Source organism: Myotis lucifugus, unplaced genomic scaffold, assembly GCF_000147115.1.
Source record: "Myotis lucifugus unplaced genomic scaffold, Myoluc2.0 scaffold_21, whole genome shotgun sequence".
NCBI lineage: Eukaryota > Metazoa > Chordata > Mammalia > Chiroptera > Vespertilionidae > Myotis > Myotis lucifugus.
This window is the reverse complement of record NW_005871069.1, coordinates 8,587,556-8,639,345: the sequence shown is the minus strand read 5'-3', so window position 1 is coordinate 8,639,345 and position 51,790 is coordinate 8,587,556. Positions and strand designations below refer to the sequence as shown.

General features: G+C 45.3%; 1 protein-coding gene and 1 non-coding gene across 2 annotated transcripts; one reads left to right on the top strand and one right to left on the bottom strand.

Moving 5' to 3' along the window:
- The first annotated feature begins 17,081 nt into the window (after positions 1 to 17,081).
- Positions 17,082 to 45,858, top strand: LOC102439939 (BTB/POZ domain-containing protein 6-like). The gene is given in 2 exon segments (XM_014453215.2): positions 17,082 to 17,194; positions 44,877 to 45,858. Coding segments are annotated over 2 exon segments (1,092 nt in total). The 3' UTR covers positions 45,856 to 45,858.
- LOC111825325 lies at positions 25,262 to 25,368 on the bottom strand. The gene has a single exon (XR_002828499.1). It is a non-coding gene; the product is annotated as a U6 spliceosomal RNA (small nuclear RNA).
- Positions 45,859 to 51,790: the final 5,932 nt, after the last annotated feature.

Genomic DNA, 51,790 nt, shown 5'->3' with positions numbered 1-51,790 from the left:
AAGGGCCCCGCCCCTTTTATGTGTTGGAGGGTCCTTGGAATTTTTAGTTCGTTCCCACAACACCTCCATCACAGCTTTTTGGTCCCGGCCCTCGGGCCAGATAAAAGAACCCATTGTGGCTCTCGAGTCAAAAAGTTTGCCCACCTCTGGTATAGCCCCACCCAGTGCTAGAGACCATTTGCACCACCTTCCATGTGAGGCTGTCCATTTCACAGCTCACATAGCTCCCTGAATGGGGAGCTCCCTCCTTACTGGTGAGCCTGCCTGGGAGGAAACTTTCTCTCACACCAAGCTGGAGACTGTTTCTCTGTGCTTTGGCCTACCCGCCCCCCCCCCCCCCCCAAAGTCTTGTCTCCTTCCCCTGCCTGGGGCAGCCTGCAGAGACTCCAGATGGAGTACAGCCCTTCCTCAGCAAACTCACCAAATAGTGTTTGCAGACTCCTCCCAATTCTGGTTGGTTCCTCTCAACCAGCCCCAGGCACAGGATCCAGAAAGACTCTGATCAGCATAAAGTACAAATGTCACCTCCCTCATTCTAGAACAGACCCTTCTTAATGGGACCTGAGTACAAGTTGGCTTGGCCATGAGCCCATCCTCCCTGCTCTCTTCCATGTCTGTCTGCAGGTGACTTTACTCATTTCTATGAGACATCCTATCCAGTGAGATCAGGCATGTCACTCCTCCGTACACTGTCCATCTGAGGGGCTCACAGGCAACTTGAGAAGGCTAACATGGAACTCCTGCTTATCCTGCCAGGTCTTCCTGCTCAGACCTTACCCCTTTGTATCCTTCACTTGTCCTTTTTCTTCAGCTCCCACACCTGATTCTTGAGCCTGCTATTTTTCCTTCCTAAATAGATCTTGAATTCATCTACTTCTCTTCCCCTCCTCCACTGCCACCTTGGACCCATCCAAGTGGCTGCAAGAGCCTCCTAATGAGTCCCCAGCTTCTCTTACCCTCCTACAAATATTCTCCACTGAGCAAGCAGAGATGTCATTACCCTGCTTAAAAACAGCTCAATGCCTCCCACCCCACTGGGAATGAAGTGTGACTGCCCACTTTTGCCTCACCGAATCTCTAGTATCAACCCCTGCCTTTCCCTTCACCCCTGCACCCCAGCCACACAGGCCCTTACTGTTCCTGGGTCCCCCAAAGCTTTCTTCTGCCTCAGGACTCTGGCTCTTGCTGCTCCTTCTGCTTAGGACACCCTCCTTTCAACTTTGCTGTCCAATCTCAGCTTAAGTCTCCTCTTGGAGGGGCCCTCTTTGGGCCTGAAGTCCAAGTTGGTCCCATGACCCCTGCTGCACCACCAAGCTCAGTGATTTTCTACCACTGCATAGTTTTAGTTTCCTCTATCACTGATGCAGGTTTTCACTGGCATTTGTTCCTTTTGATGAAGTCCCCACTGGGCTGGGAGCTCTTGGAGGCAGGGACTGGTCTACTTTGTTTAGTCTACCCCAATACCTGGTGCTCAGTACACAGCAAATGCTCAATAAATGCTCCGAGAATTCGTGTGTGGTCCCCATATCCTTATTATGCTTCAGGGCCAGTAGAGGCACTCCCATTCTGCCTGGGCTGTTCACCCACCCTGTGAACCCTGGTGGGCCACTTGCCTCTCTGCGGATCAGTTTTCTTTCTGAAGTTCCCTCCATAGCCTGGTGATGAAGAGGAACAAAGTGATCCCAGAGCCCTGGCTCATGGCTGCTCAGGTGCAGCACCCTGGCAGGGTCTCTCTGGACCCCTGGATCATTCTGCAGTGCCCCCTACCTGGAGCCTCTCCTCCCTTCAGGTACAGAAGGCCACAAAGTTATCGTCAGCAGCAACTTCCCACTCGGGGCCAGAGGAGCTTCAGGTGCAGGAGACACAGGTCTTTGGGTTAGGGATCCTTTGTTTTCACATCTGCAAAATGGATTCACCGTGAGGAGGTTTAGCAAAAGAAAACAATCTAGAGACTCCTCCCTGGCTGAGGAGATATTTGAGTTCACCCTCCACCTACCATTACCCACTGCCCCACCCCAGCACTCCGGAGGAGCAGTGTACAGAGGCTATGAGGGCTCTGCTGTACATGAAGAGAGAAGAGGCTGCCCCAGCCATGGCCTAGGGGAGAGGCTCCAGGTAGGGGGCACTGCAGAATGATCCGGGGGCCCAGAAGGCCCTACCAGGGTGCTGCACCTGAGCAGCCATGAGCCAGGGCTCTGGGATCACTTTGTTCCTCTTCATCACCAGGCTATGGAAGGAGCTTCAGAGAGGAAACTGATCCCCAGAAAGGCAGGTGGCCCGCCAGGGGTCACAGTGTGGGTGAACAGCCCAGGCAGAACGGGAGTGCCTCCACCGGTCCCGCAGGACAGCCACCAGCCTCGTGTGCCCCTGAGCACTTGCGAGGTGGTGAGTCTGGACCGACGTGCTGAGTGTCCAATACCCATCAGATTTTAAAGGCTTAGTATAAGATAAGCAATTCAAATATCTCATTGATAATATTTTAAATATAGATTACAAGTTTAAACAAAATTTTAGGTAGAGTTACATAAATTATACTATTTAAATTTATTTCACCTGCTTCTTTTTAGATTTTTTTAACGTGGCTACCAGAAAGTTTGAGATTATACACGCAGTTTTTCCTGTTTCTACTGGCTAGCACTGCTTTCATGCTTGCATTGCGCCATCCAGGCCCCTCCCCCTGAACCACAGTGCGACCCTCACTGCCTGGGTCCTTCACTGTGTTGCCTCCTCTGCAGCTGGAGGCAGCGAAAGCTCCATCCCAAGGTCACTGTGAGAATTACCAAGGAGAATGCTTGCCAAATGCCTATGGCAAACACCCAGAAATATTTGAGGTTGTGCAGTGATTATTACTGTTGTCACTGCTGTTATTACCCACTGAAGTCCAGAGAGGGAAGCACCTGGCCTAGAGTCACGAAGCAGGGCAGCAGGACCAGTAGCCTCCCCAAGATGTGGGTCTGGGGGCCCCTGCACCCACACCATGGAGGTACAGGCCTCAGTGGCAGGAGGTGGAGGTGGAGAGAGGGAGGCAGCTGGGGGACCCTTTGAATTGCTCAGGTCTAAGTGCCTAACACAATGGAATTACTGACCAGGCCAAGGCCAGGTGGCCCAAAGCAAGCCTGGCCTCTCTCTGTTTAACATACCAGGCGGAGGCCCACTCCCCTTCCCAGAAAGGGTTCCAGGAGCAACCATAATGTCCCAATTGTTGGGCAATGCCATGATGGAGGGCCCTGTCACATTTTTGTCCCCGTTACTGGGGTCCCCATTCACAGCCACTGTCACCACACTCAGAATAAGCCAGGCCTGGCAGCCTCCTTTGCATTAAAATTGGATGAGAAATAATCCCTGTCTGAAGTTCAGCAAAGCAGAAAACAAGATTAGGCCAAGAGACAGGTCGGAAGGCCCCTGATGGGGGCTGACCCTGCAAAGGTCAGTGTCAGCCGCTGCCCGCCCAGCCTGGGCAGGGCCTCACACCCATGAAGCACCTCTTCCTGGGCCTCAGTTCCCCTGGATCTAAAACACGGATGGGGAAGAAGATTCCTGAATAAATGAATGCCTTTGAGGATGGTTCTATAGTTCAGAAACTCCATGTTTACAGTAAAAAAATCCATATAAAACTGGACAAAGCAGAGTTGCCCCATTGATTGGGTGTTGTTGAGGTATAGGGTGGGGGCAGAGATGTGCCTGTCTATCCATTTTCTCAGCCTCAAGGGTGTTTCCCATCAAAACCAAGGAGCTTCCTTCAGGGGAAAGTCACAGAAAGAAGTATATTTCTAAAACAGGTTAGGATTAGTGCTCAGCAGCTAAAAGACGCGTGAAATGCCAAAAGACTGAAAGCAACCAAAGGCCCAGCAGTGGGGGCCTGGCACAGTCAGTCAGGGACCTGACCGCCATTGAATGCATCACAGCCAGCAGGTACATATGCCAAGGTATGTGCACAAAGATGCTTGTACAGCCTGATTTGGGGTAGCAAGAATCAGAAACAGTCCAAATGTCTACAACTAGGGACCAGCTGAAGAAATCACGAGGTGGCCACACCCTGAAGCACCACTGAAATGAACCGGTGGGGGATGGGGGGGTGGGGGGGGGTGTCCTGTGAGGCTTGAAACAAAAGGATGTTTAAGAAATCAGTAAATGATAAAAAGAGATGTAGACAACAGCATGTGTGTAGAGCATGGATGGGGAACCATTTTTCTGCCAAGCACCATTTGGATATTTATAAGATCATTCAAGGGCCTTACAAAATTACCAATTTAAAAATTAGTCTGATATATTTGTTCAATATTTTGGCAGGGCAAAACCAAATGATTTCTTGGGCTTTATATGGCCCATGGGCAGGACGTTCTCTACCCCTGGTGTAGAGGGTCCATTTGCAGAGAAACCTGCGCTGTGTATAGATGCACAGAACATGGCAAGTGGAGTACAAGAAACTACCAACATTGGCTTTCTCTGTGAGACTCAAGAGCTTAGAAGGACATTTTATGTCTCACTACATACTTCATAGTGGTTATATCCTTTTTACCTTATATACATGTGTTTCCTTGAAATTTTTAATTAAAAGGCATCTACCCTACCCTCTGAGGGTCCTCATTGCTTGCTAATTCAATAGGATCATTTCAACCAACATTTAGCAAGTTTTGTGCCCACTGTGGTTATAATACTAGCCATCCAAATACTCCCAGCATTCCCACTCAGAGAGAGAAAAGCCAATGTCCTCCCGAGTAGTTGCCACAAGAGCAGCCGACACCCAAAAGAGGCAAGGGAGCAACAAAGACCGGACAGAGAAGGAGAAACTAGCTGGTTTTGAAGGATGAATGAGAGTTCTCCAGACACATCAGCAAGGGAGAATTTCAAGGACAGGTTGAGGAGGAAGAGTGTGGTGTGCCTTGTGTGGGTGCATGCATGTGCAGAGCTTGGGCTACCCTGTCCTCTACTCCATCCAGCACATGGCAGGTACTCATGGCTGACATTTCTTGAGTGCTACTTTGTGCCAGGAACTATTCTAAGCCCTTCATATTTATGAATTGAGAGTTTAGCCCTGCATAAACTCTCTGAGGTAGGAAACACTTTTTACAATTATTCCCATTTTACAGATGGAAAAAGGGGGACTTCAAGAGGTGAAGTAGCATAGGCAAATTCAGGAAGTTCACAGGTAGCAGGGCTGAGATGGGAACCTGGGCATTGGCCCTAGAGCCTACACTCTTAACCACTATCCTATGCTGCCTCTTGCAGCTGGAAAACGTGTTAGCCAAACCCTGCAAGCTGGGCAGTTTATACACGTTCATAATCTCTCTGGCACCTGGAGAGGCTCAGAGAGATCCCTTTCTTTGCCCAAGGCCATTCAGATGGCAAGGGACAGAGTGTAGATTTCAACCCTTGGGTGTCTAGCCCCAATGACCATGTTCCTCTTACCATGGACACTGCCTCTGGGAAGGTGCAGGCAATTCAGTGCCAACAGGGCCCAGGAGGTAAAGGTGAAAGTACAAGTGAAAGGAAGTGGGCATTAGGGGAGACAGTAGGGAGAAGTGCCAAGTGTGGTTATGAGAGAGCCTGTGCCCTTTCTAAGTCTCTACAGATGCACTGTTTCAGAGCACTGTGCAGCCCAAATAAAACACAGCAGAGGCCACCAGACTTTAACTTTTAATTTGGTCCACCACCCTACAGGTACAAAGGAAGCCCACCTATCCATGGTCCTGACTCTGGGTCCCCCACCTGCCCCAAGCAGCCAGGAGGCCGACCTTCCTCTTCTACCCCCAACCCTTCCAGACCCAGTCTGGTGTGGCCGAAGACACTCTTGCTATAATTTAAACGGGGCCTATGAGGAGCTTACTCTTCATGGGAGGATGTGGGGCGGTGTAGAAATTCATGGCAGCTGGTGTTTGCAGCCCAGCTTCATGCTAGTCACCTCAGCGTGGCATTACAAGCCAAATGGAGGATGTCCCCAGCACCCTGCCCTTATCTGAGTCCCAGAGACACTGGCTGGGGAGCTCCATGCTGGACCAATTGGCATTTATAGAAGCTGTAAGCACATTTGAGGTGATTACCCTATAATTTGTATGCAGTTGCAGGTCATTACCAAAATTACAATTAAACACTGGCACCCTATAATTACATGTTTTATGAATTAGGTCCTGAGGTATTAATGTCAAATTTCTAAATCTACCCCTCCCCCAATTCTGAAGCTCTCCTCGGCCTACTTTGGCTCTTCTGAGGCCCTGGGCTGACTTGAGCCAGAGACTTTTCCACTTTGCAGATGGTGGTGACCAGTGCAAGCGTCTGTTGTCATCCACAAGAATGTCAGCTCCTTGAGAACAGAGACAGCTTCCCATATGTATTGCTCCAAGACCACGGTGTTGTTCATTCTGTGGGTGTTTGTCGAGAACCTTCTATGTGCACAACGCCCACTAGGTGCTGAGGTTGCAGCAGTGAATGTATTCGACAAAAATCTAATAGTCAAATAACAATCCAAAATGAATACTACACTTGGTGTGCTAGAGTACAGTAAAGATTAAAGAGAAATAATGAAACTGGGGAGGGAGATGGGACATGATGCGTGGGAGGAGGTGTTGTCATTTTAAACGTAGTAATCAGAGAATGTCTCCCTGAGAAATTAATGGTCTTTGAAAATGAAGCAGTGAGCCAAGGCACATTTCGGGGAAAAGCTTTCCCTGAGCAAGAACAGCCATGCAAAGGCCCTGGGGCTGGAGTGTGCCAGGCAAGGCAAAGGGGCAACAGGGCAGACTGTGTGGCTGGAATGCAGTGACCAGGGGATGAGGTGACAGAGGTCACAGGGTCCAGATCACAGGGGCTTGTGGGCCAGGGGGAGACTTTGTCAAGCGTTTGAAAAAAAAATTGGTTGAAGGAATGAGTGGATGAACTAGAGGTGAGCTTAGAGGCAGTTTAACCCCATTTGGGTACCCAAAAAGGCTTTTAAATATCCTTTTCTTTTTGTTTCATTTTAAACTCTCATTTCCTGTATGCTCCCTCTGTGCTGTGAGGTCAGAGGAGCACTGGGTGGATGTGTCCCATACCACACGGGGAAGATGCTATTACCTCCAAACCAGTGAGAAAAGCAAGTCTCCTAAAGGACCGGCCTGAACTAGGGTCCTTGTTCCAGTCAAAACTTCTGCCTCCCGGAGGCAGAACAGTTTGGGGATGAAGAACAGGGACTAAAACCAGGCTGCTTGGGTTCAAATCCCATAGAGTTGTGAAGATTCAATGACTACACCCAGCTAAGGTGATGAGAATAGTGCTCGGCACTGGTATTTGGGGAAGTGCCTTGGCTGCAGGCTGTGTGTGTGAGTCCCGGAGGGAGAGCTTATGTGAATCTTGCCCCAGCCGAGGTGTTATGCTGCACTGACATGAAGTTGTCTCCTGGGAACTGGCTTCCTCTCACCCCAGGCTGCTGAGAGATTCCCTTGGGACAGTACATGGCTGCGGTGTCTGGACCACAGCTTGTAGCTGCATGCTCCGGCCCTGTGCTCATGTCCTGGCTCCTTCCTGACCTATGGCACATTCTTCATCCCCGAGACAGACACCTCCTAGGCCCTGCCAGCCCACCCTCCCCACACACTCCAGCCCCAGAACTGACCCGGCTTCCTGGATGTAAGAGTGAGATAAAAGAGGTCCAAGTGAGTCCCCAGAGAGCCCAGCCTGCCACCTTACTCCTGGAGCAGCTGGGCTCAAGCCTGACACAGGTGGGCGTCTGCTGGGCTGTTGTCCAGCACCCATGAGAAAATGCTGTCTTCTGCTCGAACCCAACCTCTTTCTGGTTGGGCTGGTCCCTGCCACTGCGCTGAGTGGCAGGGCAGCTTGGGATCCCTAAAGGAGAGGTTTCTGAGGGGCCACCTGGGATGCTGACAGCAGAATCAGTGCAGGAACCTGGACTCAAGAATTCTCTGGGGCACCTCCGGGTACACCCATGTCTGTAGTTAAAAAACATCAGCAGCCCAGTATAGGCAGACCCACTAATGGCATAGTCCCCTCAGGAATGCAGCCATGAGCCAAAGAGCCAAGCTCAGATGAAGGCCAAGGGAATATGGAATGGGGAGTGAAGAAGAAAGCTACAAATGCAGCTAAGGCCAAGTGATTACTGTGGAAATGAAGACTATAGAATTTATGTGTATTTTTTTCTTGCTTAAATATGAATATACTTAAATATGAATATACTTGCATTTTTTCTTGCTTAAATATGAATATACTTGAAATATTAATTATATGAATAATAATTAATCTATTATTTTTCTCTCCCCTGCTCCCTAGGGTAACCCTGTATCTTAGCATTTAAATTACAGACATCAATGGGGTACATGGCTCAGCGAGAAGATGCCAAGTGCCCTATGAGACGTTTACACTTTGGGGGAGAGGTATAGCATGCTTTCGGGTGGTCGAAGGGTAGCTGCTCCAGGTTAGGTATAAACACGGTGTCATCCTGTCTTTATTCAGAAGTGAATGTGTTACACCAAGCATGTCAAACTCAAAGGCTAACACGGGCCAAATAAATAAGGTTTAAGTTTATGTGAGCCGCAAAAAAACAAAAGCTTCAATTTTCATAGAAACGTAGGTTTATCTCGATAGAGACGTGCTGAATATAAAGGGTTGAAATAAACGAGTAATCGTTAACATAAAGTAATAGAACATTTTATTATTTATTTATTTATTATTTTTTTTTATTGCTAAAAGTATTACAAAGGGTATTACATATGTGTCCTTTCCCCCTGCCCCCCGCCCTTGACAATCCCCTGGCCTCCCTTACCCTTCAGTGTCTTATGTCCATTGGTTATGCTTATATGCATGCATACAAGTCCTTCGGTTGATCTCTTACCCCCCTCCCTCCTGCCCCCCAACCCTCCCTGGCCTTCCTGCTGCAGTTTAACAATCAGTTTGGGGCAGCTCTGCCTCTGTATCTATTATTGTTCAAAAGTTTGTAATGGTCTTTATTATCCATGAATGAGTGAGATCATGTGGTATTTTTCCTTCATTGACTGGCTTATTTCACTTAGCATAATGCTCTCCAGTTCCATCCATGCTGTTGCAAATAGTAAGAATTCTTTCTTTTTTACAGCAGCATAGTATTCCATCGTGTAGATGTACCACAGTTTTCTAATCCATTCATCTACTGATGGGCACTTAGGCTGTTTCCAGATCTTAGCTATGGTGAATTGTGCTGCTATGAACATATGGGTGCACATATCCTTTCTGATTGGTGTTTCTTGTTTCTTGGGATATATTCCTAGAAGTGGGATCACTGGGTCAAATGGGAGTTCCATTTTTAGTTTTTTGAGGAAACTCCATACTGTCTTCCATAGTGGATGCACCAGTCTGCATTCCCACCAGCAGTGCACAAGTGTTCCTTTTTCTCCACATCCTCTCCAGCACTTGTCGTTTGTTGATTTGTTGATGATAGCCAGTCTGACAGGTGTGAGATGGTACCTCATTGTTGTTTTGATTTGCATCTCTCGGATGATTAGTGACTTTGAGCATGTTTTCATATGTCTCTTGGCTTTCTGAATGTCCTCTTTTGAAAGGTGTCTATTTAGATCCTTTGCCCATTTTTTGATTGGATTGTTTATCTTCCTTTTGTTAGGTTGTATGAGTTCCCTATAAATTTTGGAGATTAGGCCCTTATCAGATATGACGTTGGCAAATATGTTTTCCAACGCAGTGGGTTTTCTTGTTGTTTTGTTGATTGTTTCTTTTGCTGTGCAGAAGCTTTTTATTTTGATGTAGTCCCATTTGTTCATTTTCTCTTTAGTTTCAACTGCCCTAGGAGCTGTATCAGTGAAGAAATTGCTTCGGCATATGTCTGAGTAGAGGTCTTTTACCTCTTTAGTTAAGTTTATTCCTAGGTAGCTTAATTTTTTTGGTGCGATGGTAAATGGGATTGTTTTTATAATCTCTCTTTCTGAAAGTTCACTATTGGTGTATAGAAATGCCTCAGATTTCTTGGGGTTAATTTTGTATCCTGCTACATTGCCAAATTCATGTATTAAGTCTAATAGTTTTTTGATGGAGTCTCTAGGGTTTTGTATGTATAATATCATGTCGTCTGCAAATAAGGACAGTTTTACTTCCTCTTTTCCAATTTGGATGCCTTTTATTTCTTCTTCTTGACTAATTGCAATGGCTAATACTTCCAGGACTATGTTGAACAGGAGTGGTGAGAGTGGGCATCCCTGTCTTGTTCCTGTTCTTAGGAGAAATGGTGTTAGTTTTTGTCCATTGAGTATGATGTTGGCTGTGGGCCTGTCATATATGGCTTTTATTATGTTGAGGTATGATCCTTCTATTCCCACCTTGCTGAGAGTTTTTATCAAAAATGGCTGTTGGATTTTGTCGAATGCTTTTTCTGCATCAATTGATATGACCATGTGGTTTTTTTCTTTCAATTTGTTTATGTGATGTATCACGTTTATTGATTTACGGATATTGTACCATCCTTGTATCCCTGGGATAAATCCTACTTGGTCATGGTGTATGATCTTTCTGATGTACTGCTGGATCCGATTTGCTAAGATTTTGTTGAGGATTTTGGCATCTATGTTCATGAGGGATATTGGCCTGTAATTCTCTTTCATTGTGTTGACTTTACCTGGTTTTGGTATTAGGGTGATGCTGGCTTCATAGAATGAGCTTGGAAGTGTTCCTTCTTCTTGAATTTTTTGGAATAGTCTGAGGAGGATAGGTTTTAGTTCTTCCTTGAATGTTTGGTAAAACTCCCCTGAGAAGCCGTCTGGTCTGGGGCTTTTTTTTGCTGGAAGCTTTTTGATGACTGCATCAATTTCTTCCATAGTTATTGGTCTATTGAGATTTTTAGATTCTTCCTGATTGAGTTTTGGAATGTTGTATTTTTCTAGGAATTTGTCCATTTCCTCCAGGTTGTCTAATTGTTGGAGTAGAGTTGTCCATAGTATTGTTTAACAATCATTTGTATTTCTGTGGGGTCTGTTGTTATTTCGCCTCTATCATTTCTGATTTTGTTTATTTGGGTCCTCTCTCTTTGCTTCTTGGTGAGCCTGGCTAGAGGTTCATCAATCTTGTTTATCCTTTCAAAGAACCAGCTCTTGGTTTCATTGATTTTCTGTATTGTTTTTTTGGTCTCTATGTCATTTATTTCTGCTCTAATCTTTATTATCTCCTTCCTTGTGCTCACTCTGGGGTTTTCTTGTTGCTCTCTTTCTAATTCTTTGAGTTGAAGAGTTAGATGATTTACTACCATTTTTTCTTGTTTTTTTAAGATAGGCCTGTAGAGCTATAAACTTCCCTCTCAGGACTGCTTTCATTGTGTCCCATAGGTTTTGGATTGTTGTGTTTTCATTGTCATTAGTGTCCAGGATGTTTTTAATTTCTTCTTTGATCTCATTGGTAACCCAATCAATATTTAATAACATGCTATTCAGCTTCCAAGTGTTTGAGTATTTCGGGTTGTTTTTATTGTAGTTTATTTCTAGCATTATGCCATCGTGGTCTGAGAAGATGCTTTTTATGATTTCAATCTTCTTAAATTTGGGGAGACTTTGCTTGTGACCCAATATGTGGTCTATTTTTGAATATGTCCCATGAGCACCTGAGTGGAATGTATATTCTATGGTTTGGGGTGAAGTGTTCTGAAGATGTCAATTAAGTCCATCTGATCTAGTTAGTCATTTAGGATTGCTGTTTCTTTGCTGATTGTTTGTCTAGAGCATTTATCCAGTGATGTCAGTGGTGTATTAAAGTCCCCTACTATGATTGTATTGTTGTCGATCTCTCCTTTGATATCTTCCAGGAGTTTTTTTTATGAATTTGGGTGCTCCTGCATTGGGTGCATATATGTTTACCAGGGTTATATCTTCTTTTTGTATTGATCCCTTTAGTATTATGAAGTGGCCTTCCTTATCTCTTGTTATGGCCTTCACTTTGAGATGTATTTTGTCCGATATAAGTATTGCTACCCCAGCTTTCTTTTCCTTTCCATTTGCCTGAAAGATATTTTTCCATCCCTTCACTTTCAGTCTGTGTGAGTCCCTTCTAATGAGGTGGGTCTCTTGTAGACAGCAGATGTATGGGTCATGTTTTTTTATCCATTCAGCCACTCGATGTCTTTTGGTTGGAGCATTTAGTCCATTTACGTTTAAAGTTATTATTGAAAGGTACTTGTTTGTGTGTGGCTGTTTTCTTTCTGAGCTTTTTATTTATTCTTTTTACACCAGTCCCTTTAGCATTTCTTGCATGGCTGGCTTGGTGGTGATAAACTCCCTTAGCCTTGTTTTGTCTGTGAAGCTTCTTATTTCCCCTTCAATTTTGAATGATAGCCTTGCTGGATAGAGTATTCTTGGATTCAGTCCCTTGCTTTGCATCACTTTGTAAATTTCCGCCCATTCTTTTCTGGCCTGATGTGTTTCTGTTGAGAAATCATTTGATAATCTAATGGGAGATCCCTTGTATGTAACTTTCCATCTCTCTCTTGCAGCCTGTAAGATTCTCTCTTTGTCCTGAACATTTGCCATGGTAATTATGATGTGTCTTGGTGTGGGTCTTTTCGGGTTCACCTTGTTTGGGACTCTCTGTACTTGTGTGACTTTTTTCTTCCCCACCTCAGGGAAGTTTTCTGATATTATTTCTTCGAATAGGTTTTCTAATCCTTGTTCCTCTTTCTGTTGTTCTGGCACCCCTATTATTCGTATGTTGTTTCGTTTCATGTTGTCCCAAAGCTCCCTTAGGCTCTCCTCATGTCTTTTAATTTTTTTCTCCAATTGCAGTACAGTTTGGGTGTGTTTTGCTTCCTTGTCTTCTAATTCACTAATTCGGTCCTCTGCTTCTCCTAGTCTACTGTTGATGCTTTCAATGGTGTTTTTTATTGCAGCTATATCACTCTTCATTTCTTCTTGGGTCTTACTTAAGTTGTTGATTTTTTCATCTGTTTCTTCTATCTTGTCGCATATGGTATTGATTTTTTCTCCATCCGGTGTATGCACTCTAGGACCCTTATTCTGAATTCTTTTTCCATCATGTTGCATGCCTCTGTCTAACTTAGCTGCTTTTCTGGCGAGTCCTTCTTTTCTTTCCTTTGAGGGTTTCTTTGTCTACCCATGTTTGATCTCACTGACATATTTAGTTGTTGAGTCATTCAGTGGCTGCTCCCTAGGTGGCAGTGGCTGCTCCCTGGGTGGCAGTGGCTCCTCGGGCTGTGGTTGCTCCTTGGGCGGTTGTGCTAGCAGTGGCTCCTCCGTTGATAGCAGGGCCTCTGGTGGGTGCTGCTCACAGCTGTGGTGGCTCTTCTGACTGGTGGAGGGAGGCTTCACACACAGTAACTGTTCCCCAGACGGACGGTGTGGTGATCAGGAGGCTGCAGTGATCAGGGGGCCGCTGTTGCTTGGATCTGCTGCGTTGATTTAAAGGCACAAAATACAACACAACAAGGCACAACATACCAGGCACTGAACACGAATGTATTTACGATATTAATAACCCTAAATAAAGGTGGCCACCCAAGCTAAGAGAGTTAGGAGATAAGGAAGAAAGAAGAGAAAAAGATTGAAGAGAAAAAAGAAAGAAAGAAAGAAAAAGGAGTGCAAAAATGAAATTGGAAAAAGGGAGGGGGAAAAAGAAGAAGAAAGAAAAAGTAAGAGAGAAAAGAGAATGAAGTAGAAGAGGGGAAGAGACTATATGAGGAGAAAACTCCTATAGAACCGCCACTAATCCCAACAAATTACAGCAACAGATTCCTGGAGATGAATACAAACTACAAACAACCAATAATATCAAGCGACGCAAGGGAAAACAGAAGCACAAAAATAACCGGCGGGGGGGGGGGGGGGGGGCAGAAGGCAGAAAAATAAAAAGAATAAGCAGAATAACCTCACAAACAATCCTAAAAAAAACCCCAATATACTCGACAATCAAGCAAACAACAATAAAACAATAGAGAGAGAAAAGAAGAAAAAAAATTTGGATAGTGAAGAAAGATAAGGGAAAGGTGTATAAGGATTTAGAGCAGGGGATTGGAAATAGGATATATAAGTAGGGTGAAATTTTGACAGTGGGTAAAAAGAGTAGGGAAAATCTAAAGCTGGAGTAGGGTAAGAGAAACAGGACAACCAAAGGGAAAAAGTGGGGAAGAGGGTTTTAGCACAGAGGCAAAATTGAGGTAGAGAAAAATGTTGCTAAAGGAACGATGAAAATAGAATGGAGAACATTAGTCCCAAAATAAAATAAAGAGAAAATAAAATGACACTTTAAAAAATGGTAAAATGGTAGCAGTAATAATACTAGTTAAAAATAAAAATGTAGTAATTAAAAGGGTAAAATCAGGTGATGAACAAAAGAACAAAAAAGAAAGAAAAAAAAGAAAAAAATGGTTTCTTAGTTAAAAGGTGAAAAAATAATTTAAAAAAATAAAAATAAAAATGTGCAGTAATGAAGGTGCTTCAGATCTTCTACTCTTCTTTTTGGCACGCCAGGAATTCAGGAGAATGTTGAATTTCCCTCTGATACACTGTTCCTCCGTGTTGTAAGCCACAGTCCTGATTTTAAGGCAGGCCGTATTGGTTCCCTATACTGCCTTTATCTGTATTTACAGAAGAGTCAGTTCGTGGCTCTGCCTCTGGGTGGCAGTATGTCTGGATTGACCTCCGAGGCTATAAGTCCTCTCTGACCAGGAGTTCTCTATTGTACCTGAACCAGCTCCGCTCAGAGCTGGTTCCCCAGTCGCCACTCCCAGCTCTGTTTCCCAGGCTCCCCAAAAACAACCTTCCCCTACAGGCTCTGCTAGTGACCCCAACTGGGTAATCCCATGCACTGGGTTCAATAGTCAAACTCACAGATTTAAGAGGAAGTGTGTAAACAAGAGCCTGGGAAGCTGTGAGAACTCGCAGGGCTCCACCTTCCAGATCTGCGCGGAGTCTCTGCCCGCGCTCTGGCCCCTGGCACCAAGTAGCCGGCCAGCTGGCAAAATCTGAGGCTGCCCCTTTGCATCCAGTCCAACTATGGGCTTATTTATAGAGTTCCCTTCTGCCAGCAGCCCTGCAGGAGCCCTTCCCCACTTGTGGGTCACACTGGCCCCAACGGCCACGGACTTTGTGGGGCGCAGATTTCCCCCCGCACGCGTTCCTCTCTCCAACCTGAATTGCAAACCGCACCTTTGGGGGAAGTCTAACCTTTCCGTGGGGAGAAGCAGGGCTTGTCTGAGTTCATGTAGTCTCGCTGCTTGAGAGCCGTTGCTTCCGGGTTAGTAGCCGATCTCTGGATGCCGGTAACAGCTACTCAAGATGGCGCGGTCTCGCGGCTGAGCCGGCGCCCCGGGGGAGGTTTCAGCCTCAATCTCTAACCGTCCCCATTTTCTAGGAGTTCTCTGTCTTTCCTGGCTGCAGACTGTCTCTCAGCTGAATCTCCTCTGCTTACTCGGGCTGTATGTTACCCGTTTCAGCTGCTCGCCCTTATCTGCTCCGGGACAAAGCACCGACACGACCGTCTAAACCTCCGCCATTTTCCCTCTCCTCAGTAATAGAACATTTTAATAAAAATTAATATTTTTTCTTGAACATTAACTTACCAGACACTGAATAACTACACAAATTAATAAGCGTAATGTAAATAAACCTATTTTTCTTGTTCTCTGAAAGCGAAATGTTTCCTGTTGTGCACACCAATCAAGTCAGTCCAAGATTAATGACATGGCCATCAGCTGCTAAATATTCACTGCCAGTATCAGTGGAGAGAAATGGTGCATCTGTACGTAAGGCGTGTAAGGGAAATGAATGCAACACAATTATAGTAATCAGTCATTAGCGAATGTTGTAGTTAGTTAATAATTATGTATAACAGGATATTGTAAAATTAAGTTACAAAATTTTTATTAAAACATTTCTTGCATACCGTTATATTGACTGGGCTGCAAACATATTTGTTGTGGGCTGCATGCAGCCCGCGGGTGGAGAGTTTGACATGCTTGTGTTACACTGTCTTAGAATGCCAACTGGACACACCTGGCTGTGGTGGATTAGCTGTGGTTCCCCTGGCATACCACAAGGCTGGGAGCAGTGTTTCCCAGGACCCTGTCCCTGTCTAGTGCAGTAAGAAGTGTCTAGCAAGTGGAATTCCTGTAAGACTGTGAGGCAGAGTCGATGTGGCTCTGGCGTGGTGGGCACAGAAGCGGTGGCCTGGGCTTACACGGCAGCTTCCAGAGATATCTGCATGAGCTTGCATTTGACGGTTTACTTTTGGGAAGCAGACCCCATAGTTTCTCAGAACTCTCTGCTTTTCCTATTAAAAATTTATATATCAGCTGACATATAATAAACACCTCTGCAGGACGCCAAGGGTACAGGGAAATTTCAGTATGAGTGGGGTCCTCATCTATGGGGGGAGGGGCTCGATAAAGTGGCAGAGTCCAGGACCTCAGCCCAAAGCTACAAAATAAGCCAAGATTTCTTGGTTCCAAGAAATCTGTCACTTACAAGCCATGGCTTTCCAGGCCATTGGGAAGCTAAGGAAGCCAGGTCAGAAGGTCAAGCTAGAGGGCTCATGCCTAACCTTCTACGAGTTCTCAGCTACTGAATCCAAGAGAGATTAAGTAGGTGAACAATCTGATGGTTTTGATGACTTTTTGAAAAAAATAATAATTAAAATACCCAAATCAACTTTGTGCAGTTCCAAAGAGCCTATACAATCTAAAACAACATTTGTCAAAAGTGATACACACGATACACACAGCCCTGGAGGGCACTGAATTGATTTTAAGTGGTAAAGAAAAAATTTTCTTTTTATTTTAATGGCTATAGCATATCAAACCCATCACAATTTGGGGGTAGTATTTCTTGTGATTAGATTAAATCAAGCGGTAAGTTATGAAGAGGGATCAATTTAGATAAAAATATAAATGACAGCAGAGATGAACAAGAAAGGATGCCCGTATGCCTCTGATAAGTTGCTCACAGAAGCACCTCTGTGGCATTCTTGCCCAAAGTGCATAACCTCATTCTAATCATGAGAAAACACCAGACAGACCCAAACTGTAAGTCATTTTACAAAACAACTGACCAGCATTCTTTCAAAATATAAAACAAAATATAAATGACAAAACAAGACTAATGAATTGTCCTAAAATGGTGGAGATGAAGGAGACACAACTGAAGGCAATTCGGGATTCTGGAGCAGATTCTGGCCAGAAAAGGGACTTTGGTGTGAAAAGTGGCAAAATGCATGTAAGGCCTTCAGGGTGAGTACTGGTAGTTTATCCATGTTAATTTCCTGGCTTTAATAATTACATTTATGTTTTTCCAAATATCAACATTAGGGAAAGCTGGATGAAGGCTTTACAGGAAATCTTTGTACTATCTTTTTAAGTCTACAGCTAGTCTAAAGTAAGTTTTTTTTGAAGAGGTATCTGATTAAATGAAGAAGAAGACTGGCGGGGTCGATATGGGGAGGGCAGAAGTTTTGCAGGATGTGTAGAGTCTGACATATGAAAGACCCTCCCCTAAAACATCTGAACATTCTGGAGTTTGAATGGTTCTTAAAAGTCAAAACACCTGGAAGTTGTAACAATTTTAAACATTTTCCTTTCCCCTAAAATCAGAATAATCCAGAATTCTAAAGATTTAAAACAGCCCAAAGAATCTGACTGTTGTAAAGTCTCAAATGCCAAATTATGGTAGTGATTTTCAAACTTTAGGATGTGTATGAGTCTTGGGTCACTTGTTCCGGGAAGTTAAAAATAAGGGTTGATAAAAAGGAAGATTCCTGAGTTTAGCCCTGGGCTTCAGGTTGGGTGAGGGTCTGGGTGTGCACTATGAGCACCTGCTCTGTGGCTGTTGTCACTGCACAGGAGGCTCTCCTCTGAGACACTCGGACATGTGTGCACACACGCACGTCCTCCCTGGAGCAGTGTGGGATCTCCGTTGCCTTCACCAGGCTTCCACCTTTCCCTAGAGCAACTGGACAGCCTCTCACAATGGCCAAGCAAACCCCAGTGCTGTGACAGAATAGCAAGGGTCTGTGACTCTGGTGGCCCCAGCTCCCAGATGCCTCCTTTCCAGGCTCTCTGGGTCCTTCTCTCATTTTATTTTAATCCAAATAAAATATTAAGATAAAATAATTTCCAGAAGGCAGATAATTTGATAATTATGTGCAGGTGTTAAATTGCTCCTGGTTTCCTGGTTGCCCCCCACTTTGCCTCCCTGTCCCCAACATGCAGCAAGAGAAGATAATTCCAGACCCAGCCATCCTTTCATATCCTGCAAACACCCCCTTCAATGGGCTAGGCCTGCCTGCCTGCCTGCCTGGAGGCCCACACTCAGAACCCAGCTCCCCAGGAACAAGGGAATACACCCAATCAGCCACAACTGGGGCCCAGCCTTACCATTACCTTGGGAGGCAAATTCTGGTATTCACACCCACTTCCCAAAGGAGGTTAAGAGAAGGGCATCACATGCCCAGAGTCTTAGAACACTACCCTGTGCTCTGCAGGGCGGGGCTTCCTCCTCCCTCCCCTGCATCTCCCTGCACTGGGTACAGAGATAGGCTGGGAGTCCCCTGGGAAGAGGCCAGGCTGAAGGTGGGGCTGTGAGAAGCAGCTAAGATTTCAGGGATCTTGCCTAGAGAGGAGCAGCTCTGGGGCCCTGTCACTGTCCAGTCTCTTCAGGGCCCTGTCACTGTCTCATCTTTCCAGGCAGCTCCGAGCAGACTAGGGGAAGGAGGAGAGTGGAGGTCACAAGAGGACACACTCAGCTTGGCCTGAGGGGAATATTTGCCCCAGTCATGAGCTGTGCTGGGAGGTGTGCAGGCTGTGGCTGGACAGACATCCCGGGCACCAGAGAGGAGTCAGAGGCTGGCTGACTTCCCAGCATGCTTTCAGCAGGGGTGCCATGGGTCCTCGGGTCCCATTCTGGGCAGACATGGAGCAGCAGAACCCCGGGGCCAGCAGAGTCCAGTGCAGCTGGGCCCCTGACAACCCCTTCGGCTCAGCTCCCACCACCACCAGGGGCCTCATTGCTCCAGCTTCTCTGCTTCCTTGCTCACTCCTACCCCTCCATGCCTTTGCAGCACTGACCTCAGGCCCCACTCAGCATTCCTTCCCAAGGAAAATGTCACCTCCTCTGGGAACCCTGACCAGCCCAGGCAGAGGGCACACTCACTTCTGGAATCCTACTGTCCTCTCTGACCAACCCCTGTCATTCACCTGGCTTTGCTGGTTTTCTCTAAGATCCCCTCAAGGACATGGGCCAGGCCTTCTGGCCCAAGTCTCCACCCGAAAAGAGAACTCTTATCCAAGTCTGGCCCGGCTCCTCCATTTCTACCACCTTCACAAGACCAGTGAAAGGTGGGGATTCCTCTCCAGGGCTCATTCAATTATGTTGCTCAGCTAAGGTGTGAGTCAGCCCAGGTGTCTGCTTTCCCAGCCTCTCCCACCTACTGGAGCTCCCAGTACACCCTCCAGAAGCCCATCTGAATCTCTGGGCAGACAGAAGACAGACAGTAAAATGCAGGACAAAGTGAGCCAGGCATGGTGTCTGGACCTGAATCTCTCCCTCCCCATGAGCTCCAGAACTCCTGCCCTGACTTTCCACCCTCATCCCAAGTTCAGATCAAACCAAGCAGTAAGTTATGGAATGGGATCAATGTAGATAAACATGTAAATGAGAGCAGAGGTGAACAAGAAAGGATGCCCGTATGCCTCTGATAAGTTGCTCACAGAAGCACCTCTGTGGCATTCTTGCCCAAAGTGCATAACCTCATTCTAATCATGAGGAAACACCAGACAGACCCAAACTGAGGGACACAAAGAGCCACACTCAGGAACGAAGCTAGTGCAGCACAGTACAGAGCAGGCACTTGATGCACTTGACAACAACTGCTATGCGTGCAGGGGTACAGCAGAGGGGCAGGCACACATCTGTGTCCTCCTCTTGGGGCTTGCCGCTAATAAGCAGACAGGTGAGCCTGTAATGCCACAGGTGGAATGAGTGCTAGAAAGAAAAAAAGGTCAGAGTGAAGGTGCCACCCATGTCATTCTAAATTTTTTTCAGGGCCACTTTGAAAAAAGTAAGGAAAATCAAATAAAATTAATGTTAATAATATATTTAATCCAACAAATCCAGATATTATCATGGCAACATGGAATCACAAAAATTGTTAGCGAGCTATTTTACATTTTTATAATAGTAGGTCTGGAATCCAATGAGTATTTGCTCCTCATAGCACATCTTCAAGTGCCCAGGAGCCACACGCGGTAGGTGGCTACTGCATTAGAGCAGGTCTATGGGGTGCAGGTCACACAAGGGTAGTCAGGGAAGGCCTCTTGGAGGAGGTGATTTCTGAGCAGGGACCTGAAGGCAAGAGAGTGAGCCAAGTAGCTAAATTGGTTGAGAAGCATCTCAGGCTGCAGGATTAGCAAGGGCAAAGGTCTAAAGGCAGTCAGGCGGCTGAGGCTAGAGCAGAGTAAGCAGAAGACGAGATCAGAGAGGCACTGGCTCTTCTGGCGCTATGGCCACTGTGAGGACTTTGGCTTTTTCTCTGAGTAGGTGGAAGCCATGCAAATGTTGGGTAGAGAGCAGGGCCCAGCCTGGCTTGGGTTCTAATGAGCACCCTACATCAGTGTGTGAGGTGTGGCCCTGGAGACTGTGAGGTTTAGACCAGTGCCTGGCATGCAGTGGGCATCCCCTAAAAACCAATACTACCCAATGCTCTGTGACTGTGAGTCTTTAGATAAGACTCTTGCCTCCCCAGATGCCAAGGGTCTGGGTTCTCTGCTTCTTAGAAAAAGGTGGGGCACCTCTCCCCCCAATCTCCCTCCCTTTGGGTCTTCTGACTATCTCCAAATTCCAGGAATTGCTGCAGGTGGTAAATGGCTCCTAAGTGAAGCTGCCCTCAGGCATTCTGACATGATAGCCTCCACTTCCTCTGCCCAATGGTGGGCAGGTGGCTGGGCAGGGCCTCCTGACCCCTCTAGGACGCCTCTCCACCCTATCCTGGCCCCAGGGCTCCCCTCCCTGGCCCTGTGGGGACAGCACAGCCTCTGAGGTTCAAGCTTTGGATGGTGGGCAAGGCCTTCTCCTCTCTGGTCTGTGCAATCTCCCCACCTCTGCACACTGCATACCACACTCCCTCCTTCATCCTATAAACGTGAGCACCTGCTCTAGGCCAGGCTCTGCTGTAGGCCATGGGGATACAGGAGTCAAACAAGGCAGAGGTACCTGGATGGGACTTCCCATTGCCCATGGAAGTTTAAATAAGTGCTTTGAAACTATGCATACTAGGGCAAAAAAGAGAGAATAAGCCTGCCGAGCAGACCCCATATACATTAATAGCAGCTATCTCTTGGGGAAGGGTGCAGGATTCTAAGAGCTTTTGTTTCCATTCTGCTTTTCTGTTTTCCAGACTTTCTACAATACATACATATCTACAAGGGTTTAAAAAGGAAAAAAATGTGATAAAACAATCACAATATTAGAAGCCAGCACCTCTTAGACCTTTGGGAGTGACTGTGTCTGATGTCAGAGCCAGAACTCACCAGCCTGGGGAGGGATGGGGCAACTGCTCACTCCTGCCTGGGGAGGCCTGGCAGTGTGAGTGCTGGGCAGCTGTGGATCAGGAGCTGGGCTTGTGGGAGGGAGAAAGGGCTGAGTAGAGAGAGCAGTGTGGGGGGGAGTAAGGCATTCAGAAACATTAGGCTGGACAAGTGGCTAGCAGCAGGTGGAGGAGGGTGACATAGGGGTTAGGGGACTCAGGGCCCTGCATTGGTCTGGTGAGCACTGGAGAGCCACTGATGGTATGTGAGCAGGAGAAAACTGAGGTTTAGAAACAACAATGCAGCATCTCCCAGATTCCTCTTCCATTCTTCTTTATGATATTGACCTGTTCTTTGTGGGATAACAGGTGTGGAGTGCAATGAGCAGCATGCTTCAGTGGCTGAAAGTAGTGGCTTTAAGAGCCTGGCAGTCTGGGTTCGGATCCTCAGCCTGCCACTCTCTTGCTATGTGTGTGTCCTCTGGCTATGACCTGACCTCTCTGTGCTCAGTTCCTCATCTCAAAACTGTGAATGGCCATCAAATACCAAACTCCTGGAACTGTCTAGAGCAGTGGTTCTCAACCTTCCTAATGCCGCGACCCTTTAATACAGCTCCTCATGTTGTGGTGACCCCAACCATAAAATTATTTTCATTGCTACTTCATAACTGTAATTTTGCTACTGTTATGAATCATAATGTAAATATCTGACATGCAGGATGTATTTTCATTGTTACAAATTGACCATAATTAAAGCATAGTGATTAATCACAAAAACAATATGTAATTATATATGTGTTTTCCGATGGTCTTAGGCAACCCCTGTGAAAGGGTCGTTCGACCCCCAAAGGGGTCGCGACCCACAGGTTGAGAACCGCTGGTCTAGAGGAATTAAAACATGTAAAGCATTTAAAACAGGGGCTGGAACATGGTAGGTGTTCAATAAATAAATCTCCCGTATTACTTTAGAATTACTTAAGGGCAAAGACCTGTTCAGAGTCTGTCAGCAGATAGACACCAACACCAGCTGTCCTGTGGCTCTTAGGAGATGGCATTCCCAAGCTCATTCCCCTCCGACCCCCGGTGCCTTGTACAAGATGGGTCGGTGGCTGCTGTGAACCGAGGCCTAGGAGCTCCTGATTTCAGCTATTACTCTGTCTCATCTAATCCCTCAGCAACCCTGAGGGGAGCACATTCCTATCCCCACATTATCAGGGGCCCAGGATGCCTTTTGCAGGCCTGACACTCACTAGGCACTTGTAACACATCTTTCTAGGCAGAGGGACCTCGCTGGAGCGGGCGGGCCTGCATGGGGGAGTTAAATAAAAGAGAAACACTTTGGTTTCCCAAATGTGCTCAGGGCCTGGAGCTCCAGGTGATGGCACAGGTTGGGAAGAGGGCCTCAGGTAAGGAGGAGTGAAGATGCGGGGGCACCTCTGGCCTTTCATCTGGAACCTGAGGCCCTCCCCCATGTCTTAGTGGGGGGCCCACAATCACTCACCTGGAGCCCTAAATGAGCTGTTGTGAGGCCCACATGTTGCCTGGCAGGTATGCCAGGACTTGAGAGGGGGAGAGGTCTCCCAGGAGGAAGCATGACCCATCTTTAGCTGAACCATACCAAACCATACCAATAAAAGCTTACAGACCTTCCCTCTGCCAAACCACTTGCCTTCTTGTCAACCACCCCCGCCCCCAGCCCAGCTGGGGTGTGAAGCTGGGAAGCCCAGTTGGATATCCATTAACTAGAGAATAGAGCTCTCTGAGCCTCAGTTTCCATTTCAGAAAAGGGCACGGGAACATTCCAGTCTGGGGGTGTGACATCAAGGGTCTACTATGTTGCCCGCCCCTGGCCTGGCCCCGAATGGCCCTTCCACCTGCGGGAGGAAGCTGGCATCCTCACAGCTGCCCGCTGTTTCTGCGGTTCTAATCTGGAGTCTGCCCTGTAGCAGGCAGGCTGACTGGGTGGTCCCTGGGGAACCAAGCCCAGACAGCAGGCCCAGTCTTTACCTGGGGGCTATGTGGGCTCTGTCTGCTCTGTCCCAAGGCAGTCATGAGAAGCTGGGCCCTATGTTTACCGAGCACCTGTTGTATGCTGTTCCCAAGGGAAGCATTGCTATCTTCATTTCGTTGAACTATGGAAGCTCAGAGAGACTAGGTCCCAGCCAGGGGCCACTGTCTCAGAATCCTAACCCACATCTGAAGCCTGGAACCCAGCAGCAACCTGGAAGCAGTTTTTAGCAGTTAAGGCCCTGGCCAGAGAGGACCCGTATGTGCCTTTCCTCACACCAGGCACAGAAGCAACTTGGTTTCAGAAGTTAGATTTTCTAGAAAAACAGGTATGGAGTGCAATGGGGACAGACCCTGCCCTAGTGAAGGTGGGAGTAAGCCTCTGGTGTCATCCCAGTAAGGGACTAGTGCATGCATTCCCTCTCCTTTTTAATCTCCAAATAATTTGTGGAACGCAGGGTAATTAATTTTCCCCCAGAGCAGCGAGACTGTCGCCTATCTCACTCTCAGAGTCCCACTCCAGCCACCAAGCACACACAGACTGATCTGGGGTCCTGGATGGCAGAGAGGACACTCAGCTGGCAGAGGCCTCAGGGAGAAACAAGGGTGGGCCTGGCCCCTGGGAGGCTGCCAGCCTGATTCCATTCCATTTGTGGAGAGAAGTGATTAGAGGAAGTCGGAGGCCTGGGAGCAGGCAGGTCTCCACCTGCCCCTCCTCCCACCCCAACAAACAGCAGGGCTGCCTGGTCTACCTTCTCAGAGAGTCAGCTCCAGATCATTGGGACAACCATTGTGTCAGCACCATCTCTGCCCTGTACCCTGAATTGAGGAGAGACCAACCCAGCCTCTGCCTTCAGTATGGCAGCTGAGAAAAGTAACGCATTCAGCCACTCACTTTACTCATTTAGCTAACCAATAAAAACTGTTAGCCCTGGTCCGAGTCCTTGCATTGGGAACAGGGACCACAGATATAAATGAATCCCTGGGCCTGGGCTTGTGGAATGTCCATCTGTGGCAAGACAGACCAATAGCTAATGGAAGTGAGTGGCAGGGCATAAGAAAGAACAAAAGAGACACTGGAGCAAAGGCTTGGAGGCTTGAAGTTTCACAGAAGAGGCAACATTTGATCTCTAACTGGGCTTTGAGTGATGAATAGGAGTTTGTCAGAAAGAAATAAGCAGATAGGGCATTCAGGCAGAGAGAACAGCAAGTGCAAAAGCATAGAGCTAGATAGGGTCTGGGGTAACAGCGAGTAATTCCAAATGACTGGAGCACATAGAGATGATGGCATAAGTTGGCTACTGTGAAAAATAGTAGGCACTGCTTGAGGTCAGAGGCTACCAGCCTGGGAGCTCCAGTCACTCAGCCACTCTAGCTGCCTGAGTTCTGAGGAAAGTCATTGATCAGCACACCTGTAACCAGTAACACACACTAATAGAAAGTTTTATCTAAAATCATTATGTTGACTGAACATGATGTTCTAAGGAAAGGCTCTGAACTGGTTCAGCAGTTTAATGATGTCACTGAGCACACAAGTTTTTCTAATTTCCTACTCTGCCACTATTTGTGTGCCATGATATCTCCCCTCATGGTTACAAGATGGTTGCCACAGCTCCTAATGTCACATCCCCTCATGAAGTAGCTCAAGCAAAAAGTAAGGGGAGCTATGGGAAAAATAGCTTTCTCTATATATGTGCCTTTCCAGGCAAACTCTTCCCAGAAGCTCCTGGAAGTCTTCCTTTTATTTATTTATTTTTTCTTTTTCTTTTTTTAAAATATGGAACGCTTCACGAATTTGCGTGTCATCCTTGCGCAGGGGCCATGCTAATCTTCTCTGTATCGTTCCAATTTTAGTATATGTGCTGCCGAAGCGAGCACGGAAGTCTTCCTTTTAAACACTATTGCCAAAATGGAGTCACATGCCCATCCCTGGATGAATCCCTGGCAAAGGGGACTGGGACTGCCAAATCCAATCAGAATTTATCATCAGAATTTGGCACCAAATTGCCAGAGGAACAACATCTGATATTTTTTTTAAGCCAGAAAGAACAAAATGGCAAACCTTAAAATTTTTAAATGTTTACTTAAAAAAACACCCTTCTCACTCTTTGTTCTCTGCCCTTGCCGCATTTTTCTTATCTTCTCTTAACTCCAACTGTTATAGCTCCGTGTTTTCTTTATTGTCTGTCTCCCACCAAAATGTCAGTACCATGATTTCAGGAACTTCTCTGTTTGGGTTTTATTAATTGCCTGGCCTCTAGAGCAGGATCTGGCACATAGTAGGTGCTCAGTAAATATATGTTGGATGAAGAAATGAATAAACTAGAGGGTGTGATCAGGAAGTAAAGGGTAGAAGCAGGAACAGAGGTTCCAGTCACCAAGGACCTGAATGCCTTGTAGGAGAAGGGAGCCGTGAAGAGTTTAAGTAGTGCTAGACAGGTTAAAGGTCAATTTGGGGAAGATTTCCTCTTGGCAGAAGGGATGGATTGGAGGAGCATAGCTGGAGGCCAGGAGACCAGGGAGGTCTTGGTGCAATGGTGCAAGCCAGAGCAAATGGGAACTGAACTAGGCTAGTAACAAACAATGATTTTCTGATTACTTTCCATGTCCTAACCTTTCAGATGTTGACCCCAACTCTTCTTCTACCCAGGATGATCTTCTCCTCAGAACTACATGTCCAAACCCTCAGAGCTCTTCTCAGGTACCCCTTCCTCCAGGAAGGCCCCTATGCCGTCTTCAGATAGCACAGGGTATATGTCAAGCCTTGGATCTGAGTCCCAGTCTCTAATGCCTTTCACATCTTCATGGAGCTTCCAGTGTGCACAGCAAGTGCACAAGCAAGTTTTGAGTGAAAGAATTAAAGACTAATAGAAATTCGTGTTTCTGGATGGCACAAGCTTTAGAAAGGCAAGGGAGCTCAGATGCAACTCAAGACCAGCTCAAAGAAGCTTCTGGAAGCACACAGGACTATGTGGGCCTGAAGTGAGAGTAAGGGTAAGGGCCTGAGGCCTGACTGAAGACCATAGGGTAAGGAAGGAGAGGGCTCCTTCCCACTGAGTACCTGCCATGTGTCACCACACCATTTTGCCCAATATCAAAAAGCCTCATTTAACAGAGCAGAAAACTGAGGCTCAGGAAGCAGTTTAGCCATGGCCATACAGAGTCAACCCCGGTCTCTGCAGCTGCCAGACTATTTTCTAAACTAGGGTTTTTCAAAGGAAGTTTTATCATCCTAGAGACATGTGAACTTTTATGGGGTGTTTAAAAGTAGTCTGGGGGGAGGGGGGCATGGCTGGATACTCCCATTTAGCAGACAGGAATCTAGAATTTCAATATGCATGATTGTCCCACTCAGGCAGAAGTGGTGGCTCTGCTCTTTTGTTGTTGTTGTCATTAATCCTTCCCCCAGGATATTTTTTGCATTGATTTTGAGAGTGGAAGGGAGGGAGAGAGGGAAGGGGGGAGAGGGAGAGAGGGAGGGAGGAAGGGAGGGAGGGAGGGAGAGAGACATTGATGTGAGAGAGACACATCAATTGGTTGCCTCCCACATGGGGATTGAACTTGCAACCCAAGTACGTGCCCCTGACTGGGAATTAAACCCAAGACCCTTTGGTGTATGGGGGGCTCACGGTCTAACCACTTAGCCACACCGACCATGGCGTGGCAACCCTCTTTGTCATTACCAGAGTCTAGAACCTCACTCTATTTTGCACTTAAACCCAAAGTGGTTTCATTATTTTTTGCAAGGTTGTTTAATACACGTGAACTTGCTAGGGAAGGACTCACTATGTAGCTCAAGGGAAAGTGATGCTTTCTTATCTCCCAAGATTTTACTAAGAGCTTTTCACCCTTCAGAACATCCCCTGTAGCCCCAAGTCACCATAAAGCAGACCTGTGTCAGTCTGCATTTGCAGCTGTTGAGCATGTGGTACATCCAATGCATGTATGTAAACACACGGTTTACTCTTATCTCAAAGTGTTAAAATTAGTCAGTTAAAGAGTGTCTTATTTTTCTTAAATTTAAATGCATTCTATATAATAAAAGGGTAATATGCAAATTGACCCTAATGGCAGAACAACTGGGAATGACTGGTCACTATGATGTGCACTGACCACCAGGGGGCAGATGCTCAATGCAGGAGCTGCCCCCTGGTGGTCAGTGCACTCCCACAGGAGGATCTCCACTCAGCCACAAGCCAGGCTGATGGCTGCAAGCGGAGCGGTGGTGATGGGAACCTCTCCTGCCTCCGCAGCGCTAAGGATGTCCAACTGCACAGGGAGTGGGCCTAAGCTGGCAGGTGGACATCCCCTGAGGGGTCCCGCACTGTGAGATGGCGCAGGCTGGGCTGAGGGACACCCCCCCCCCCCCGTGCATGAATTTTTGTGCACCAGGCTTCTAGTTCATTATAAATAGGCACAATCATTTGATAACTTTATCCTCTCTTCTGGTATAGTTCAGCCCAAGCATTCATGTATTAAAATATATATTTTGTTACAAATTATTTTCCTTTTATTTCTCTTTAATATTACAACTAGGGCATTGTATGCATTTATTTAAATTATGGGTTTCAAGTAGGTAATATTTTCTGTGAATTTGACATCAGGAGAGAAAAAGAACCATTGCCATATATCTTAGTGAAAGTGAGGACAATAGGTCTGAGTTCCAAGCCGTGGGGCCTTGGCCCAGAAGACGGCTCACTCTACATGTATCAGTCAGGGCCCAGAAACCAAGTTCTCAGGTGTGTTCCCTCAAGAAACTCTTTTTTTGGGGGAGAGGGGCTCTCTGAGGGCCTCCTCTGGGTCAGGTCTCTGTTAGCCCTGGAAGGGAGGTACAGATGGCTCATTTACCCTCAGGGTATCAATATCTATGAGACAAGGAGGGTAGAGCCCAGGACTGGGAGGTGACCTGAGCTCCTAAAACAGATCACAGCTCTGCCAACACCACTGGCATTTTGAAAGTCGCTCAGTCATGAGGAGAGAGGGGCTTCTTTGGGGCAAGGAGAGATACATGACTGGGCAGAGAAACAGAAGGGACCATGTGAGGGTTTGGAGAGGAAGATTTCCTGAAGGGAGTGAAGAGAGGGCAACATGTGTGGGTCAGAAGGAAATGACCTGGATTGAGCTGAGCTGATGATAAATGAAAGGAGATACACAGGGAGAGGGGACAATAACTCCCTCCTGGGGAAGCAGTCAGACACTAAGTGGCCATCAGATGACAGTGCTGGCATGAGACAGCTTGGTTGCAGCTCAGACTGTGTGGGGGATGTGAAGGGAGGCAGATAACCCAGTTTTCAGAAGGAAGATGTGGAGTTAGGGAGTGATATGTATAAGCTAGTCAAAAGCAAGTATCCTGTGATTTCAGCATCAACTGCTGTATTTTACATTTGTAGAATAAGTTATTTTTAAAAATTAAATTAGAAATATATGGAAATGTGTATGTTACACAAGTTTGGTATAACCTTGTCCAAGTTGGCTTAAGCATAACGAGAATATTTTTCTCACTAATTAAAAAGGCAAAGAGTAAATTTACCTTCAAGTGAAACTTAACACAGAGGTTAAATTATGTCACGGGCACCGATTTCTCTGACTTTCTCTATGGGACCCAGCCCTCTGCACTGGTCTGGTCTCAGGAAGGCTCCCCTTCCTGTGTGAGCAAGGGCTGGAGAGGTGTCAGCACTCCCCCTCTCAGCTTGAGGTCCTTGAGGCAAAAGAGGGCAAAGATCTAGAATTAAGTCTTGTTATTTCTGATTGTCCAGACCTCATTCATGTGATCACCGAGGAATGAATCACAGGCTGAGAAGGTGATGCACAGGTTGGAATGCACCAAGGTCATAGACTAGGGTAGAGGCCAACAGGACCCCGGGGCTAACCATTGGAGAGGAGTGAATTCACAAATGAATGGAGCACTCATGAAGGGGTGCTGTAGAAACAAACAAGCGTCCACTATACAGACACAAGCTCATTTAACTCACAAACATGTTTCCCATAATGGAGAAGGCCTAAATGATGGTAGTGATGATGATAATGAGGAGAAGGACAGCACAAAGTTGACAGCTATTAAGAATTCACCACTTGCTATGTACTCTTCTAGATATTTTCACATTCCTTGTGTCATTTACTCCTCTCAACCACAGTTGGGGGAGGTATTATTGGAATCATCTTCATTTTACAAATGGGAAAGCTGAGACACAGATGTAAGTAACTTTCCCAGTATTCCAAAGCTACAGAAGTGGTTCAAAGTCGACCCTCCCTGTGGCCACTCTAAGGAGATGGTATCTTTACTGAAGCTTATGTGGTCAGGGAGATAAATTCAGACACAAATAGCTGACAGGTGGTGGCAGAAGAACAGGGAGACCACTAGCACAGTGGCAAGTGCTTAGGAAATGGAGGAGTGTTCAGAGGAGAGGCTTCCTAAAGGAGGCGATGTGAGGCCCTCATTTCCTCATCCATAAAACACCCAGGGTGAACTAAGGCTATTGGACAAATCTCCTCAGTGTTGGCCATCTCACAGCATGCTTTTCTACTGCAAAGGTGGACCAGGGTCTGGTTTCCAATTCTCCTGCTTCTGATTCTAAACCTCAAGTGTCAGGGAGCTCCGTGCTGCACAAGGCAGCCCATCCTAGCAAGAGGCAATGCAGTGAGCATCATGGTTGAACCCTCAAGTTTGACTCTTGGCTTCTCCATAAATTAGCTATTGGAGATTGAACAAGGTCTCTTAGAACCCTCTCAGGTCTGATATTCTATCATTTACAACTGTTTCCTGTGACATGAAGCTGTGATATTTTCATGGTCTACTTTTGGCGAGGTGGGCACTTTGCCCCTAAGCTACCTTACCTCAGCCTTCTGTGATTTGAGCTCTTACACTGATTTTTAGTGTTTTCCTGAATCCTTCTATGCCATCACTCTCACTAGCTACAGTGTGTCTCAATTCATCTATTCACTCAAAAATCATTTCCCCCATTTCCAGGAACTAGGGGAAGAGAGAGGAATGAGGCATACTGCCTGCCCTCAGGGAGCTCTCTGAGAAGGAATAGCAACTCTCCATCCTGGTCAGCAGAGGGCAGTGGGGGTGCAGCTGTCACTGCCGTGCTTGTGTGAGCTTGGTCATGGCTGTTCATTCATTTGTCATCACTCTTGAGGTTTGTGCATTATTGGAATGACACGTGTTGCATTTAATTGCCACTTAAAATGTCTTCAACAGATTACATTATGATCTGGCATTGAAGTGAAAAGTTATTGTACATGCAAAAAGAGGTAACAGAATATAAAAATGACATCTGTGTAAAGCAAATGCCTGTCATAGTAGGAATAGCTGCATCTTCTTGCAGAACAACCACCAAATGCTTTACCATTTCCAAAAAGAGAAGATGTGCACACAGAGATGTAGCTTTCACTTTGTTCCTGATACATGCAAGGTGGCTGACCATGACACACCAAGCAAGACAATACCAGCATCACAATTTGCAGAATGAGTGTCCTGTCTGGAAGAGAGCCCCAGAGATAACAGTGGAGTGCTCTTGTTAGAAATGCTGCAACCTCAACAGTTTTAATGACACAGAGAACAATATTATTTGAAAAACCGTAGACATCTTCAACTGAGTCAAAAATTATTCAGTCAAACTCTGTGAACAAGTTTTACACTCACTTAAACAACTTATTTCTCTTATGCTTTATGCACAAGAGTAATAAATGATAAACTCTGTTAAAGATTCTTCCAATGACAATGAACTAAAAATTCCAAGTGAAAAGAAAGCATTAAGTCAAAGTTTAACTGGCAGAATTTTTCTTTCTCAAGTGTATGTAAAATAAAGGTCAATCTTACAACCAGTAACATTTTCAATTCAGTGGGATACACCAGATTTTGAAAAGTTTTTTCCACTCAGAAAAATGTGGCCTGACATTTCCAAGGAAACAGCACCACCAAGAAGGATGTACAGGGAAGGATTGGAGAGGTTCTTCCTCAAGAAGCTTCACTCAGTTCAGTGTGGTAGAGAAGGGGCCGGGAGCAGAGCAGCCAGGGTGGAAGGGGAGAGGCAGGAGCAGTGCTGCACTGAGACATCATCACTGTAGGTCTCCAAGCAGTGGCTGGTTGACGTGTTGAAGATGCAGATTCAGGCCACACAGAGTCATACAGTTTGTGCCCACATGTAGAGGCTAAGAGACAGGTTTGGATTCAATTGTGCAAGTTCAATTCTGGCTTAGCCCCCACGTAATATGCTGGGAACTCAGGCAAGGACCTGACTTCCCTGAGACATAGCCTCCTTGACTCTGAAGTGGGAATCATAATGCACCCAGTTCATGAGGTTGTTGTGATGATTAAATGGCTTATTGCATTTTAAATACCAATGATCTCTGGCAGTAAACTGTTAATAAATGTAAGCTAGTTTTATCTCAGAAGTCACCCTGTGAAAATTGGTAACTCATTCTTCTAATAAATATTGTCAGGCTCAACCATTGCCAAGCCCTGCACAGGGCTACAGAGATAGAGAGGAATTCCACCCTTGACCTTCAGCTCACATATATAACATCTTGACCAAGGTCATAGAAACCCCTTTGAGAGAGCCTAAGCAAAACAGAAAAAATTAAAAAATACAATTTAAAGTCATTTATTGGAAAGATTGATAAGTAAAAAGATAAATAAAAGGAGCCAAGACCAGATTTAGAGAGAATCTCCAGATTCTCTCTTTCTTCTCTCTGGAGCATATGTTGTCGCATGTTCTCTGTTGTGGGCTGGGAAGGCACAGATAGCATAACAGAGCTGAGGTCCTGAGAGCTGCGGGCTGGGGCTCTGCTTTCGCACTGCCGGTGACTTTTACCCCGTTCCATCTCTCCAAGTTTCATGTTCCTAATCATCCAAACAGGAATAATAAGAATTTAGAGAGTTGTGTGGAGGATTAAATAAACTCTTAGAGGGCAGTGCTTAGGATAGTGTGCCCAGAGTAAGTGCCCAATAAATAGCAATTCCGGAATGCTATACGGACAGTGTATCCTGGAGCTGTGCAAGGCAGTGCCCCACCCTTCCTTCCAGGTCCTGATTCCAGATTCAGGAGTTCTGGGTCTTGGCTTGAGGAGGGAAGGATGATGTCTCCTTACACAAAATCACCCATGGCTGGTGTCTATGGCCCCTGAAATTGCTGCACCTGAAGATAAGGATCTTTAACTGCTTTGAGGACGAATCTCTTCCTGGTTGAGTACAAACAGAAAATGAGTCCCCTGTTGCATGGCACCAGGAAACTTCCCATCCAACACCATTCACTGTGCCCCTGCAACTTTAACTGGGAGAAGCTCCAATGTCACTAATGCTTCATTTCTTCCTGTTCAGCCCTCTATGGGCTCCATCTCCACCCATGGTGAAGATAAGCCTTTGCATCTATTGATTATATTCAAGCTCATGATCAATGAAAGAACCAATAGAGAGGGAGGTTTCAATAGCATGGACCATATTGTTACACAGCTGACTGTGTTTAAAGTTCAGTGTGATACCATCGGCAAACTACATTTTACTTAGACTGATATCATCTTTGGCTCTTTCCCTTGTTTCAGTCCTCAAATGCCCAGATTTAATCTTTAAATAATGGGAACTCAAAGAACCTATAGAGAAAACATGACCCATATATCTGCTGTCTACAAGAAACCCACCTCAGAAAAAAAGATGCACACAGACTGATGGTGAAGGGATGGAAAAAGGTTTTTCAGGTGAATAGAAATGAAAAAAAAGCTGGGGTAGCAATACTTATATCTGACAAATTAGATCTCAAAGTGAAGGACATAAAAAGAGATAAGGAAGGCCACTTCATAATACTAAAGGGAGCAATCCAACAAGAAGAAATAACTCTGGTAAACTTATACGCACCCAATATAGGAGCACCCAAATACATAAAAAAAAAACTTCTGGAGGATATCAAGGGAGAGATTGACAGCAATACAATCATAGTAAGGGACTTTAATACACAACTATCACCATTGGACAAATCCTCTAAACAAAAAACCAGCAAAGAAACATCAATCCTAAATAACTCACTAGATCAGATGGAATTAATTGACATCTTCAGAACATTTCACCCAAAAGCCACAGAATATACATTCATCTCAAGTGCACATGGGTCATTTTCAAAGATAGATCATATATTGGGTCACAGGCAAAGTCTCTTCAAATTCAAGAATATAGAAATCATATCAAGCATCTTCTCAGATCACAATGGCATAAAACTGGAAATCAACTACAATGAAAACAATCCAAAAAAATCAAACACATGGAGACTAAATAGCATGCTATTAAACAATGACTGGGTTACCAGAGAGATCAAAGAAGAAATAAAAAACATCATGGCAACAAACGACAATGAAAACACAACAATCCAAAACCTGTGGGACACAGCGAAAGCAATCTTGAGAGGGAAGTTCATAGCTCTACAAGCCTACTGCAAAAAAACAAGAAACAATGATAATAAATTACCTAACCCTACAACTCAAAGAGTTAGAAAGAGAGCAATAAGAAAAGCCCAGTGTAAGCAGAAGGAAGGAAATAATAAAGATCAGAGCGGAGATAAACGACATAGAGACCAAAAAAACAATGCAAAAGATCAACAAAACCAAGAGCTGGTTCTTTGAAAGGATAAACAAGATTGATGAACCTCTAGCCAGGCTCACCAAGAAGCAAAGAGAGAGGACCCAAATAACAAAATCAGAAATGAAAGAGGAGAAATAACAACAGACCCCACAGAAATACAAAGGATTGTTAAAAAATACTTTGAACAACTCTACTCCAACAAACTAGACAACCTAGAGGAAATGTAGATATTCCTAGAAAAATACAACCTTCCAAAACTCAATCAGGAAGAATCTAAAAATCTCAATAGACCAATAACTATGGAAGAAATTGAAGCAGTCATCAAAAAGCTTCCAGCAAACAAAAGCCCAGGACCAGACGGCTTCACAGGGGAGTTTTACCAAACATTCAAGGAAGAACTAAAACCTATCCTCTTCAGACTACTACAAAAAATTCAAGAGGAAGGAACACTTCCAAGCTCATTCTATGAAGCCAGCATCACCCTAATACCAAAACCAGGTAAAGACAACACAATGAAAGAGAATTACAGGCCAATATCCCTCATGAACATAGATGCCAAAATCCTCAGCAAAATCCTAGCAAATCGGATCCAGCAGTACATCAGAGAGATCATACACCGTGACCAAATAGGATTTATCCCAGGGATGCAAGGATGGTACAATATCCGCAAATCAATAAACGTGATACATCACATAAACAAATTGAGAGAAAAAAACCACATAGTCATATCAATTGATGCAGAAAAAGCATTTGACAAAATCCAACACCCATTTTTGATAAAAACTCTCAGCAAAGTGGGAATAGAAGGATCATACCTCAACATAATAAAAGCCATATATGACAAACCCACAGCCAACATCATACTCAATGGGCAAAAACTAAAACCATTTCCCCTAAGAACAGGAACAAGACAGGGATGCCCACTCTCACCACTCCTGTTCAACATAGTACTGGAAGCATTAGCCATTGCAATTAGACAAGAAGGAGAAATAAAAGGCATCCAAATTGGAAATGAAGAAGTAAAACTGTCCTTATTCGCACATGACATGATATTGTACATAAAAAACCCTAAAGACTCCATCAAAAAACTATTAGACTTAAAAAATGAATTCGGCAATGTAGAAAGATACAAAATTAATGCCAAGAAATCTATGGCATTTCTATACACCAATAATGAACTCACAGAAAGAGAGACTAAAAAAGCAATCCCATTTGCCATCACACCAAAAAAATTAAGCTACCTGGGAATAAACTTAACTAAAGAGGTAAAAGACCTCTACTCAGAAAACTATGGAACGTTGAAAAAAGAGATAGAGGAAGACATAAACAAATGGAAGAACATACCGTGTTCATGGATTGGTAGAATCAACATCATTAAAATGTTCATACTACCCAAAGCAATCTATAAATTCAACGCACTTCCCATTAAAATACCAACGGCATATTTCACAGACCTAGAACAAACTCTCCAAAAATTCATCTGGAATAAAAAAAAAGACCCCGAATAGCTGCAGAGATCCTGAGAAGAAGAACAAAGTAGGTGGGATCTCAATACCAGATATCAAGCTGTATTACAAAGCCACTGTTCTCAAAACTGCCTGGTACTGGCACAAGAACAGACATATAGATCAATGGAATAGAATAGAGAACCCATAAATCGACCCGAACCAATATGCTCAATTAATATTTGACAAAGGAGGCAAGAACATACAATGGAGTCAAGACAGTCTCTTCAATAAATGGTGTTGGGAAAATTGGACAGATACATGCAAAAAAATGAAACTAGACCACCAACTTACACCATACACAAAAATAAACTCAAAATTGATAAAGGACTTAAATGTAAGACAGGAAACCATAAAAATACTAGAGGAATCCAAAGGCAACAAAATCTCAGACATATGCCGAAGCAATTTCTTCACCGATACAGTTCCTAGGGCATTGGAAACTAGAGAGAAAATGAACAAATGGGACTACATCAAAATAAAAAGCTTCTGCACAGCAAAAGAAACCATCAACAAAACAACAAGAAAGCCCACTGCATGGGAGAACATATTTGCCAATGTTATCACCAATAAGGGTTTAATCTCCAACATTTCAGGGAACTCATACAACTTAACAAAAGGAAGATAAACAATCCAAACAAAAAATGGGCAAAGGACCTAAATAGACACTTTTTAAAAGAGAACATTCAGAAAGCCAAGAGACATATGAAAACATGCTCAAAGTCACTAATCATCTGAGAGATGCAAATCAAAACAACAATTAGGTAGCATCTCACACCTGTCAGAATGGCTATCAACAAATCAACAAACAACAAGTGCTGGAGAGGATGCTGAGAAAAAGGAACACTTGTGCACTGCTGGTGGGAATGCAGACTGGTGCAGCCACTATGGAAGACAGTATGGAGTTTTCTCAAAAAACTAAAAATGGAACTCCCATTTGACCCTGTGATCCCACTTCTAGGAATATATCCCAAGAAACCAGAAACACCAATCAGAAAGGATATATGCATCCCTATGTTCATAGCAGCACAAATTACCATAGCTAAGATTTGGAAACAGCCTAAGTGCCCATCAACGGACGAATGGATTAGAAAACTGTGGTACATATACACATGGAATACTATGCTGCTGTCAAAAAGAAAGAATTCTTACCATTTGCAACAGCATGGATGGGACTGGAGAGTATTATGCTAAGCGAAATAAGCCAGTCAGTGAAAGAAAAATACCACGTGATCTCACTCATTTATATATAATAAAGACCATTATAAACTGATGAACAAAAATAGATACAGAGGCAGAGCAGCATTAAACAGACTGTCAAACTACAGCAGGAAGGCCGGGGAGGGTTTGCGGGGAGGGGGCGATAAGAGATTAACCAAAGGACTTGTATGCATGCATATAAGCATCACCAATGGACACAAGACCCTGGGGGGTAGGGGAGGCTGAGGGAAGGTCAAGGGGGGAAAAAGGAAACAAATGTACTATTCTTTGTAATATTTTAAGCAATAAAAAACCTATAGAAAAATTACTAAACACAATGGGAAAGTTTAGAAAGGTAACTGACTACAGTATAAAAACAATATGTAAAAGGCAACTGTACATTATACAGCAACAAAAACCATTTTAGAGTATTATTTTTAAAGACACATTTGTAATATCAAGAAAAAATTAAAACTACTTAGGAATAAAATCAAGTATACATGTGCAAGATTTGTACATAGAAAATTAAAATGGAACTGAAACGCTTTAAAGGTGACCTAAAGAAATAGGGAGATATCTTATAAGAAAATTTAAACCTTGCAAAGTGTCAATTCAACTCCAAATTGTCTGTATTCAAGCCAATTGCAATAGAAATTTCAATAGTTTTCTTTGGAGACCCTGACAAGATGATTATAAAATAACACCCATTAGAACTAATAAATGAGTTTAGCAAGATTAATAGAAAAAATATCAATGTACAAAGATAGGTTATGTTTCTACACACTAGCAATAAACAATCCAAAGAGGAAATAAAGAAAACAATTTAATTTACATTAGCATCAAGAAGAATATAACACTTAGGAATAAATTTAACAAAAGAAGTGCTTATATTACTGAAAGCTATAAAACATTGTTGGAAGAAAGAAGAATTTAAATAAATGGAAAATGACCCATGCTCCTAGATGAAAACTTAGTGATGGTAAGATGACAATACTTCCCAACATTTTGATCTACAGATTCAGTGAAATCCCAATCAAAATTTCAACATATTATTAAAATATGTTTTTATTGATTTCAGAGAGAGAGAAGGAGAGGGAGAGAGAGAGATAGAAGCATCAATGATGAGAATCATCTATCTGTTGCCTCCTACATGCCCCCTACTGGTGATCGAGCCCTAACCCAGGCATGTGCCCTGACAAGAAATCGAACTGTGACTTCCTGGTTCATAGGTCGACATTCAACCACTGAGCCACACTCACCAAAGCATCAACTGCTTTTTTAAGAGAAATTTAACATCTATGTGGAAGTGCAAGGGACCCTGAATAGCCAGCTAAAACAATTGTTAATTTAAAAAAAAAAAGGTAGGTGGGGGTCACACTTTTCAATTTCAAGACTTACTACAAAACTACAGTAATGAAGACAATGTGTTATTGGCACCGTGACAGACATATAGGTCAGTGGAAAAGCACTGAGAGTCCAGAAATACTAGCAGACCCATGTGTCTACTACCAGTTATTGTGACAAGGATGCTAAGACAACTCAATGAAGAAATAATAGTCTTTTCAACAAATGATTTTAGACAATTGGGTAAAATGACCCATGCTCCTAGATGAAAACTTAGTAATGGTAAGATGACAATACTTCCCAACATTTTGATCTACAGATTCAGTGAAATCCCAATAAAAATTTCAACATATTTTTAAAATATGTTTTTATTGATTTCAGAGAGAGAGAAGGAGAGGGAGAGAGAGATAGAAGCATCAATGATGAGAATCATCTATCTGCTGCCTCCTACATGCCCCCTACTGGGGATCAATCCCTAACCCAGGCATGTGCCCACAGAAAATCTATAAATTGGGACCCTTACCTCATCTCTTACCCAAAAATTAACTCAAAATGGATCAACAATCTAAATGTGAGAGTTGAGACTATAAAATGCTTAGAAGAGAATACAGGTGTAAACTTTGTGACTTTAACTTAGGCAGCAGTTTCTTAAAGACAGCTAAAGCACACGAGGCCTAAGGAAAATCAGATAAACTGAACTTCATCTGAATTAAACACTTTCGTGCCTCAAAGGACACTGTTGAGAAAGTGAAGACAATGCACAAAATGGAATAAAATATTTGCAAATCATATATCTAATAAGGGTCTAGTAGTCAGAATATAAAAAGAACTCTAACAATCAAAAGACAAATAACTGCATTAAAAATGTGCAAAGAATTTGAGTAACGTTTCTCCAAATACGTACAAATGGTCAATCAGCATATGAGAAGATATTCAAGACCATCAATCATAAGGTGAAGTAAATCAAAACTGCAATAGGATTCCACTACACACCCACTGGCACAGCTTTAATAAAAGAAGACAAACAATAGGAGTCCTGGAGAGGATGTGAAGAAATTGAAAATTTCATACATTTCTAGTGGGAATGCAAAATGGTGCAAATGCTGTGGAAAACAGTTTGGATGGTCCTCCCAAAATTAAACATAAGTTATCATATTACCCAGCAATTCCACTCCTAGGTACATACCCAAGATAAGTGAAAACCTATGTCCACACAGACTTGTACACGAGTCTTCACAGCAGCATTACTCACAGTAGCCAAAAGATGGAATCAACCCAAATTTACATAATGAGTAGATAAACTGAATGTGGTCTATCCATAAATGAAATATTATTCGGCCATAAAAAGGAATGAAGTACTGACACATACTGCTACATGGATGGACCTTGAAAACACTAAGCTTGACTGTCCAACCTCAGAGGGAAGGCAGAGGAGGGGTTGGGTAAGAGAGCAACCAAGGACTTGTATGCATGCATATAAGCATAGCCAATGGACACAGACAGTAGCGGGGTGAGGCATGTGCTGGGGGCTGGGAACGGCTGGGGAGAGGCCAATGGGGGGGGGGCGGGCAAGGAGACATATGTAATACTTTAAACAATAAAGAATTAAAAAACATAAAAAAATAAAAAGAAAAGAAAACACTAAGCTAAATGAAATAAGCCAGTCACAAAGGCCACATATTGCCTGATTCCATTTATATGAAATTTCCAGACTAGGTAAATCCATAGAGATTGGAAGTTGATTAGTGGTTGCCTAGGGGAAGGAGCAATGGGAAGTTACTGCTAAACAGTCCAGAATTTATTGGGGGGATTATAATATTCTGGAAGTATTTAGTGATAAATGGTGGTGTGAACCTTGAAAATACTAAACATACCTGAATTGTACACTTTAAAATTATAGATTTTATTTTATGGGAATTATATATCAACATAAGAGAAGAATAAATAGCACACACAAAGATTATACAAGAAGCAGGACACACATAAAGAAGAAGGCTTACCTTATCAGACAGCAGGATGTGTTTTAAAACTCCAGTAATCAAGACAGGGATGCCTGGGGTTGCATTAAAACCTTGTGCTAGTTACCACGTGTGCATATTTTCATTCCATGATGGGCCTCCATGAAAATACCATTGATGACATTCCACAAATGTCTGTGTGCATCTCATTCCAGTGACCCACAAAGTAATAAATCGCCCTGTCAGTGGTGCACCTAGCAGTGAAGGAAAACAGAAAGAAGCTGCAAATAGTTGTTTCTCAAAGTGTGGTCCAAAGGCCTCCTGCACTGGAACCACCAGTGCAGCAGATTCCTGGGCCCCACCCCACATCTCCTGCACCAAAGTGTACAGGCTCACCCTAAGATTCTCCTGCTGCGTGAGGTTCCAGGACAATGCTGTGAGGTTATGACAGTGCATACTGCACTGGCCAAGTTCACCTACTCAGTCCCAAATTTGACCTCCTTTGAAGATCATTCAAGAACAGAATAGCTTGCCTGAAGTTCTTTAAGATGCAAAGAGTTGGCATGTGTACTTCTTCAGCTTGTTGAAGGCCTAAAGAATTTAGAACCTTTTTTTATTGTCTGAAGTTTTATATATGTCTCCTTTTCCCCCGATTGACACTCCCCCTCCCCAGCGATTCCTATCTTGGGCAAGCCCCCACCACCCCAGTGTCTGTGTCCATTGGTTATGCTAATATGCATGCATACAAGTCCTTTGGTTGCTCTCTAACCACCCCCTCCCCTGCCATTTGTCTCTGGATCTATTTTTATTCATCAAATTATGTTGATCATTATATCCCATATATAAGTGAGATCATGTGATATTTATCTTTCTCTGCCTAGCTTATTTCACTTAGCATAATGCTCTCCAGTTCCATTCATACTGTTGCAAATGGTAAAAGTTCCTTCTTTTTTACAGCAGCATAGTATTCCATTGTGTAGATGTACCAGTTTTTTAATCCATTCATCTGTTGATAGGCACTTAGGCTGTTTCCAAATCTTAGTTATTGTAAATTGTGCTGCTGTAAACATAAGGGTGCATAATATCCTTTCTGATTGGTGTTTCTGGTTTCTTGGGACATAGGTCTAGAAGTGGGATCACTGGGTCAAATGGGAGTTCCATTTTTAATTTTTTTTTGAGGAAACTCCATACTGTCTTCCACAGTGGCTGCACCAGTCTGCATTCCCACCAGCAGTGCACGAGGGTTTCTTTTTCTTCACATCCTCGGCAGCACTTGTGGTTTAGGGATGCAAATCAAAATAACAATGAGATACCATCTCACACCAGTTAGAACCTTTTTAAAATATCAGAAAAGACAAACTGATTCACAGATGTTGACATGAGTTAGACAAGACATTGGCAAAAAGGATGGACTTTGTGGAATCATGGATTGATAGCTAGAGAAAAATATAATTGTCTTTCTAAGAAATACATAAAAAACACCTTTTAAATTTATATTTTCTACATTCCAAATTCCCTTGAAAAGAATTTTAATGGGCACTGATAATGTCACAGAATTTTCTTGCATCATCTAATTCTGCCCATTAACCTGGGGAAGCCTGGATGCCAAATCCCTGGTCTTGGCTGATTTTTCAATTCACTTTTCACTGAGTGTTGGACTTTGTAAATACACTAATTAGAACAAGATTGCAAAGGCTGAGTATTCTTTTGCAGTTTTATTCCAATCATGTTAACTTTGAAAGCACCAGAAATGTTTCAAATGAACTGTCAGTATCATTACAAATGCAATGACTGCTCAGTCTGAAATATGTTAAAAATCACATGGAGAAAATTCAAAGCATTAGAGTGCTCTCATGATACTAAGGCATACATCCCAATTTTTCTCGTGTGTTATTTAATTATTGACAATTCCCATCATACCACCTACCACAGCGTGCCCTTTCACCTAATTAGGAATTATGTATAACACACTGAAGGCCAAAAAAAAAACGGTTTACAAGGCCAAACTATTCAGCTCAGAGACTCTAAAAAACCTGAAAACCTAAGAGTTTCTATATGTGTCAATCAATAGCTTTGCTGATGTCAAATGGGGCCAAAACCCATCTGGCATTTGAAGTGTGATTTTAGCTGAATATCTTTACAACCATCTTGAGTAAATCTTCTAACAGACACAAGATTTAATAAAAAGATAAAGGCTGGAAAAAATGTAGCTTTAAAACATCCATATTCCTGCCCTAACCGGTTTGGCTCAGTGGATAGAGCGTCAGCCTGTGGACTCAAGGGTCCCAGGTTCAATTCCGGTCAAGGGCATGTACCTTGGTTGCGGGCACATCCCCAATAGGGGGTGTGCAGGAGGCAGCTGATCGATGTTTCTCTCTCATCGATGTTTCTAACTCTCTATCCCTCTCCCTTCCTCTCTGTAAAAAATCAATAAAATATATTAAAAAAAATAAAACGTCCATATTCCTATCTGATATTTTCTCTACCTACCTCCAAATATGCAAAAGACATCAGTAAAGACTTGGTATTATTAATTTGGTAGTCATTGATACCCTTCAATAAATTTATATTAATTAAATACTTATTAGAGGGTTTTAATACTGTTGTTACTAGTATATCATTTAAAATATGGAATATTGCTATCTTTTATATTAAAGTAATTAAAGAAAAAAGTTAATGTGAAAACTTCAAATGTGTTTGTATTGAAGTAGTGTCTGTTTTAACATATTGCTGCATCATTTTTTCAGCTTCTGATTTGTTTGTATAGTCATTCTTTCATTGAACAGAAGGACGGTGTGATTACTGGGCAGGTGTGGCACTGGCAGAGCACGCTCCCTTTCAGGGATGTGTGAAGCCAGAGCAGGGGCTCTGTTTTGCTTTGAGGCTTCTTTGAACAGAATTGGCAAATGACTTGCATGCTCTTTTTCTCTGATCTGGTGAATCAGGGGTTTCTTTTCTGTGGCATTTAAGATCCTTTTTTAAATGAACTTAAATTCCTGCATAAAATATTTTACATGTACTATAATAATAACAACTACTAATTATTAGCTATTTTTAATATGATAGTAATAACCATGCTTCCTACTTATTGAGCACTTACCAGCCTGGCTTCTCCCAGAGAATTTAGGCCTCATTTTTAAGAAAAGCAGGTGCTCTTGCTATTCCTGTTTATGGATGAGAAAACAGAGGCTCAGCAATAAAGCAAATAATCCTGCTTGAACCCCAGCCCCACTTGATCCTGCCCACTGGTGTGTAATAGTCACAGAGAGAGATGCTGAGTCCCTTAAAAATTATAAAGCAGGTAGTACAACCATGCTGTAGGGCCCTGAGCAGCTTTTTACAAATATAGATTTCTTAATCCCGTCCCCTGTGATCCCAGTGCATATATATATGTGATCCCAGTGCACATATATATATAGTCATGTGCTGTGTAATGATCAGGATGCATTCTGAGAAGTGCGTTACTAGGTGATTTCATCCTTGTGCGAACACTGCAGAGTGCATTGCAGTACACACACCCAGATGCTCTAGCCTACTACACACCCAGGCAGTATGGGATTGCCTCTTGATCTCAGACAGCAGGCCTCTATTACAAGGAACAAGCCTATAGTATAAACATGTTACTGTACAAAACAGCATGAGATTACATTGAGCACAAGAGAAATCGATGAAACCAAGAGCCACGGTGAGCACAACATAGACAGCTTGGCCAATGTAGCATAGCGCACCTTTCACAGCAAACTTCCTTCATAAATAGAAAGAGCACACCCTAAAATAACAATAAAGAGTACAGAATAGTAGCTCCAAACCAGTAATGTAGTCTTTTACTATCATCATCAATATTATGTAGTGCACATAATTGTATGTCTATGCTTTTATCTGACTGGCAGCTGTAGGTGTGTTTATAGCAGCATCACCATACATGTGAGTGATGTGCTGCACTCTGACTTTACAATGGCTACTAGGTGATAGAGATTTTCCAGCTCCATTTTACTCTTATGGGACACTGTCTCATATAAGCAGCCTATGGGTGACGAGAGAGTGTGTTTGCAGCGGACACACACACACACACACACACACACACACACACACATATATATATATATATATATATATATATATATATATATATATATATGAGGCCTGGTGCACAAAATTTGTGCACTGGGGGGGTGTCTCTCAGCCCAGCCTGCACCCTCTACAATCTGGGATGCCTCGGGGGGTGTCCAACTGCCGGGTTAGGCCCGATCCCACAGGGATCGGGCCTAAACTGGCAGTCAGACATCCCTCTCACAATCTGGGACTGCTGGTTCCCAACTGCTCGCCTCTCTGCCTGCCTGATTGCCCCCAACTTCCCTCCCTTGCAGGCCTGATTGCCCCCAACTGCCCTCCCCTGCCAGCCATCTTGTGGTGGCCATCTTGTGACCACATGGGGGTGGCCATCTTGTGCGAGGATGTAACAGTCAATTTGCATATTACCTCTTTATTATATAGGAGATTATATATCCTATCTAATAATAGACAAACATGGTAATTGACTGTACCTTCGCTACACTTCCCATTGGCTAATCAGGGCGATATGCAAATTAACTGCCAACAAAGATGGCAGTTAACTGCCAACAAAGATGGCAGTTAATTTGCATACATAGGCACAATGCTGGGAGGCGAAAGGGGAAGGACGGAAGAAGCCGCCTGCCGCTGACGGTGATCAGAAACCCAGGCGGCAGGCAAGAGCCGGGGAGCAGGGCAAAGGCGGCCCGTGATCAGAGAACCGGGGCCACCTTTGCCCACCCCCCTGCCGGTGATCAGAGAAGCCGGCAGGGCAGGGAAGAAGCGGCCGCCGGCGAAAGCCTGCGTGCACTTCCTGGAGACGAGCCTGGAAGCCAAGAACGCCTGTGTCCTGCTGTTGCAGAGCCGGCTGTTTGAGGAGCCCAAGCTGACCCAGCGCTGCTAGGAGGTCATTGATGTGCAGGCAGAGATGGCCCTACGGTCCAAGGGCTTCTGCGAGATCGACTGGCAGACCCTGGAGGTCGTCGTCACCCGGGAGGCCCTCAACACCAAGGAGGCGGTGGTCTTCGAGGCCGTGCTCAACTGGGCCGAGGCCGAGTGCAAGCGGCAGGGCCTGCCCAGTACCCCACACAACAAGAGGCACGTCCTGGGGCCGGCCCTCTACCTGGTCCATATTCCGACCATGACCCTGGAGGAGTTTGCCACCGGCGCTGCCCAGTCGGACATCCTGATGCTGGAGGAGACCCACAACATCTTCCTGTGGTACACGGTGGCCAACAAGCCCCTGCTTGACTTCTCGCTGACCAAGAGGCGAGGCCTGGCCCCGCAGAGGTGCCACCGCTTCCAGTCCTCGGCCTACCGCAGCAACCAGTGGCGCTACTGGGGGTGCTGTGACAGCATCCAGTTTGCGGCGGACAGGAGGGTGTTTGTGGCGGGGCTGGGCCTGTATGGGTCCAGCTCCAGGAAAGCTGAGTACAGTGTGAAGATCGAGCTCAAGCACCTGGGGGTGGTCCTCGCCCAGAACCTGACCAGGTTTGTGTCCGACGGCTCCAGCAGCACCTTCCCAGTCTGGTTCGAGCACTCGGTGCAGGTGGAGCAGGACACCTTCTACACGGCCAGCGCCATGCTGGATGGCAGCGAGCTCAGCTACTTCGGGCAGGAGGGCCTGATGGAGGTGCAGTGTGGGAAGGTGACCTTCCAGTTCCAGTGTTCCTCCGACAGCACCAACCACACCAGGGTGCAGGGCGGGCAGATCCCCGAGCTCATCTTCTACGCCTGAGGCCGTGGGCATGCGGGCGCTGGGGGGACAGAGGGCCGCACCCTTTCTCCTTGGCAGGACAGGCTTCAGGACTCCTAACCTTTTGTGCGCAGCTGGCTGTAGCCAGAGGTATAAATGAGACATTTCTACATGGCCAGAGCCCGGTTCTGAATACAGAGGGCTGGGCCTCATCACATCTCCTGCATATTGGGGTGCACACTCAGGTGGAGGGCCGATTTGGGGGTGGAGGGCCGCCAGGAAAGAGGTGCCTTTGGGTGGCCCCTTTTTCCCTGCCCCCCCCCCCCCCCCCCCCCCCCCGCCCCCCGGCCGGTGTTCGGAGAAGTATCTGTATTTTTTTTCAAAGTACCTGTATTTTTAATAATTTCTTGACATGGTAAAAGAATTTTACATTACAATCCAAGGGTGGTGGGGTGAGGAGAAGGAGCAGCAGAACAATCCAACAAACAAAAAGGGAAACAGAAATGCATGGTGGAAGGGATTTGAAGGGTGGGTAGGGGCATTGCCCAACTAAAATGCAATTGGGTTGTTATTGAGTACTATTCATGGGAAGACAGCATCCTGACTCCTTCTCTATACAGCATATTGGGAGTAAAAATGATGCATCCATGTGGAAATATGATTAGGGGTTGGAAGACAGACAGGGAAAGAAGAAGTCAGAAATAGACACTGAGAAAGTCACTGGCTGGCTGGCTGCAAATACTGACTCTCCAGTAGTGATAGAATAAAAAAGTGGGGGATATCTCTGGAAGATTCAAGAGATAGGGGGCAACTCTTCTATGGTTTTGACTTGCCCAGCAGATTTCCACATACACACGTGTACACGCCTATGTTTGCATGCACACACATATACACATAACTGACTGCCCTCCCTGGAAGCACAGAAGAAGAAGAAGCCGCCAGAAGAAGAAGCCGCCCACCTTTGGTCCAGGTGCCAGCACCTGCGGCTGGCTGCAGCCCAGGAGACGGACAAGCCACCCGCCCGAGGTCCCAGGCTGCAGCCACCCAGAGAAGCTGCCAGCCCTGTGGTCCAGGGTGCCAGCGCCTGTGGCCAGGGAAATAGATTCCCTCTTCTCCTACTGCAGTCATTACTTCAATATTCCCCTTCTGAATTTCTCTCCTGTGCTGCAACCCAACTCCACTTTTCATCGGAAGGATACAGAACAGAGAGAGCAGTGTTAAAAGCTTACATTTTTAAGCGGGTAGGTTGGTACTTAAACATATAAATGGAAAACTAGAGTCCTTAAGGTAACAAAGGTTACAAAGGACAGGGACAGCGCATGACCTATTATATCCAGCAATCCATATGGGGACTGAAAACTTTGCAATGATAACAATTAGTGAAGATATGAATCAACTAAAATAGTTGACAGGGACAATTCTTCCATCTTTGAAAATATCTACATCAAATCTGTTTAAATAGATTTTCATCTGCATAATATAACACATTCTGACAAGACCACCACCACCACCAATGTGGTCAGTGTTGTGCCGATATATGTTTAATAACTGAGGGGACCCCCCCCCACGAGTGCACAAATTTTTGTGCACCGGGCTACTAGTATATATATCCTATCTAATAAAAGAGAAACAAGGTAATTAGCCATACATCTGCTACCCTTCCCATTGGCTAATCAGGGCGATATGCAAATTAACTGCCAGCCAAGATGGCGGCCGGCAGCCATGCACTGAAGCGAACAGGGAGGCTTGCTTGCTCCAGTGACTGCAGACTCCAACGTTCCCCGCCTGAGTTACCAGCCTCTCAGCTGCAACTCTAAGCAACTATTTTGCAAATATAGAAGCTAAACCAAACCCCAGAAACCCGCTTTAGTCAGCCGGGCTTCAGCTAGCCGGACCTCAACATTGTATCAAATACAGAAGGTAAACAAAGGCCAGAAACCTGCTTTCAGCTAAAACTGGCCCAGAATAAAAAAAAAAAGAAAAGAAAAAAAGGAGCGGTTGGGAGCTTCAGTCACCCGCCAGCCTAAAAACGGCCCTCAGCCCCTCAGCCAGACTGGCCTGGCACCCCAGTGGGGACCCCCACCCTGATCCAGGACACCCTTTAGGGCAAACCAGCCAGCCCCCACCCGTGCACCAGGCCTCTATTCTATATAGTAAAAGGGTAATATGCATCCCAGCACATGGATCAGCGGAGCAGCAAGGCCTCCCGGCACCGGGATCAGCGTGACAGGGGGCAGCGCCCAAACCCCCTGATTGCCCTGCGGCTCTGTGTGTGACAGGGGGCGGGGCCACAACCTCCCTGTCCGCCCTGCTCTGTTCGTGACAGGGGAAGGCGCCCCAACCCCCTGATCAGCCCTGCTCTGTGCCTGATAGGGGGGAGCTCCCCAACGCCCTGATTGCCCTGCGGCTCTGTGTGTGACAGGGTGCAGTGCCCTAACCCCCTGATCAGCCCTGCTCTGTGTGTGACAGGGTGCAGCGCCCCAACCCCCTGATCGGCCCTGCTCTGTGGGTGATAGAGGGCAGCGCCCCAACCCCCACCCCCACGGGCCCTGCTTTGTGTGTGACGGGGTAGAGCCATAACCTCCCCATTGGCCCTGCCCTGAGTGTGACAGTGGCGGCGCCCCAACCCCCTGATCCGCCCTACTCGGTGTGTGACAGGGGGCGGTGCCCCAACTCCCCTATCAGCCCTACTCTGTGAGTGACAGGGGGGAGCTCCTCAACCCCCTGATCGGCCCTGCTCTGTGTGTGACAGGGTATGGAGCCCCAACCCCCCTGATGGGCCCTGCTCTGTGCATGACAGGGGGCAACTCCCCAACCCCCTGATCGGCCCTGCTCTGTGTGTGACAGTCGTGGCGCCGCAACCTCCCCATCGACCCTGCCTTGAGTGTGACAGGGGGCGGTGCCGGTGCCCCACCCCCTAATCGGCTGTACCCTGAGCGTGACTGAGGGTGGCATCGCAACCTCCCGATCCGCCCTGCTCTGTGCATGACAGGGGGCAGCGCCCCAACTCCCCAATCAGCCCTGCTCTGAGCCCGACCAGGGGCTGCACCTAGGGATTGGGCCTGCCCTCTGCCACCCGCGAGCAGGCTTAAGCCAGCAGGTCATTATCTCCTGAGGGGTCCCAGACTGCGAGAGGGCACAGGATGGGCTGAGGGACCTCCTCTCCCCCCCGAGTGCACAAATTTTTGTGCACCGGGCCTCTAATGTATATATATTATATATATATATTTCCAGGTGATTCTGATGTAGTCTGTCCACAAATCACTTGGAGTGGAGCAGGGGAGGGGGGCGATTATTCTGCAAGCCAGGAGCTGAAGCTACCAATTTGGGCAGAGGATGAATGAATTATGACCCTGACAAGTAATGTCTTTGCCCAAAAGCTGCTCAGGTTTGCAGTTCTGGGTCCTGGAACCCTGAGCCTCCTTTTCCAACAGACAAAACACATTTTCTCCCATTGAGTCATCCAAGCCTCTGACCCCAACGCTGCTCTGATCCTGTTGGACAGACAGGGAACCCAATCTGGTCACACGAGTTAGAGGCAGTGTTCAGATGGCCCCATTTTCCACCCACTCTTGTCACATGCTAACTGCAGAGAGGGGTTTCAGCTCCAAATCGTGTCAGCGTTGACACAGAGCAGAGGAGATGATGACATGCTTTCTCACCAGAGTCCTCACTCTGGTATTCTGACCCTGGCCACTTTTTTAGCTTTATTTCCATAAAGAAGCATTTTCCTAATAGGAATAGCAAACAGGCATCAGGCCCTGTTATAAGACTTTATAGAAACAGTCTAATTCACTCCTCACCATAGCTCTATAAAGTTGAGACTATTTCAATTTCCACTTTACAGATGAGAAAACTGTGACTCAGAGACAATAAGCAACTTGCTCATGTTGCCAAGTGAACTTGCCCAGCTAATAAATGAAGAGCAACCACAAAATATGGTCCCAGAGCCTCTGCTCTGAGCACCATGAGTCGTGAGCACTCACTCATTTCCTCATCCATGAGGACTGGATTCCAAATGGGACGTGCAGTCCCTGAGGGCATATAAGATCCACAGTTCTTTATCTTCATCCAACTCTTTAAATCTCTACTTTTGTGCACATTTGTTGTAGAGATATTAGCACATATACGTAATTTATAAATTAATAGGTAGGAAATGCGGATCTATACTCAACACTTTTTTTTTTTTTACCAATAGGGTGTGCTACCAAAACAGTTTGAACCCCATTGTTTAACACAACTTCTGTTTTTGGTAAAGGGGGCATGATGATCATAATAAGGCTATTTCTTCACAGAGCTATTTTGAGATGGAGTGAGCAGGCACAAGCAGGGTGTGCCGCACCTGGCTGTGGGACACTCTAGATTAATTTGAGTGGCCATTATTGTTTTCTCTCCCTTGCTTATCCACCTCCCCAGTCTCCTTCATGCCAACATTTCTCCAGAAATATGTGTGTAGCACCTGCTAGGATCCAGAGCCACAGCCATTCCCTAGAGAGCCAGAGGACACTCAGCCGTGGGCCCTGGGTTTGGAGGAGTCCACAGAGACAGTTTCAGGAACAGATGGTGAATAAGTGGAGGGAGATCAAGTTTCTTCAACAGGCCTTGAGAGGGGAGGGTGTGGTCCACCAGAGATTCCAGGGAGCCTTCCTAGAAGAGGGGACCTCTTAGTGAAGCCTTGGTGATGGCCAGAACTCACATGAAGCAGAGAACATGCACCTGCAAGCCAAGCCAGCTGTGTGTCATTTATTGAGTACCTACTATGTGATAGGTACTTGTCTAGTCATTTGGGGTACAACTATGAACCAGCCAGACAAAATTCTCTGACCTTGTGGAACAAACAACCTTGTGGGGAAAACAAAGTAACGAGTAAAATATACGGAGAGTAAGAGGCAAGATAAGCTAAGAAGAAAAATAAAGTGGGGCAGGGAATCAGAAAGTGCTGGAGGTCCTGGTGGGGATAGTCTGAGAAGGGAGCATTGAGTCAGGATGAGGAGAGGGAGCCAGCATGTGAAAGAAAAGCATCCCAGGAGGAAGAGACAGCCAGTGTAAAGGCCCTGAGGCAGGAGTGTAGGGGCATGCACTTATGAAACAGTCCAGTGGGTCTGGACAGAGTGAGCAAGGGAAAGGCAGAAGGAGGCAAAGAGGGACAATGCAGCGCTGCAGACCATCAGGAGGTCTCTGCCTCTGAGGACCACAAGCGTCAATGGAGGGTGCGGAGCAGAGCAGGGACATGATATGACTTCCAGTTTAACTCCATGATTTCTGGCTGCCTGTGGAAGATGGATTGAAGGGGGTGGGAGAGCAGGAAGATGGACTGGGAGGCTGGATCACTGATCCAGGCCCATCATCTCAGCTCCAAGAAAGGCTCACCTAGACTCCATGCCCCCCAACCCCAACCTGCATCCCAGCACAGGCAGTGTTTGCTCAGAAAGTCCTGCCAGCTAACCCCCGGGGAAAACCCAGGCTAGCGGAAAGAGACATTCAGAAACCACCAACCCTGCAATTACCTGTAAGATGGATTCTTCTCCCTGACAGGGTGCGGGAGATACTGAGCCTGTTATTAACCAAGGCCTAATTACAGTGTGTCGGGCTGCAATGCTCATTGCAAGAGAAATACCGGCGGCCTGCAAAGCGAGGCTAATTGTTCCCCGCTCCCTCCTTCTTTTTGTCAGAGGCATTCAATCTGCCTGAAATAATTACACTTCTCCCCCCAGAGGCTCGGAGACAGGCTTTGCTGTTCTCCCAGGGCTGGAGATTTAGTATCCTGAATCTGAAATTGCAGCAGGCAGGTTGGCAATCAAGGCCCTAGGCAAGCCTTATCTCCTTAGGCCTGTGTCCCAGGGCCAAGTCCCAGCACTGCTCTGAGCAGCCGGGAGCCTCTGTCTCATGCACTGTCCAGAGCATCTCTTGATGTTTGAGCAAATGACTTCATATCTCAAGAGCCTCAGTTTTCTGATTGGTTAAATAGTTATATAAT